Raw genomic sequence first — 70815 nt, 5'->3', positions numbered from 1 at the left:
ATCATTTTGGTGGTGTTTCTACTGCTCACATTCACCAACTCAAATGTCATCTTCATTTTGTACAGAAAGGTGATCTTCCTATCTCTGGGTACCTACAACGAATTAAAGGAATTTCTAATGCCTTAGAGCATCTCCAAAGGAGATGCCAAATTGTCCACGTAAGCTATAACAGTAAAAAAAACAACCACTAATTGTTTCCAACTGAATGTCAAATCCTATGTGGCATGACATGGAATGGCAGCAAAAGGGCTTGCTGTCAAATTTGACAACAGCTTCAAATTTTTTTTTTTTTACTAATTATTAAATGTGTTTTATTAATATTTTAATGTAATTTATTAGGGGTTTCCTCTCAACTTTCAATAAAGCCTCTCATCGTCCCAAAGATATCTTCCTCCTCTATTCTCTCGTTCTCACTAACCTCTGCTTCTTCATATCTGATGGGTCCCTGTAAGTTTCTCTGTAGGACCATCAAACCAAGTTGGCTTCGCCATTATTATACCTTCACCAAGCAGCAAAACCCCATATCTCAAACCCATCAAACCCTACTTTCTCTCTCTACTCTTTTCTGTAGTTTACCCCTTCTTCTTAGATGGTTGATACGTTAGCCGACCTTGCGTTTTGGTTCCCCACCCAGATTCTCAACGACAAAGACCTACCCAGCATGGAGCGCAACTCCAACACCATGAAAAGTAAGGGGTTCGGATTACGGTTCGACGCTGATGTTCTGAAGCCTCAGAAATTAATAAGACTTTTATTATGAATTATTTATATGTAAAATTTAAAGTATCAGACAGAAATTAAGAAAACAAAAATAATGTAATAAAATAATAGTTTAATTTGACATATCGGGTGGAGAGCAAAACATGAAAATATGTCAAAATACCACATAAGCTGTCAAATTTAAATTTTAGGTTCAAAATTTGACATCTCCTTTGGAGATGGTCTTAATGGTTGTTGGTGCGTGTGTTTCTGAGCATGATCTCATCGCCGTTACTCTCAATGGTTTTCCGGATCAATGAGTCCTTTAGGTCGCATTTGGTACATGGGACGGGACAAAATGGAGTGGAACGAGATGTTCCGTCCCACATTTGGTGCACCTAAAACGAGTGGAACACGCTGTTCCACGGGACAAGTCTTGGATGATTTTTCGTTCCGCCTCCCCCCTGGAACGACTTGTTCCACGTCCATGGGACACAAATTTATAACATTTTAAGACAAAAATACCCCTTGTCTTTTGCAAAATTTATATCATCTAAATCATACAATAAACCCTAAAACTATCTTCTCTTATTCTCAGCAGCTGTGAACCTCTTCACCTCTGCATCCCGCATTCGCAACCTTCCTCCTCATCTTCTTTCGTGTAGCCTCTTCAGCTCTGCATCTCTCCTTCGCAACCTTCCTCCTCATCCTCTTCCATGTAGTAGCTCTGCATCTCTATTCTAGGTTCGATCTGTTTTTGTGTAGCCTCTCGATCTCTCTTTCTTTGTAAAATAAAAAAAATTGCTTCCAGGAGGTCCTAATTTTGATGTAAATTTGAAGTGACATTATTATTCTTTTCTTATTTGCTTGTTTCGATTTCATTAACACCCAGTTAAAATGCAAAACATTTGTAATTTCCACTACCTGTTTTCGTCTACTTTGGTTGGTTCGATCTCCTTTGGTCCTTGCATATTATTCAAAACATTTGTAATTTCCACTAACTGTTGCTCGACTTTATCCTTCCATGTCATTAATTCCTCAAAATTGTCCTATAGAAAAGAAAAGAAGATGAAATTTCATCAGAACCAAACTGTTGTAAACATACGCGACAAAACACATACTTCTTGTCCAATAATTGATGGATTTTGCAAAACATGACAAAACAATTTACTGGGATTTCCATTTTATATACCTGCATACCCTTCCAAGAACCTAAAATCACTTTCAAGCTTTGCTCAGACTGAGCTTTCCATTTTGCCAAATCCTCAAGCCTCTCTTGATTCTGCTGAATTTCTTTGTATTCTTTTCTGGTTTGCTTGTTTCAATTTCTTTGTATTCTGTAGTGCATCGATCTGCCCAATACTGCATCTGCAACCAAAGTTTCGCCTCTGTTTATCCGCTTCCACTCCCTCTATTGAGCAGTACTGCATTCATAGGTATCTCTATCTGGATTAATTTTTTCATTGTTTAAGTTTCGATTTTTATGTGCTGAAATCTATAAATCTGATGTCTTGGTGTTTTGTTGGATTGGATTGGGTTACATGTTTTGGATTTTCCTCTGTTGGATTGTGTTCTGTGTTATTTTTTTTAAAACCAAATTTAATGCTTCTATGTTCAAGAGCCACTCCCAACATATCTTGAATATGGACACAAACAAATGCATCTTTCGAAGACCTCACTCAACCTTAAAGGAGTAAAACTCTTATCATTAATTTTACCAAGTCCAAGTATCTAAAATTAAATAGGTTATGGTAGTATTTATGGAAAAAAAAAAATTCCTCACTCAATTTGAAGGAGCCAAACTCTTATCGTAGAATTCTACCAAACCTTAATATCTACAATGAATAGATTATATTACAAAATAAAAAATAAATAAATAAATAAAAATAAAAGTTGGTTCTAGAAGTATTTATGGAAAAAAATCTTCACTTTGCAGCATCTCTTTGTTTGCATTAATTTTTAATGACCTTAGTTTTTGCAAGACTGAAGTGCATTCATATAGCATTAATCGAATCCTCAGATGGTAGCACTCTCAGATTTTCAGCGCATGCCAAAGTTGATGCTCCACTTTAAGAATTGCAATTAGGATATGATGCTCCACTTTGTTTTACCATTTAATCATACGCTTGTAATTGAATTCTGCGTATGTTGATGCTCCACTCATTCATGTGTTGTTTTTTTGAACGTGAAGGTATGGATGAATATGAGACTCAATTGTTTATTCTTTTGAACATTTGGATTATAATGGTACAAGTCTTTACTATGAATGCACAATTGTTGAGGTATAGACAACAACAAAGGAGACAACAGGAAATAGCTAGTTTAGAGTAGAGGAAATTTGTTAGACTTCATGTTAGGAGAGAGGAAATAAATCATATCACGCAATTGAGTGATTCTAACTGTTTGTTGGAGCTGCGAATGGATAGGAATGCTTTTACAGTTTTATGTGATTTACTACAAACTTGTGGTGGATTGGTAGATGATGGTCATGTTACAATAGATGAGCAAGTAGCTACTTTTGTTAACATATTAGCCCACCACAATAAAAATAGGTCAATGCAAGTTAGATTCATTAGGTCTGGTGAAACTATTAGTCGGTATGTCCGCAAAGTATTGCGTGCGTTGCTCAGTTTGCAAGATGTGTTGTTTGCAAAACCAATCCCTATCTCAGAGGATTGCACGAAATCGAGATGGAAATGCTTTAAGGTAAGCATCATAGTAAAATCATTAATAACATAATTATTTGTAGTTGCTAATTAATATAAGTTTTTCTTTTGTCTAGGGTTGCTTAGGAGCGCTAGATGGAACATACATAGGGGTCACTGTGCCTGATGTTGATAGACCAAGATATAGAACAAGGAAGGGTCATATAGCAACTAATGTGTTAGGCGTATGCACACACGACCTCAAATTCGTATATGTGTTATTCAGTTGGGAGGGATCAGCTACTGATTTGAGAGTTCTTGGTGACGTTGTTACTAGAGCTAATCACCTCAAGGTGTCACATCCCGGCCCAAGGCGGATCACTTCCCAGGCCCGCTCCACCACCGTAGCACGATATTGTCCGCTTTGGACTTACCATTCCCTCACGGTTTTGTTTTTGGGAACTCACGAGCAACTTCCTAGTGGGTCACCCATCATGGGATTGCTCTAGCCCCTTTCTCGCTTAACTTCGGAGTTCCGATGGAACCCGAAGCCAGTGAGCTTCCAAAAGGCCTCGTGCTAGGTAGAGATGGGAATATACATATAAGGATCACTCCCCTGGGCGATGTGGGATGTCACAATCCACCCCCTTAGGGGCTCGACGTCCTCGTCGGCACACCACGACCAGGGTTAGGCTCTGATACCAAATTGTCACATCCCGGCCCGGATCGGATCACTTCCTGGGCCCGATTCACCACCGTAGCACGATATTGTCTACTTTGGGCTTACCATTCCCTCACGGTTTTGTTTTTGGGAACTCACGAGCAACTTCCCAGGATGGGTGACCCATCGGGAAGTTCTCGTGTGAGTTCCCAAAAACAAAACCGTGAGGGCGTGGTCGGGGCCCAAAGCGGACAATATCGTGCTACGGTGGTGGAGTGGGGCCAGGAAGTGGTCCCCCCCCCCCCGGGCCAGGATGTGACACAAGGTCCCAACTGGTAAGATAGACAAGTACCTAGTATTTTTCCTTACCTTCATTGGCCAACAACTAAAATTTATTATCAACTAATATAGGTACATACTATTTGGTTGATTCCGAATCAAGATTCAGGGACGAATGATCATCGCATGTAGTTTACTTCATAATTTTATCAGAATGTATATGGCGGTTGATCCTGAGGAAAATGCAAGGCTTGAATTTGAAGAATTACCTATAGGGGAAGATTTACCATAAGTATTAGCCTACATTGAAACCGTTGAGTCAAGCCAGACATGGACTCAATTGAGGGATGATCTTGTAAGAGAAATATATGATGAGTGGAGAGGAATGAGGGCTTGAAAATTGGTTGACATGGTAGTTGTTGTAATTGTCTTTTATTGAGATGTGGACTCAATGTAGTTGTTGTAATTGACTTGAAAATTCGTAACATCAAGATTATTGAGATGTTTGTTATTGTAATGTGGTAATTGGGAGTTATCTAGATGTTATGGCTGATAAAGCCTGGTGTCTTTTATTTGGTGTTCTCATATACGTTTAGCTCTCCTCCTTGTATATGGGAGTTCTATTATTTAAGTGTTGAATGGATTACTAATATGTTTATTTGTGTTACTTATGTAATATATGGCTTTTTGATAGATTATATGGCCACCTCAAGTAATGGATTGATCAAGAGGAGGATGTACTACTTACCATCCTCGAGGAGATGGTTGTTAATGGTGTTAGATGTGAGACCGGCAATTTTAAGGCTGGTACTTTTGTAATGGTTGCCTCCAAGATGAGGGAACAGATTCCTGGCATTAATATAGAGTCGAAGCATATACAAAACAAATTGAAGCGTCTGACAGAAAAGTATTTATCTGCATATGACATGATGAATACATCTGGATTTGGTTGGGATGATGAGAAAAAATGTGTTGTTGTGGATAGTGATGAGATACTACAGGAGTGGGTGAAGGTAAATTTTGTTTCTTATTCTTTATCAATTAGTTGCTTTGAAAGTCTTAACCTTGATTTCTTTGGATTCTTATTGTAGAAACATCCCAATGCATCTTGCAAACCAAATAAGCCATTCCCGTTGTATCCGTGGTTATGTACGGTGTTTGGGAGAGACCGAGTCACGGGTAGTATGGCTGAATTAGCAGAGATGCAATCGAAAATATGGGTTTGGAAAGTGAGGATTGTGAGACTTCCGAGATGCCTCCACCTTCACCTACCCCATCTCCTTCTGTTGCTACATCTAGTGCATCTCAACCTGTTAAGAAGAGGAAGAGGAGTAGAAATAACGGTGATGCAAATATTGTATCTGTTATTAGTAAAGGTTGGAATAAAGCTGTTACTGAAATGAAGAAATTAGGTGAAAGTTTTACTTTCAAAGAAGCGAAAGCTAGACTACCTTCTGAGCTCCAGGACACGGGTCTCTCATACGATCAGGTGCTAAGAATTTTAATGAAGTTAGTGAAAGATACCGATCTAATGGACATTTGGTCCACCTTGGATGACTCACAGAAGCCAGATTTCATTAAAGTGTTTATGGAGAGCCTTTGAGCATTTGGGGTTTTAGTATTTGTGGTTTTAGTATGATAAACTTTGTCAACTTCTAGTGTTTTCATTATTGCTTTAGCAAGACATTATTTGTTTTTTAAGTTAGGACGAATGTTTGATTTCAGATATTTCATGTTTAAGTTCTAGATATTTCATTTTCTTTGTTTAAGTTTTGAATGTTTAAACCATTAAACGTTTACGACATGCATGATCATTAAACTTATATATTTTTCAACATTGCATGGCAACCATGAACAGAACCATCTCAGCCATCTCATTCATGCTAACGATCTCATTACTTCCAATATTCATTGGCTCAAGGAAGTCTGACTTCATCAACAAATCATAGAAGACATATATTACAAATTTTAAAGGGGTTTGCATGTGGAACACAACATATACCTAATAAAATTTGGACCAAGAAAAGACAAATAATGGATAATAGTGTTCAAATTTGAACAACTTAGGAAAAAAAAAAAAAAAAACAAAAAGTCTTGTCCCGTTCCACGCATAAAATTGTATCAAACAACAGACGGAACATGGGTATTTTAGTCATTTTAATCTTTTAGTCCCGTTCCGTCCCGTCTGCGTACCAAACGGTACCTTACTGACTCAATTATGCTTCGCACTTCTTCAACCACACTGGATGAACTTTATAATCATTTCAAGCATTCGTTGATCAATATCAACAAGCTTCCTTGCTTCCAACACCACAATTCAATTATTTTTCACAAGCTTTTGCTGTTTAAGTCCCAAACAACACTCTATTTCTCGTTCTCCCTAGTCTTTCTCACCCTTGAGCCTCGACTCGACTCGACTCTTTTGACTCCTTTATTGTGGTCCCTTTCACCTCTGTTTATCATTTTTCGCTCTTGACAGTGACTGAGTCAATTTGAATTCGATTGTCTTGACATCACAGATTGCAGCCACCACACGACATCACCTCACCAATCACCATCGTCATGTACACCCCCAAGGTCATTTATGAATTAGGCTTGTTGAATTATGTGGGTTTCTTTGTGATTTAGGAATTTAGGGTTTTTAATTTGTTCAATTTCAGGGCTGTTTCAAAAGTATTTCGAATTTAGGGTTTCTCATTTCTTTTTTATTTAAGAATTCGTTCTAGAATTGTTGATTTCTTTTTTAACCTTCTTTAACCCCTAAACCCCCATTTTTTTTTTTTTGAAAAACTGGAAATATCATTCCAGAGCAACAACCAACATAGTACACAAAAAGGCCTAGTTACAAGATTAAAACAAAGCAAAAGTGGACCCAAACCAAAGCCTAAAGAAAACTAAGTACAAGCACAAACGGGCCAACAAAACTAAACACTACAGAGCCCAAAAGATCAAAAGAAGCCCTAGTCTACTTCGTCCACCTCCTCTACTACAATGAACCACCACGAGAAGCCAACCTTCACACCGCCAACCGAGAAGCGCCTAGCCAAGCACATCAAGCTGCCACAAGCACCTGTTCGAACCCAGCCACAAAGGATGAAACAAGCCATAAAGGGGAAGAAGCCCGTGGCAAAACCCAGGCAACACTGCCAACAAGAGCAGCAAACAGTGAGAGAGTGGTGGTGTGGTAAACACCCAAGCCAATGAGAACACCGTGACTACAGTTCAAAGAGGAGATGGGTGAAGAAGACGAATGCCAGGGGGAGTGAGGGACAATCCAAATCGAGGTGGGGAGCAGAGGAAGACATCAAAATCAAGGAAGAGAAGAGGAGACAAAGGACAGGAGGAAGGGACTGCCACCGCCCCCAGCCATATCTAGGGATAGCGGCTCTGGATTGTGGCAAGATTGGAGACACTCACACAACCGGTGAGAAGGAACTCTCAGGTATGAACTAGTAACCCGGTTTTGATAAATTATCGTATGAACTTGACTAGAATTTTCGTTTGTTAGGGTAATGGATGATAAAAATTTAATAATCAAGTTTTGAAAGAAAAAAAAACAAAAAACAATTGGACTCAGACCTGATTTGAACTAGCCCGTTTTAAACGGATCGGATTAGGTCCAATTCCAATAATCAAAAATGCTATACCCAACTCACCTCGACCCGTTTCACTGTAAAACAGATCCGGTCTAGTCCCTTCAAATTTAGGCCCAGCTCAGCCCCATGCCCACCCCTAGTACTAAGTGGCTAACTTCCTCTTGAGCTTAAACCTACGCAAACACAAATTGAGCCTTCAATCTTAGCAAGAAATCTTGCAAAATAGTTTTAATGAACATTATCACTTACACTTGAAATCTCGTGTTCAATTCTCTCTTCCTGTAATTTAGATGAATTTAATGTAAATAATTCTATAATTTAAACTGGTTGTTTGCGTAACAAGTCAGCTGCACCAGCTCAAATATTAGTCTTTCAGAAAGACTTGGCTCCTCAATGATTTAGAAAGAACTCCTGTTTTTTCGGAGGTAAAAAAAAAAAAAAACCATCCCCTCCTTAAAATGCCTCGTGGCTTATTCACCAAACTTTGTGTTAATGATCTGAAACGTCCATATCATAAATTACTATGTAAAAATCATCTCTACAAAAAATAAATTAAAACTAAAATTGTTTAGTCATGAAACTGTAAAACAAATGGACAGATTCGGTAAAACCCTTGCGAACCATCTGTCTATTTGCTACAATTGAATGATTAAATGATCCTAGTTTTATTTCATTTTTAGAGAAAAAGAACTAGAAACTTGGCAGTTCAAAAAGATTAATCAACAACTTTGTACCTCAAGCGCAAGAAACATGAATATTATGAAATATAAGTATGTAGGCAGAATGCAATTTGCACAACTGTATTGGACCCTGGACAGTGGCGGAGTACACCAACATATCTGAATGTTGGGTAAAATCACAAATACTTGACCATACCACGACCCTCCACGCTTAATTTTGTGGCCTGAAGCTGCTTCTTCTTTGGTGCTTTCAACTGCTGTAACTTCCTATTCATCTGCCAAACAAAGATAACCTTTCTTCAATTATCGTATCAATAGAGGTTAGCAAAGTAAAGTTCAGAACAAGGAAAGCCATTTAAGAATTATGAAGAAAAACCAACGAACAAAGACGGAAAAAAAAATCCTTAGACCGTTGAAAGAATGAAGATTTAAGCTCAAAGAAAATCTCATACAAGGGCAAAAGCTCAACTCCAAAATTTCAACAAACAAATAGAGACAGTTGAAGCAAGCTCCATTGATTTTTGGGTTCACCGCAATATGAATAACTTCAACTATCAACTTCAACCACTAAAATGATAAGTTTTTATGCAAGTAAGGTTTCAATTTCAAATCGTTGGCAGCACTCAATTTACAGAATAATGCTCACTTGGATGCCAACTAATCAGCACATTCTTTTTTCATGTTTTTTTTTTTCTTTTCAGACATTTACCAGTAGGAAAAACAAAGCCTACCTTCATTCGGCGCTGATCTTGTATCCCTTGTTTAGCACGGGCTCTAATTTCATCAGGATCAATCCTGGACTGTGGGCGCACCAAAAAGTCCATCGGTGTCGCTTCTGGTCTTGAGGCATGTTGCCGAGAAGATGATTGGCCAGATTTTCTTTCCCTGTGCCAAAGTCAACATTAAAATTTGAAAGAAATGCACCTTCGAAGCTGAACTCTCCGCATTTAGAATGACCAATGAAGTATGCCTAATCTATCCTCAAATTTTACCTTGAAAATTCATCCACATCATCTCTCGATTCCATTCCTGTGCCATTACTCACTGGCCTGTGTAATAAAATATAAATAATAATTTAAGAAAATCAACTACTAATGCGCTAAATTTAGAGAAATTTATATTGAGTTCACCATGTATTTGTAAATATGCATATTAGCAATAAGATATTGGATGAAAGAAAGTCCAAGTACTTTTTAATTGTAGGCCTTCTAAAGGGAACCCTCTCATCGTCAACGTTTCTCATATCCTCAAACCTCGTACTTTTATTAAATATAGGTCGACTCTGCAGTTGTGCAACAGACAAAATGTCAAAGTCATTCGAGGCAATACAAACGAATTTCATTTAGTGAGCATTAAATAAGAAAACAAAAGAATTAGAATCTCAAGACAAAGATATATATATATATATATATATATATATATAAACAAATAATGGAATGGGATCTCCTATATATGATCCTTGGACAAGGAGAATAACTATTCAACATAACTGCCTCATCCAGTAGGATATATCAGATTAGTGCTACATATATATCTATTTAATGCAGAGTCACTAAGAAGAATAAATTCGTAGAAAGGGAGGGGGTGATTGCCATATATTTGTAAAAGAAACATAAAAACGCAGAAGCATGGAAGGTAAGTACTAGGGGATGAATCAAATTACCCATTTGTCAACCAATTCCTTCGCAAGTTTTCTGTTGGAAGTTGTTTCTTCATCAGATTTTGATAAAAACATGATGACCTGCCCAAGAACAAAGTAAACCAATTCAAGTTGTCACACTGATTGACATCAATCAAAGTTGTCACACTGATTGACAAGCTTTCTATGCTTTTCCCAAAAAATAATGATCTAACCTTTCCAAGGCCACTCTTTTTCAGTTGTTCTCTTCTATCAAACTGCTCTAGATCTATAGGGAACTGCATAACAGATACAACAATTCAGGTCCTATTATTGATTACCTGTACAAACTTTCCAATACAACAATGGCAACAGAGGTGTATACATCAGTCAAAATCTGTAAAATTGCTGCACGTATATTTATGTTCGGTAAACTTCCATCTGGAAGAGGTTCAAGCCAATTCTTCAGTAGAGTTAACACTCCATGATCTAAAAACTCTTGTTGAAGCTGCTTCCTGTACAAACAGTACAAATTAAAGAGAGAGTCTATTATTACAGATGCAAAATATATTTGGTGGAAGTCTGGCGAGGGAGATCACATGAAGCCAGCTTACTTTGACAGGACGTCTGTAAGAAGAGGCAACTTCTTGAGCTTATTAATGGCAGGTTTCCCCTGTCTATTTAAATCTGCATCCTCTTCAGCTGTTACCTCGAGCTCAGCCATAACTTTCTCAACCAGGAATGCTACTTCTGCAGGACTTTTTTCATTCTTCTTCCTTTTCTTACCCATCTTAAACATATCCTTAATTTCATCATCTTCCTCACCCTCTTCAGCCTAGAACAAGTAAAACAATAAACAAATGGAAAAATCAATCAAGCCGAAGCAGTAATAATCAACAGTATTGTGACATGTGGTATCTGACATGACTTAAGTTGAAGACAGAAACATTGTCAATCAACCGAAGCTCTACTACATCTTGCCTTTAAATTCCTTGCCGTGGCATTGTTTCATAAGCATATAGATAGAAGCACAAGAGGCATACAACAACAACAAAAAAGCCTTATCCCACTAAGTGGGGTAGGCTACAAAAAAAACACAAACCTGAGGATGGTGACTAGGAGAACGTGGTTCGTTGTCACTTCCATACCGATCAGAAGGATGCACACCAGTGTCATCTATAAAGTTGTCGTCGTCATAATTCCTGACACCCTCTTGATCATCCTATTCCATTGAAGAGGATAACACAATTAGGAAGTTCCGACAGTAAAGTGAACTCAAGATGAACAATACAGCTTATAGTTATGGAAAGCATAATGCAGCTATAAATTCTAAAACATCGTCAAAGAAACAGATTCAGATTCTTTCTGACAAATTGCAATTCGATTCAAATGGGAAAAGCAAGAACCATACTTTTTTTTTTTTTTCAACATAAACAATTAATTATGCAACAGAGCATAAAATTCAAATATAAAATAAATTAAACACAAATTGCTTACGAAATTAAACAAAACAAAACAAAACATTCATGACAACCTCAGAGTCGCCGCCGGCGATGGTTTCCCACATCTCCTTGACCTCACCATCGGTGGCCGCCTTGTCAGATGAGGATCTCCTGGGGTATTTAGACCCTTTCTTCTCCCCCTTATGCCTCTTCTCCTTCTTCAACCTCTTCCAATTGCCCTCATCGCCATCGCCACCGTCATCATCGTCCAAATCAGAGATCACAGGCAATTTTCCAACTTGGCTCTTCTTGATCAACCGCTTCCTCGGCTTCGATTTCAACGACGACGGATCCTCGTGGACAGGGGTCCGAGACCGGTCTTGGTCGGGCCAATCGTCGTTATCTTCTAGGACGTCATCTTGGTGGGGCTCGGGAGACGGGTCGCGACCAGCTCCAAAGTCGTCGTAGTCCATCAATGGCTCCCCATCTTCATCACGGTACCTGAAACCAATAACGATGACTAGATGCAGGGAATCGAAGAGAACTCTAACCCTAATCGTGTGTTTGCGAGGGAGGGACTTACGGATTGTCTTCGTATGCCATGGTGCGGCGTCAGGAATCAGGATCCCACAGCTGCGAAATTGAGATTGAGATTGCTCGTTTCATCTCTCTCTCTGAGTTGTCCTCTCGTGCGCGCGCACATGCGCCGTTTGATTAAAATCCAACGCCTACAAATAAAACAGAGAATTTTTATTTTTATTTTTTCCCTCAAATGGTAAATAAAATTGAGCGCTCCACACACTTCGATCTAGACATACGGGTCGGATTTTGTACCAGGTTTGATCCGTATTTGAATCCATTTATACATGATGAACATATTTGATCAAATTATGACTTGTTAATTCATGTCCGATTATAAATTCAATTTGAATTCTTATCGAATGTAATTTAAGACCAGGAATAATTAAAATCATATTAGTCATTTCATACATTTATTCCATTTTTATTTATTTTTAATTAAAATATTCATGTTGAATAATAAGGAAACTGTTGTAAATATTCATAGTTTAAGTATGATTGTGCTAAATCCTAGATTAGATTGATTATAGTTATCGTTTCCTATTACAACTTGTATTACTTGGGGAAGAATGAATATTTTCTCTACTTTTACTACTATAAATAAAGGCATCATGTAGGAGGGATAACAACTACACACATTTCCCTACAATTCTACAAACACATCTCTCTCAATCTCTCAACCCTTGCAACCGGTCCCCTTTCACCTTGTCAAATAAAATAGGCTACAACACGTTATCAGCACACTCCTACCACTGCGCTTAGGAATCTGACGTTGAAAAATTTTTCTGCATCAAATCAATTCATCCATAGCATCACACAATCAGGTTCTTTCAAAACAATGGTTTTTATCTCAATATTTTTGCCGCCCTAATAGCATGAACATTCACCATAATGCATGACCTCACTTTACGTTTTTTATTCTACATAAATTCTGTATGCATTATACTCATAATTATTGAATTATGTGAGTTTGATATTTGCCATGAATTGCATCAAATATATGTGCATGCATTAAAATTATTGAATTGCATATGCATCAAATTGAATATATTTTGAATTGAATTGAAAAAATAAAATAATTTTTTTTTTTTTGCGATTGGGAACCTAGGGTTCTTCGAACCCTCGACATCACCCAGACCTGCAGCCAGAGAACTGATGTTGCACTAAGCCGAGAACCACGAAGCCAGAAGCTCTGAGCTTCACAACCCAAAAAACCCGACACCATTGATGGTGTCTTTGTCCATGATCACCACGGGTATGACATGCAACCATCACCCTGACCCTTTTGGTTATCAACACCGACAACCCGAAGTTATACCCAACGGAATTAAGGGAGGTGTATTCAATTGGGATTTTGAGGGATTTTAATTCTTTTAATGAATCTAGGGGTATTCAATCAGGATTTTAAGTGATTATCTGAAATTCAAGGTGTATTCAATTAGAATTTTAAGATAATTTATTAAAATCCATAGAAATCCGAGTGTATTAAATTAGGATTTTAAAGAAGTTTATAACATTTCAGGTGTATTCAATTAGAAATTGATTTTAAAGAATTTGAGAAAGTTGAGGAATTAGAGGGAATTGAAAAGATTTCGTAGTGTATTTTAAGCATCCACAAATCCCACCTCTCCCCATGAGATTTCGAGGGAATTGAATCAAAATTTTATATGGAATCTCTACAAATCAATTAAACTCCATAAAAATCCATGGATTTATAAATTCATTAAAATCTCTCAAATTCTCAATTGAATACACCCCCCAAGACCAAGTTTCGATTAAATCTCATCTAAATTTTTTCAAAAATCCGATTTAAATTTTCTATGGTTTGGTTGTTATAACGTTGAGATTACATCATCTCCGTTCACCACCATGGTCGTCAACGACCACCGTGACTCAACCCGAGTCCTAACAAACCCCAAACCGCCACCAGGAGCGATAGGTCCGGCGTTCTTCTCCGACGAAACGCACCCAGCACACACTGGGGTGTTTGGTTCCATAAACCGAGCCTTTCTTAGGCTTGGCCCATTCTCGGTGACAACTCCAGCCCATTGGGCTATAGAGCATCCCTCAACCCAACTATTTTCCCTGGCCTGCCAAGAAAAAAAAAAGAGGAAAAAAAAAAGAAATTTTTTAATGCGGCCTATTTTGTTATCCTCTCCCCGTGGCCCTGCAGTTCCACCCCAAGACCAAACCCAGCCCATCCTAGGGCTTGGTTTCCACGACACCATTTTTTTTAAGCCACTCATGGGCTTTGGCCTATATTTTTGGGCCCCGAGTTTTATTCGCCTAATTATTTTACGCCCAATGGGTTTTATATTTTTTTTCACCCATACTTTAATTTGGCCCAAAGTCCAAATAATTAATTCAATTATAATTATAGACCTAAAAGTTCTATTTTTGCGTATTCTTATTGCATATTTCTGTATATATATATTTGTGTTTGCCTGCAGGAATTTATGAACCTGAAGTTCATAATCATTTTGAAACTTGAAGTTTCTTATAAACATGCATTGTTTGAAAACCTGAAGTTTTCATTTAAAAACATCACCCATGAAAACCTGAAGTTTTTCATGCAAAATTAAACCAATACATGTCTATTAGAACCTGTATGTTCTACTCCTATGTGAATGGATTGATTTTTTTTTCTCCATTACACTAACCGCATCTTGTCCATCTATTTTGTAATAGGAACATGTCGAACTTGAACAAACTCGACTTCACCGCTTTAGAGGTCTCTGGAAGAAACTACCTCAAGTGGGTCCAAGATGTGAAGCTCCACCTCACTACAAAGAACTTACGTCTCGCTATTGAAGAAGAGACGGACAACCCTGTTGACGAATCTGAAAAAGCCACCACTATGATCTTCATCCGAAGACATATCCATGACGCTTTGCAAACTGAGTATCTTGCTGAGGAGGATTCACGTGCACTATGGGTCGCTTTGGCTGATCGTTTTGATCACCAAAATGACATATTCTTGCCTAAAGCAAGACATGACTGGCAGCATTTGCGCTTCCAAGACTTTAAATCTGTGAATAAATATAATTCTAAAGTTTGTCAAATCCGATCACTTCTCAAGTTTTGTAACGAAACTTTGAACGAAGAGGATCTCTTAGAGAAAACCTATTCAACCTTCTCTGCTTCTAATATTGTCCTGCAACAACAATATAGAGCTCAGACCTTCACTAAGTTCTCAGATTTAATCTCTGTTTTACTTCTTGTTGAAAAGCAGAACCAGTTGTTAATGAAGAATCATCAAGCTCAACCTACTGGGACGACTGATGTGCCTGAAGCACATTATAGCACAAACCAATGCCTAAAACGCCAAAAGAGGTGTGGTAAGGGCGGCCAGAAGCCATCCCACCAAGGTCAGCATAGTCAAGGCCCATCCAAGGGAAGAAACAAAGCCCAGAAGTGCCCAAACCTCGCTGCCAAGGCCCCGAACTTCAAGAATAAGGGCAAAGCACTTGAAACCATGGATGCGGACATGTGCTATCGTTGTGGTTCAAAGGACCATTGGTCCTGTGTTTTCTAAGCTCCTAAAAAGGTTGTAGATGAATATCATTCTTGTTGTAAAAAGTTTGTATCAAACTTCGTGCAAGTGGACGAACCGGAGACTACAAAGATGGAGGTTTCTGACTTTCAAGAGGATACCACCCCTAGGGAAGATTAGAATCTTAGACATAAACAATTTTAGTTAGTTAAAATTGCACATTGGGGCCGAATTCCACCTAGTGGCCAATCCCTCTTGTTTTTGGTTGATTTTTGAACAATTTTCCTTTTATGTTTGGATTATTTGTTGGTGATTTGTTTTTGGATATTAAGTTTCAATTAATTACCATCCGTGAATAAATGAAATCATTTTGAATTCATATTTGTTTTTAGAACTTTTATGCACATGACCGATTCAAATTAATTTTTCATTCTAGCTATGACTAGTGGGAAACTTAGTTGTCTGGCAGATAGTGCAACCACACACACAGTTTTGTGTGAACGCATTTATTTCACTAATTTCATATCTAAAAATGCACATTTAACCTGATAGAAGGATATGGTAAGACATGTATAATGTTGTCTAATGGGACAATCTTGACCATTTCTGAGGCACTTTATTCTCCACGTTCCGGAGGAACGTTGTTAAGTTTCAAGGACATTAGAGATAACAATTGCCACGATGAAACTCATGTAGAAAACGGAGTTGACTTTATGTGCATAACTTCCTACAAATATGGCCAGAAGCGTATTCTAGAGAACATGAAGCGTATCCCGAGTGGTCTGTATACTACGACCATACGCCCCATAGAATGCTACTATATGGCCGACCCTACCATTGGGACCGCGCACGAAATTACACTTTGGCATGATCGTTTGGGACATCTTGGACAAATAATGATGCGTCGCATCCTCAAATCTTCACACGGGCATCCACTAACCCGAAGTTTAGGTTCGATCCAAGGACTCGCATGTCAAACATGTTCAATGAGAAAGCTTATTAGTAAGCCTTCTTATGACAAGATTCGTTCAAATCCTCCCATTTTTCTACAACGAATTCAGGGGGACATTTATGGACCGATTCACCCTCCATGCGGACCATTTAGATACTTTATGGTTTTGGTTGACGCTTCTACACATTGGTCACACATGTGCTTGTTGTCCATAAGAAATGCTGCATTCTCCAAACTATTGGCTCAGGTTATCAAGCTTAGGGCTCACCACCCTGATTAATCGACCAAATATATTCGATTAGATAATGCTGGAGAATTCACATCTAAAATTTTTGATGATTATTACATGTCGGTTGGGGTTGAAGTTGAACATCCTGTACCCCATGTTCACACCCAGAACGGCCTGGCAGAGACTTTTATTAAGCGCTTACAAATGATTACTCGATCGTTGGTCATACGTACCAAGCTCCCGATCGCTGCTTGGGGCCATGCAATATTGCACGCAGCAAAGTTAGTCCGCTTGAGGTCTGTTGCGACACAACCATTTAGTGCCCTTCAGTTGGTTATCGGATACGAACCCGACATATCGCATCTACGCGTATTTGGTTGTGCAGTATATGTGCTGATCTCACTGCCCTTATGTACAAAAATGGGGCCTTAGCGAAGGATGAGAATCTATGTTGGATATGATTCTCCTTCGATTATTCATTACTTAGAACCTTTGACAGGTGACTTGTTTACCACTCGTTTTGCGGATTGTCACTTCTATGAGACAATCTTCTTGTAGTTAAAGGGAGATAAGAACGTCAATGTTCCTGAAGAACAACGTGAATTATCGTGGACGACTCTCACTTTGTCTCATTTAGATCCCTGCACCGCTTAGTTTGAAACTGAAGTGCAGCACATATTAAATCTCCATAGCATAGCTCAGAGTATGCCAAATGCTTTCACTGATCTAGTGTGCGTGACAAGATCACATATTCCTATTGCGAATACACCTGCAAAGATGGATGTACCAAATGTACGATGAACTCCTTCCTAGAGGCCCAGGACGCTAATATTGGTGATCCACGTACATTAACGGCTAGCCAATCATCTACCCCTACACAAAAGCATGGCAGACCCCTTGTTTCAAAGGATTCACACCCTCGGAAGAGGAAACCCACGACACAAGGTCCCGAAAAACCTACCGTGAATTCGACTATCGCTTACTTATTCTATCCAACTCATGAGGAAATTCTAGATTATGGAAGCTTCCTTGAAGAGATGAATCATCCTCTTGAGAATCTTGAGATTTCGATCTATTATGCTAGCTTAGATGATGTGTGGCGTAGAAATAAGATGATTGTTGACGATGCATTAGCATATGCAGTAGCTACTGAGATCATGTTGAGCGATGACATTGAACCGCATTCCGTTGATGAATGTCAACGTAGAACTGATTAGTCAAACTGGAAACAAGCAATCCAAGTCGAACTCAATTCACTTGCGAAACTTAAAGTGTTTAACCTGTAACTCCTACTCCTCCATATGTGAAGCCTGTTGGTTACAAGTGGGTTTTCGTTTGGAAGCGTAATGAGAAGAACGAAGTTGTGTGTTACAAAGCTCGTCTTGTTGCACAAGGCTTCTCACAACATCCGAGATTGATTATGACGAAACTTATTTACCTGTTATGGATGTGATTACTTTTCCCTACCTTATCAGTTTGGTAGTTTCCGAAAAACTAGATATGCAGTTGATGGATGTAGCAACCCTGTATCTCTATAGAGATCTTAATATGAAAATCTATATGAAAGTTCCCGAAAAACTTATATTGATTGGTTCAAATATTTCCAAACCCCAAAACACGCTCTCAATTCGGCTAAGGCGTTCACTCTACGGTTTGAAGCAATCTAGAAGAATGTGGTATAACTGTCTGAGTGAGTATTTGATTATTCAGGGATATGTGAACAACGAACTATGCCCTTGTGTGTTCATTAAGAAGTCACATTTCGGATTTGCGATTGTTGTAGTGTATGTTGATGACACGAACCTTATCAAAATTCTTGAAGAGCTTGCGAGAACTGCCACGCACCTGAAGTCAGAATTTGAGATGAAAGATCTAGGTAAGACTCAATACTATCCGGTTCTTGAGATAGAGCATTGTTTGGATGGAATCCTAGTACATCAATCGAACTATACCCAGAAGGTGTTGTACCGCTTTAATGATGATAAAGCGAAGTCTTCGAGTACTCCTATGGTCGTTCGATCGCTAAATGCAAAACAAGATCCCTTTCATCTGAAGGAGGATGATGAAGAGATTTTGGAGCCTGAAGTTCCTTATCTAAGTGTGATAGGCGCTTTATTGTACTTAGCTCAATGCACTAGACCCGACATCTCCTTCGCTGTTAATCTTTTGGCACCAACACGCAGACACCAGATTGGCGTGAAAAACAACTTCCATTATCTTAAAGGTACTACGAATTTGGGCTTGTTCTATCCCTACAGATCCTTGAGTGATCCTGCACCTTTGCTTCTCGAGTCGATTCTCGCCTTGTTGGTTTTGCCGATGCATGATACTTATCTGATCCGCACAAGGCGTGTTCTCAAGCGGGTTATGTTTTTACCGTTGGAGGCTCCACAATCTCTTAGAGGTCAACTAAACATACCTTAGTTGCCACTTCGTCTAACCATGCTGAAATTCTCGCCTTACATGAAGCAACTTGAGAATGCTTTTCGTTGAGAGCAGTAGTGGGCCATATTCGAAACTCCTGCGATCTTTATCCCGTTGTTGATGTCCCAACGATGATCTTTGAAGACAACGCAACATGCATTGAACATCTCAAGAAGGGTTACATTAAAGGAGACAACACCAAACATATTACGCCGAAGTTCTTCTTTTCACATCAACAACAAGAACATTAGAAGATTGAAGTCACGCAAATCCGTTCACAAGACAATCTAGCCGATCTCTTCACCAAATCACTGCCGAAGATGACGTTTCAGAAGCTTATTCATGGAATTGGTATGCATAAACTTTTTCAGTTGTAACTTTACTATTTCTCTTTGGAATTGTGTCAAACTCACAGGGAGTATTCTGAAGATACTTGCTTGATCTTAATGTACTATTTTTCCCTACGATTAGGAACATTTTTCCCACTGGGTTTTTGCCACCTAACTTTTAACAAGGTGCCTACCTTGGGCTAGTCATATCCCTGATGACAGCTCGTAGACATTTCTTTTAACTTTGCATTTCTCACGCATTTTTCCTTAGACTATGGATTTTGTCCCTACTCGGGTTTTGCCATAGCCTTAGGGTTATTTTAGTGAGACTTGTTTATTTATGCAAGTTCTTACCTTATTGAAAATAAGCGTTGTTCCTTAGAATCAGTGTCGACGAGTCGACTTCCACAACTTCTGCATGATGCTGAATCCACCTTGAGTATTTACACACTTAAAGGGGAGTGTTGTAAACATTCCTAGTTTAGTGTATTGGGAATCCTCACCTTCGGCCTATGCGTAGCTAACCGTGGGATTCTTGTAAATCGTTCCTCGGGATGGGGATTTTGAGATCTTTTCTTCTCGAAGCAAATAGTCATATTGCTTGACGTGCTGGGCCAATTCGTTCACATCTCGGAAATTTGCCCCCAAGAATTTCTTTTTATATTCCACATCCAGGTCGTTCAAAGTGATTCTGACAAATTCAACTTTAGGGAGAGGTACTCGACACCAATTTCTGGCCGACTTAAACCTCGTTAAGTATTCCATTGGTGACTCGTCAGATGTTTGAGCCATCCTAGCCAATGATGAAATTGACATTTCCATCCCCAGCCAGTAGAATTGTTCATGGAATTTTTCGACTAGTTCATCCCAACTTTGGGTGAAATTAGGCGGGAGGTTGATGTACCAAGCAAATGCCGAACCTATTAGCGAGAATAATCGCAGTTTATGGAAGTCATTATTAAAATCTCCGCATTGTGCAGTGAACCGAGCCACATGTTCTAATGAAGACAGGGACGATTTCCCAGCAAAAAGGCTGAAGTCTGGGACTTTGAAACCTTTAGGATATTTGAACTTCTCTACACAAAATAGGTATGGATGGAGGAACTTTGGGAACTTTGGCCCCTTTTTCAAGGCCCAATTGATCATTCTTTAGACCTCGATCACATTGACGGATGCTGTTTCTTCTCTCTGATCGGATCCATCTGATCTATTGGTTTATCCTTCTTTTTTTTCAAAATCGATCATTTTGAGCCGAGCATATCCTATTTTGGGCTGTAGTGTTGATACCGGATTACCCTTAGGTGGAAGTTGCCGGGAACGATCGGTGGGTCCGCCGTCGTAAACTTTACTAACCAACAATTTGAGCATTTTGTTCTGTGCCTCACCATTACTGCATATTATTTCAAGTATGCTTCTTACTTATCGACTGAAAATCTAAGATTGCTCTTCGAGTCTTCTCTAAAGAAAAGATCTAGTCGACGGATCAAAACCTTCACCACCATCCTCATTGCAATCTTCGATTATTCATTAAAAAAAACTGCTTTTGTCGCTCTGGTGGTGATCTCCGCATCACGAGCCTATCCGTTGAGACTAACTTACTTTTCTCGGCGTGTCACACTCGTGGCTTCGAGTGTGATGGTAGCAAGAGGATTATGTGCTTGTGACAAGCCATCATAATCTGGGTTTTGGACCATAGGTGGAAGGTTAGTCGTTAATTTACCTATCCCTATTTTCTTTTTTACCGACCGTGTCTTAATGGTCATGAACTTCATAGCTTCAGCAATGGGCCCCACTGGGCATGCCAAAATGTTAACCCTAAAAACTACCAAGCCTACGTGGCGCGCAAGCCAAGTAATCAATAAGCTAACTACGTCCTTCGGTTATGTGCGGGGCGTGGCAACTCGTCGGCCGAGTTCGGCTGAGGAGTAAAATGTGTTGATGTCACGTTGGGCGCTCTACTGACTTCTTGATCTTGCAACAACGGTTGAGGAAGGAACACGTCTCGGCCTTCAAGTTCTAGAGCCTGAAGACAAGGATGCTAGTTTTGTGAAGTTCAATATCAAATTCGGCTTTCAATGTGCCGAATGTAGTAACCTGTAACACCTCACTTCGCCGAGAAGGCTAATGAGATGACATATGCCAATAAGGATTCGAAAATCCTTCTCGACTGAGACTTGGATAGATAACCAGTCGGCCTCGACGCAGTGTTGTTTATCCAAACTAAAGATGTGTTGGCGGAAAAAGGAAAATAAAAATCTCAAGGTTGTTGAGAGGTTTCGCGTAGAGCGAGAGTTTGCGAAGGGCAGTTTGTGTGTTGAATTGGAGGGCTTAGAATGATGCACCCCCTTCTTATTTATAGCAGCCAATCTCATCATGGCCGAACCAAAACTATACTCGGATTAGGATTCTTTATCCTAATCTAACCAAGTCTTGCCCAATCCTACCTCCATTAGGACTTTGAACCACACTCTTTATCTGTTCACATTCACTTCTCAAATTTGAGCATCCTCATTCCATTAAGACTCCTTATTATACTAGGACTCGACTCATTCGCTCTTACCTATATCAATCGTTCTTGCAATAGGACTCGACCAACTTGACTGGGCGGCTTATGGCCACTAGACGGCCCATAGTATTTTTTGGAAGAGCTTTGGACCGAACATAAACCTAAGCTCGGTCCAATAATATTATTTTGGGCCCAAACAAGTACCATTTAAATTTTTCTGACACTTGCGTAACCTGCATATTATAACGTTCTTGGTTCAAACGTGCGGCCATGAAAATTGGGGCGTGAAGACTGTAATGATGAGTAGAGTCATGTTGTGTTGCACAATAAACAAGAGGCAGCCTTTTCTATTATTTAGTGGCTCTTTCTATTATTGAGTGGCTCAACTCGGTTGGTTTCATATGGGATCAGGTTTCATATCTTGCAAAATAAGAAGGGTCAATCTCGTCAAAGTCAACGGACTTCACCCACTTATCCGGAACAGGAGATGGTGGCATCGCTAATCGGTTTGTGCACTCTGCGATAGGAGCTGTTGAGTCCATGACCAGACTTTTGTGGTATCCATATTTTGATCACCCTTACTTTAGCTCTAGAAAATCATGGTCCCACAATTCACCCTAACTATGCATGTGAAGGGGATGCTCCACTTGAGGAAAGATAGTTATTCGAAGACCATGTCTTTTACAGTAAATTGGAATACGATTCCATTTAAATTTTTCTGACATGTGTGTAACCTGCATATTATAACATTCTTGATTCAAACGTGCGGCCTCGAAAATTGGGGCACGAAGACCCTAATGATGAGGAGCGTCTTGTTGCGTTGCACAATAAACAAGAGGTGGCTCTTTATATTATTGAGTGGCTCAGCTTTCGGGCACACGAATCTTGAGGTAAAGCGTTCCGTATTCAGCGGTGAAATTATTCAGACACTCTTTTATTTATGTTGGAAGTATGTCTGGGAGTCCCGAGCCTTGAACTCAACCCATATTAAGAGCATCCAGCACAAAATGAAAGGAGAAAGTGGTTTGACCTCCGTCAATATGTGAGTGGTTCCCCCCCTTGCACTTATTTTGTTTGTGAAATGTAACACAGCGGCTCATAACCGAAACTCATCATACTGAGAGGCAGAACAAAAGAGTTATTCCATTCGATAGGATTGCTATTGTATTGCTCGCTTAAATTCATAGAAGAAACGTTATCCCGGATGCAATCAAAAATTTGCAAATCAGTGTATCCACACGAACAAAAAGAAACTCTAAAAGTAAGGACACGAACAAAAAGAAAACAACATATCCGCAGCTGGCAGTGGCAGTATATCCGCAGACACAGAACATCTACCATGTGGCTACTACATTTTTTTAAGCGTGTTCACATACGTGTAACTGGAAAATGCTACAAACAGCTTGCGGAACCTGTAGATATAAAATGCAAAAGTTAGAAAAACTAACAGCCGATAGCCGACTATCTGAATTTGGGACTAGCCAGAAATTGATGACTTGGAATCGTTTCGGTTCATGGAAGCTGAAGAAGATTTTGTAAAAGAAATCTAAAGATTCACAAGTAAAATAAGGAAGAAAACATGAGAAAATATGTTGAGATTGGATGAATAATATGGTTTGGTATCCTTTTCAATTCACAACGTATAAGCATACCAAACCCATTGGCTGGAATGTTGTGCCATCGCCAGGAAGCTCTTTCTGGGCTGCTCATTGAGCAAGCAATGCACCACTTCATGTGAGGATTGCATGGGATTTAAACTGGACAGCCAGATATCGACTGGTCCGCTATACTTGCGAAATATGTTTGTACTAACCTGGGAACAATTAACGGACAGCAAAACAAAAACTAACATCACTGTTCAACATCCAACAAGTACTATCGTATAAGAATTCAGGTGAATTATAGTTTCTTCAGAATTTCAGGATACTTGCGAATGAAGAGAAAACATACGAGTTCCCAGGCTTCAATTTTCCTTTGTGACGACGCTTGTAAGAGTTTCCTGCTTACAACATAAATAAACTATAAATAAATGTGGCAAATTATAGTATGCCATGGTAAACAAATAACACCACAAAATGGTCATCCCGAAAAACGTACATCAACCCAGATGGAAGAAGACAATAGTTAAGTTCGGTATTCATTTGGGGCAAGTACGTCATTATCTTATTATATGCAGTCAGTGGTGCAAGAATTTGTAGGATTACTCTCATCAATTACTATTCTCTTTCTTTTCTTTCTTTTATCACCCAGGAGAGCCACCCTGTCAGCTTTTCTGACATGGAAGCCCAACCTGGGGCCCACTGCTGAACATTACAAATCTTTGGCAGCAGGAAACACTTGCGACTGCTAGATAGGTACCTTGACAGGTTTCAAACCTGAGACCTCATGGGACAACTGAAATGCCTCAGCCATTACCAATGTAGCCCGGTTACTTATAACTCCCCAAATTTCAATTTAGAGGTCAAAATTTGTCCGAAAATAGTGAGATTCAAAAGGTAAAGAAGATAAATTGTACAGCAAGAGAATACATTCATGTCCCAAGCAGACTAGTACCTGGTCTTAACTTTTTTGTAACATCTGTCATAGATATCAAACATATTTAGGAATTTGTTGTTAGGATCTGGTTCGCCTTTTTGTTTAGGGTTGTGTTAGGAAAGGTAAGGTGCACAGATTCTTGTCCTACAAGGATTAGAAAAGAATTTAAGTTTTCTTGTACAATTAGATTAGGAGTCCTAGAAGCAGAATTGCAATAGGAAAGAAACTGTAATTTTCTATCCATATAGAAGCAGAAAATAGGATGTAAACCACACCCTATACTTATAAACAGAGGTGCAGGAAAGGCTGAAAAGCTAGTGAGAGATAACAGAGAGACAGCTGAGGGAAGAGAGGGACTAGTTCTAGGGTTTGCAAAAGTACAATATACTCTATTATTGTTCAAAGAAGCCGTGGTTTCTCTACCCAGAGAAATCACAACTGTACATAGGCAAAAGTTCTGCCGAACTAGGATAAATCTTGTGTGTTTCTAGTTATTCTCTAATTTGCCACGTTTAGTCTAGTGCCAGAAACATCAAAGAACAAGATACAGAGGGGAGTCAAAATTACAACATTTTGTAGCAAGAAATTCCTTCAATTTCAAAATATTGATAAAAAATGACTAAGAAATAGAGTTCAACTCACCTTACCCCATAATGCACATCACGGTGGTTACAATGGCCTGAAACTCCATAGTTGTCAAAAGTAATTATCTGATAAAGTTTGTGTGAAATGGATTTTCAAATGGGTATTGAGATTGAAACATAAGATTAGGCAATACTTCATACAAAAACAGTAGTCCATCAAACGATGCTTATCACATCACCACAAAAAGACAAGAACTTCAGCAGTACTAAATTTCAATAGTCCGAAATTAGAACAGAAGGTGAGTTCATAAAGAAAACAATTTATTCTGAAGGATTATCTTTACCAAGTCAATGCTGTTTCGTGTAATTTCCTCTTCGATAATATTTGCCAATATGCTATCGTTCCAAACTTTGCCAAAACCATCCTAAGGATTGAGAAGTATGCAGTTATAGATGCCTCAAGAATGTACTAGAAATTATGTTAATTCAATAGTTCAGTAGAACCTGAAGATCTGGATGATCCAGAACCGACACTTGCTGATGCGGAACCTACATATCCAATTTCGCATATTACAAAGTCTAAAATGGTCTGGTGAAAATACTTCAAGATGTATCAAAGACTAAAAATGAACACAGGTTCTGCAAGCAACGACCCTTAACAGGATTTTCAGAATTGTGGACAAAATAAAGTTCACAACACTAAATAGCTTGGGAATTGATTTTTACACACCTTTTTTAGCTTCTCACACGCCCCTCTTTCTTTCTAGCCATTAGATTGAATAAGTCAATCATAATCAACAGCCAGGATTAAATAGGGGTGTGTGTTTATCATTTTCCAATAACTTTAGCACTGGATTGACATGAATAAATTTTGGCTCACAACATTATACCAAGCTAATATGAAAGCCTCAACCACAACATTGCATATCACCTTGAGAATTGCAGAAGCCTGGTAGAGCTCTTCTTTTCTTGTAGTTCCCTTGCCATCTGCATCACCTACTCAACAGATGAAACTAAGAATTCATTTCAAAAAAAAAAAAGATACAGGAGATGATAAGGGCAAGGGTTAACAACTTATGAGACATAATTCTAATTGTACCATCAAAACTATTCTCAAGAGATATGACAATTTACAATAAGTAGTGGTAAAGGATGAAACTACTGTAACACACAGGATGTATGAAACCAGCAGAAAGACCTGGAGAGAAATTCTTATCCCATCTTAAAGGAATGGGCTTACCTCTATTCCAGATACACTTCCGGATGGAGAACAAAACCCTTGTATTGATACAAATTGTAGTTTAAGAGTAGGTATGACTACAATAAATGAACATAATATATGCCCATATAGTTTGACTAAAGTTTTATACATCAATTTTATGCAAACACTGCCCTTGAATCAGTTATAATCCCTTTTGGGTTTTCATTCCGAGAGGCCCATTTCCATAGCTAAACCTATAAACAATTGTTCAAATGTTCAAGAAAAGATGTGGATAAAATAAGAGATTTATAAAACAAATTAAATGGGGTTACTTAGATTTCATAACCCATGATGACCTCAACTGTTCCGGATATATCTACAATTGTGTTGTCATATGATCTATCTCTAGTTAAAGTATACGTTGTTTTTATGTAAAATTAATCCATCGTACAGGCGATTATTGAAATAAAAAGTCATTTCACCGCATAATAAATTTGCTAACAAGTTTATGGTTTAAGCTAGAAGGAGATTAACAAAAATGCATAGACAAAGTTATCTGCTAGGTTAAAGTGCATTACCAATTGACAAGCATAAAATGTGAACATTATGCCCTCTCGAGGTCAGATAGTTTATTGTTGGAGTAAAGAACCTGCAGAAGTACGACACAAGGTTTTAACACATTATAAATTCAGAACCTCATGCATCACATTATACAATTTGGAAACAAAAAAAGACCTTGTCTCTCATAGCATAAAATCTCAACAATTGCACAGGAGGAAAACCAGTCAAACCAATGAAATTAGGCCATGAGAGCACTTAAAAAACTCAATTGAAAGTAGCTACAACTGAAGCCAGTATAGATTCAAAGCAGTGACAATCCAATTTTGTATAGGCTTACATGGACTCGTCATCTGGGTGGGCAACAACGAACAAAACATTTCTCTTGTTGACACTGCCACCTGTTTAACAAATATATTTTAGTAAATCAATAGACGTGGAAGAAAAAAAAAAAAAAAACACTCAGGAAAAGAAGCTCATGCAAACTACCCACCATTTTTCAAATTATTCAAAAAGGTGCCCTTGGGAAGCGAATATGAGCCGTGAATAATTTTGAATAACGAAGCTACCCAAAGTACAATCACTGAAGAAACAATCAAGAACCATGCCATTCTAGCATGCACCTGCACACAATGATCACCAACACATCAAATCAAACAACCTCCAAACTCGAGCGAGGAACAAATCCAGTAACCCAATCATTGTTTTGTCCTGTAACATACCCCGTAAACATTTAAACGCTACAGGCTTCCCCTAAGTGGCATTTCATCAAACACATGGACTACAATACCAGAAAACCTAACTTCCATCAATGGAAGTAAAAAATAAAAACACTAAAATGCCTAAAATGCCTAAAATACCTGAAATAAGAAGTTCATTCCATCAAAAATAGTTTCCATGTGTTTTGTAAAGGGTGTATGCATCAAGATAGAACCTCTACCATTATACAGACAACTTTAGCTCTTTCACAATATGACTAGTAAAGTAAATGCACATTGGTAAGTTGTAATAATGCTGTTTCCCCTTCTTTTTTAACTTTATAGTAAGGCCAAATAAGGCCAAATACTGATGGCACTTGTGGTGTGTATTGCACAAATTTGATCTACATAGAGCAAAGGGATTGACCATAGCATGGTAGGGAGCATCAAACACATTATCATATGAGTCTAATCCAATCCCGACCGTACCTAAAATAGAAAGAGAGAATATTGTACGCAATGAGAAAATCCCCAACTTGTGTTTTCCGCTCCACTATTTCAGGATCACATACATTAAAGCAGAGGATGCAACTAACAGAGAATGCAAACCAAGATACATATTAATAAAACAAACAAAACAAAACAGGGAAATAAACAACATTTGAGTACCCAGAAACCAAACATCACCAACCTTAATACCAAAAATTAAATCAGAAATCTTTGTAATTATAAATTTATAATTCTTTCGTTTCCTCCTACGAATGATTGACTATATCATATAATTTTCCTCTGGACCGTGGAATGTGGACTAATTTGTGATGACGGTGGCTCCGTGGAGGATGTCGGTGGCTCCGTGGAGGATGTCGGTGGTGGTGCTCATCTCATCTGGGGAAATGATTGTTTGGAGAGGAGAGAGACTAAGAGAGAATGTGTACGTAGGCGACGGTGATGGCGGCAGCGTCGGACTAGAGAGGGAATCGTGGGTGCTTGAGGGCTGAGAGAGGAGGTCATGGGGAGCGACTCACTATGGATATACCGATATCTTCGACGGAAATTTGAGGAAAGGCATACCAAGTCAGTTGTCTATATATACTAGCAAATTGTAGCCGTGCGTTGCGCAGGGTTTGAAACACTGTTGAAGATGTAAAAGATCTCGAAAAATGTATACGCTAAAGAGTGGTATGGGTTAGAAATAACTGGTTCAAATTCGCTTTTGATAAGAATCGAACATAATATCTCTCACTTTCAAACAAAGAGGAATACTACTAGACCATAGTACTAAGATGTTGGTATGCATATTATATTACAAAAATTGGGAATGTTGGTACACCATCCTGAAGGATTGTTTTTCAAAAGCTATGGCTCTATCTCATGGAGTGTTTTATGTTTACAACTATACAAAGTAGGAAAAAAAAATTGATCACTCGTGAATTGAATCACCCTAAATTGCATTATGAATTGAATTGAATGAAAATCTAAAGATGAAGGGAAAGTTTTATAATTTCACTATGCAAGATTTCACTATGACAGATTTCATTTGCAGGCACCAAAACATGTGCAAAATTAATGTTGGGGTTTTCATACTCTATTGGGAATCGAAAGTCATGAAATAACCAAACCAACATCTAATTTAGTAGACACCTAAGAAAAACATAACCAAGAAAATATATCCAACTCCTCAATCATTAATCAAACATAGTAATACAATTATTGAAAATCTCTCAATCATTTATCAAAATTGAATTAATAAAATTGGATGTAGGGGTCAAACTTTTGTGTCCGCCTAAGGATATTTGAGGGTAAAAATTTAATGTTACTCAATCTAGCTTTTAAGTTATTTTATTTTCAGTCTTCAAATTCAAAGTAAATATTTAACATTCTACAATGTAGTTTCAATTTCAATTTTCATGTAATTTGTTACCTTCAAAACTTCTTGCCAATCGAAACTCTACATGCATGTATTCCTCGTATCATGAACATCAGTCTATATCAATATATAATTTTAGCAACACTTAGTGGGAGCCAATTATTCTTGATGCTCCTGACAATGACAAATATATATATATATATATATATATATATCGATGTCGTATATGTACTTACATCTTCACTGTGCATGCCAACTTTTAGGGTTTCATTTTGGGATTGTTACGTTTCAAGATGAAAATTTTGGTACCCTTTAGCGAGAGTTTGTAAATTGTATTCATCTTCTTTAGCCCTTTGTTTGCAATTTGAATTACGAGTCTGTTGTATTTCTTCAATTTTCATCTTCGAGTTTAGAGAAAAATTGGGGATGTGATTAATAATCTATTGTGTCCATTTATGTAATTTAATTATTTAATAATGTTCAAGCAAAATACAACCCCAATAGATAAAAAACAGATAAGCTTGTATGCATCATTTATAAAGGTTACCACCTTTTGGTTGAAAAACTGAAGCGTGACGCTAATTCTTCTTCTGCTTCCACCTCCTTATGGAACTTGACCCGCCAGTAACATTTGTACTTCAACCTACAATCACTAACCAGTCAATACCTTTGGCAAGCTCATTGGGGTATGGCAACACTATGTATGGGAAGATTATTGCAACCCTAACAAATGAAGAAAAGGAAGGAGGCATTCAGCCCCAAATAGATGGACGGTCCATATTCAATTATATTTACATTGGAGTACTATTGAAATTACACAATTAATACAGGGGCATTTTCAATATTACACTGTTCTTATGAACAGTAAAACAACGTGTTTTCAGCTTTAGTACAGAGTGAATTTATTTTTTAATAGTGACACATCATTTAGAAACGTAAAAATTTGTAAACTAAACGACATGGAAATTGATGATTGGTCGTTGATTAACATATTTATTTTTTAGCGGTAACACATCATTTAGTTTGCAAATTTAGTCTACAAATTTAGCCTCCTTAGTATTATATATATATATATATATATATTTAAAGTACTGTTGATCCTAAAAACTACCTAGCCTACGTGGCGTGCAGACCCGTGTAATTAATAAGCTAACTACGTCATTCGGTCTAATATGGGGCGTGCCAACTCATCGACTGAGCTCGGTTGTTGAGTAAAATGTATGCTGATGTAGCGTTGAGCGTGCTGATGACTTCTTGATCTCACGATTGTAGCCGAGGAAGGAATATGTCTCACCTTTCAGGTTCTAGAGCCTGAAGACAAGGCAGCTAGTTTTGAAAAGTTCAATATCAAATTCGTCTTTCACTGTGCCGAATATAGTAACCTGGCAACACTTCACTTCACCGAGATACCTATACCAACAAAGACTCTGAAATCCTTGTTGACCGAGACTTGGATAATTAACCAGTCGGTCTCGAAGTAGTGCTGTTTATCCAAACTGAAGGTGCTCCTCGGTCAGCTAATTCTGCAGCTCCAGTGTTTTTTATCTAAACGGAAGATGTTGCCGGTTGCTCCACAGTGCTGTTTATCCAAACTGAAGATGCATTGGCGGAAAAAAAAAATCTCAAGATGTTTGAGAGGTTTACGCAGGCCAGTTGTATGTTGAATTAGAGGGGCCTTTGAATGATGCACCCCCTCTCTCTATTTATAGTAGCGATTTCCTCAATGATTGAAGTATAACTTTACTCGAACTAGGACTCCCAATCCGAATAAATCTCGACCAAGTCCTAACACTCATAGGACTCTGAATCTAGTTCCCTATTTTTCTGATTCATTCCCTTGATTCTTGGCATCTTTTCTGACTCGAAGCATCCCTGATTTTTGAAATCCTTACCATACTGGGATTTGACCTCCTAATCCTTATCCAAACAAAAATCATATTCTAATAGGACTCAACCAAATGTGCTCAACCCACGGAAGCGAATATTCCCAATACTCCTTATTGAACCGAGAACAATTTTGGGCTCGCCCCAAAGTGTTATTTTGGGCTCGCCCCAAAGTGTTATTTTGGGCCTAAACATTGCCCCTTGCTTCTGAGGTCTTTGACCTACAACATCTGCCCGAACTTTGACCTTTAAGAAGCAATCCATTATCAAACATGAAATAAACCCTTGGCCTACACTTTTCGGCCGATCAAAAGATCCTTGCAAAAAAAAAAAAAAAAAAACGAATATTCTCCATCCACTCAGATGTATTTATCAAGCACGATCTCCTACTATATATGTCAATCCTTAATAATCGCAACTATTTGACACACGGCACCTTTTCGTCGCGATTGTCTAGCTTTAGTGACTTACACGCCCCACGATCAAGGCGTGTAGACGTCGGAACGTCGCTTCATAATGATCGTGTTTTAAAGCTCGTCGTCACACACAATCCTGCAATCTCGATTTGTGTGCTTTTCGGGCTCTTTGCATGGATTTTTTATTTTATAATGAATGCAAAATATTTCGGTTGGATTTACTCTTTAAATTTTGAATCTAAGATCGTCGATCTTCTTCCTAATCTACCTATAAATACCAATTCTGGCTTCATTCCTTATTTACGGTTTCAAGAATCCTTAAATTCTTGCCACTTTGCTTCTGATTGTTCAAAATCCAGAAAGAAAAACCAACCTCTAAAACCCAGAAAGAAACCTCCAAAGTCTTGCTCAATGGCTGCCAACACCTTCATCACCAAGCTTGCTGAAGAATGTGACAAATGTCACAATTTCATTAATCGAAGTGCCATCAAAACTTTCCAATTTGAAGAGGATTCATTTGATTCTCATTAGATCTTGGGCCATTTGTTTAAAGATGACGTCTCAAAGGTCATCACTGAAATGTTGAAGAGCCATTGCCTGAGTCCTTTATTCCAGGGTTATGGTTGGTTAAAATGGGAATTAACCAAACCTCAAGGAGCCTGGCCTTCGATCTTGCAGCCTGGGCTGCTTGGGTTAGCCGAATGGAACCTCACTTCGACTCCGAATGAAAATTACTTGGCATCTTCGACGCCATTAAACTCTCAACCATCGAGATTAACATAGATTGAGAGTTCTAGATGGCTACTTTAAGTTTTTGGTACTCGGCCACCAACACTATGGTGCTTCGGCTCGGCCCTATCAAACCGACCATTCTAGAAGTAACGGCTATCCTTGGCACCTCTCCATCTGTTCTTCCAGTTGATACTCCTCTCTCTCGGTATCAATTCGACTTGGATTTGAAAACCGTATTCGACGAGCGTGCTCTCGAAGTTCTGAAAAAAAAAGACGACCAGAAGGAAGTACGAAAAGACAAAGTGAACAAATTGCACTAGAACTTCTTCAACTATAACACTCTTATCAATCACTTTGCCGGTGGAGAAAAAGAAAAGCTCAAGAATGGAGACACATAAGGCTTTCTTGTTCTACTAGTACAATAAGTTCATCTTTTGTACCAAGTTAAACAAATGCCTTGTTGAGAATATGCCAGTGGCCAAAGCCTTAGCTAGCGGTCACAATCTGGCCCTTACTCCTGCCATCCTCGTCAACCTCACGCACTGCTTGGCCGAGGCAACTGTCGGGAAAATCAACCCACACCAAAATAGCCCACTCTGAGTCTTTCAACTTTGGTTGTAGGTCTATTTTTCAAGTCTGAGGCCAGAGAATTTTAACTTTGACTCTTCTTAAGCAATAGGCCTTTAATTAGCTTTATGCCCTACTCTGACTCACTCAGCCGAAGAAATGCTTAAATATTTCTTCAACCTGGACAACCTTACCAACGACGAATTCTTGATATGTCGCCAAAAAGACTATCCCTCCTCAATCAGATTCTTACATCCGTATGGGAGAAAACAGAAGACGCCGATCTTCAACAGAATTGGGGATTGTTCGTGCTGGCTTGCGACCTTCCTTTCGATTGTGACGTTCGGCGGGCCAGTTAGGAAGTTTACCACCCCTATTCTGTGGCTTGACAACTAGGCTATATTCAAGGCTACCCCGTGCCTCTGCTTACCTCCCACTCGCTTCTGAGTCGAGAACGACTTTCTAGTTCCTTGGAAAGTGAATGTGAAGAAGTAGAGCAAGAGTTCCAAGAATAGTGCACCAAATTCCGCCTTCAGCCAAATACCCCTAAAACCCACAGTACTAGTACCTTCACCAACTGGTGGGATATCTACACCAAAGATTTCTTCAGCACCTCGATCGAAGAAATCAAAAACAAAATCTTTGGCAATCGACCAAAGAAAACTCTTGCTCCAAAATCCAAAGACACGGCTCAAGGTACTTTTATTCTCAATGTTTTGCTCATATATATTCGACCAAAAATCTTCGTCCTCACTCTAAATTAGTTTTTCCGGGTGGTCGCTCGATAAAGCGGGCTGAAGTGGTCGTGATGGTCGTGGCTAGAAAAAAGCTTGCCCTTTTTCTAAAAAAGGGTGTTGCTATCACGGCCGCCTCTCCCAAGATAACTTCGACCATCCCAACCCTAAAGGATGCTACTCCTGTGCAGGCCACTACTACTTCAGTTGCTCCCCTTAGGGTAGCTTCGACCACCCTAGTTTTAGCAGATGTTGTTGTTGTGTCGACGGGCAAACAGCCTCATCCTTTAGCCAAGGCAACTGGTGACGTTGCTTGACCTGTGAAACGGATAAAGAAGAAAGCCAAGAAGGGGGAATATGAGATTCTTGTTATTTCCAGCAAGGAAACAAGGACTTCAACTCCTCACGCTCCTCATCATGCTCCTAGCGTCGGGGTATCAACATGGACATTGCAAAATTCCTCGGCCCCACATATTGAGCAGATGACACTATTTAACCCACGGCGCATGCTGCTACAGTGGCTAAACAAATCGGCGTCCTAGTGGCTGAGGAGTATGTAGCTCAAATCTTGATTGTTCTTCATCTCGATGTTGTGGTCATCGGCCCAGAAGTTTCTATTCCTGAGGCAGTGACAGCTGTCCTAGCCAAAGTGACTCCCTCTCTTAATCCAAAAATTATTCCAACGTCGAATATTTTAGAGGGAAGGGTACATATCTTTCAATACATTTTTTTTAACAAACAAAATATCTTTGATTGATATCTAACCCTCTTCTATCACCAGGAAAATAATAGTGAGCTGATCTCGCTAGTGAGGCATCCTCGACTGGTTGAGCAAGCAAATATGGCTCCCTTGCTTCTGGACAAAGGCAAAGCTTTCATATCCTCTGTGCCTAATCCAAGCCAGGATGATATCCAACTATTGGTAGGGGTCGCTAATCATGCCAATCCTGAGGCAGCCATTGAGGGGCCAACAGTAGAAATAGTGGCTCCTATAGAAGAAGAAGCGACCGCAGAGATGCCGGTTCATCCTCTGGACCAAGATCTCGGCATCCCCCCCCAAGATGTCACCTCAGCCTTTGTAAGTTCTTTATTTTGATTCTGAATTTGTCTTGGAATGCTAAACCATGATAAAAATGTCCAGCTGTCAGGTGCCCAATTGTTCATTCTATCGAAAATTTTATGTGCAAAAAGGTGTTATCTATATTTCATGGCTGCCTAGGTGGCCATCTAACATAGATAACCTTCATCGGCCATATGAATTGAAGAGCTGTCTTAAACATTGGGCTCGACCATTAAGCTCTCTAGGTTCGACCAACAGCCTAGAAGATATGGTTGAAGTAATTTCTCGATAGGTTGAAGACACTTCTAAATTGTTTTTTCTTTTAGATTTTGCTCGTCTAAACCTTTTTTTTTTTGTAGCCTTCATGGGAAGTCAAGCTTGACGCCTATCTCGCCAACCCATCTAGGACTGTCGGTCCTTCTGTAGCCCTGGCCAAGTCCAACTTTCTAACCAAACTGTTAGAAATTATATCTCTCTCAGCTTTGTAAGCTCTTCAAACGAAATGTCAAGACTCTGTTGGAGAGTGCCTGAACAACTTTGCAGCTGACGGTCTGGTGAGCAAAGAAAGTGTTGTCCACTTGACGATCGTCTTAGAGTGAACTTGGCTATACTTTGATATTTTCGAGAAGGCTCTACAAGCTAACGAGGACCTGAAAGCTACAATGGTTGTCCAGGAGGTTATCTTACCAGACCTAAAGGCCATCAAAGTGAAAAAAGAACAAATGGCAAATCCTGACCATCAAATTGCCAAGCTTCAATCCCAAAGATTTGTTATTGCTTCTGAACTTAAAAAGGAATTTAAGGCAAACAAACCTCAGTTTGCAGAGTATGCGACTGACACAAAGCGGATACAAGCACTGAAGGCTGACAAGAGGACTTGGCAGGCCGACATCACCATGGGCAAAGTAAAATGGTTAGAGTTAGAAAATACACTTGAAGCCTTTCTTCCCTCAACCTCGTAGCTCTATCCTAGTGTCGACTTATTGGCTGGTTGACTATTTATGTATATTCATGTGCACTTTTTTGCAGTCTTAATGAATTCTCTCATTCTTGCATCTCCTAGGTAACCAGATAATACTTTTTTAAGAACTTCTCATTGATTGGCAACTTGTGTATTAACCCAGTTCGATCCTTGAGGCGATATGCCCCCTTGCCGAGAACTTTATGAATGATAAACGGTCATTCCTAATTCGGGGACCATTTTCCAAACCTCGGATCCTTGATCCCAATTGGCAACACCGTTTGCCAGACCAAGTCACCTTCATTGAACGTCTTTTGTTTTACTCGTTGATTATAGCTCGCTCGACGATCTTTTTCTGTGCCACCAACAGATTATAGGCATCGAGTCGAGCTTCCTCAAGATCCTCTAAATGTTGCCTCATTGCCTGACTATATTCGACGCTGAACAAACTACTTTGTTTGATAATTCGCAATGAATTTATACTTAACTCGACCTGTAAAATTGCATCATGGCCATAAGTCAAGGCATATGAAGTCGTCCCTGTTGTTGATCGAAGTGAAGTTCGATATGTCCATAATGCCTCATTTAATCTTAAATGCCACATACTAGCCTTTCTTTCACCATTTTTTCGAGAATATCGATCAAAACTTTGTTGCTTGCTTTAGCCTGCCTATTCGTCTGTGGGTAATACTGCGTTGACAATTCGAGCCAAATTTTCAAACTCACTATATAGTCTTTAAACCTATTGATTGTAAAATCATGCCGTTGTCCATGATAATCGTTTCTGGAACGCCGAATCTTGTTACAATGTTTTCTTCTATGAAATTGCAAACTTCTTTGGACGTTAACTCAACGTATGATTTCACTTCAACCCACTTGATGAAGTAATCAGTCAATACGAGTATCCAAGCATGTTTCACTGATCCAGATGAAGGCGTGATTTTGCCAATTACATTCATGGCCCACCATCTAAACGGCTATGGTTTGGTGACCGAGTTGAGCAATTCGGCCAAGACTCTCTAGATAGGTCCATGGATTTGACATTTTAAGCAACTCCATGCATATTCTATGCAATCTTTTGAAATACTCGGCCAAAAATATTCATGTCGGCAAAGCAACCAACACATTTTACAGCTGGATTGATAAGCATCACATATTCTTTCATGCACATCTATAATAGCTTAAGTGACATCTTCTAAGTTGAAACATAATAACAACAGGCCATCCTTGCCTTTTCGGTACAACTCATTATGATATACTACATAATTTGTAGCATGTACCTTTGTCTTGCAGTCGTGCTTGCCACCAGGTTATCAAGGTATCGTATAATTGATCTTATCCAATCATCTGGCATTGTCTCGACCACACAGATGTCTACGAGAGCCTCTCGTTCGACTAACGAAGGTAAAGACATAACCCGTGTCCGGATTACGTTGTTCGGTTTGAGAGCTTGTTGATTAACCAAGGTCGGGTATAGACACCAATCAACTTGTATGACCCGGCCTACCTCGCCCTCTAGGAGTTGTGCTCCGGAGGCTATTTAAGCCAACTTATCAGTATCAGTATTCTGAATTCAAGAGAGATAGTTCAATGTGAAGCCTGCAAATGATTCGACTAAATAGCTGGCGACCATATTATAGGGTGCCAGAGTACAACTCATGCAACGGAAAGTTACATTGAGCTGGTTAATCATAAGTTTTGAATCGCCAAGGATGAGTATGCAGGCTACCTTCAATGTTAAGATCGATGAAAAAGGCTTCGTATTCGGCCTGATTGTTGATACAAACGCAATCTAACTTGAGAGAAAAATACCATCTGTAATAGTTAGGTGATTAGATGACAATGCCGACATAGGTCGAGGTCACAGTACTAGAACTATGGAAACTCATCGTCCAATAGTTGTCACGTGTTAACACTATGCCAATTTCGACGTCGTTGCCCCCAAAACCATATGGAGAAGGATGTTGAGCTAAGAAATTGGCCAGAGCCTAACCTTTGACGGCTATTTAGGGCACGTACTGCAAACTACATTCAGATAACAACATTATCCATTTTCCAATTCGACTTTTGACTATCGGTCGAGTGAGCATATATCGAATAACATCAGTTTGGGCAATGACCTGAGTAACTGAAGGGAGCATGTAATGCCTGAGTTTAGATGTGACAAAGAATATAGTTAAGCAAAGTTTCTCAACGACCGATATTTTGGCGGAGTTGAGATTTTGGATGAGGTAAAAAATGGCTTGCTCCTGACCGGTATCGTTATCTTGTGCTAGGAGATAACCAATGGATTCTTCGACAGTTGAGATGTATAATTGGAAGGGTTTGTCGCGCTAAGGCGACATAAGAATAGGAGGACTAGTAAGAGATACCTTAATTTGCGTAAAAGCTTTCATTTTTCCTATCGAATTAGAAATAAATTGACGAAGAAAGTTGATCTTACCAAGCAAGGACTGTAATTGTTTCTTTGTCGTCTGAGGTGAGGCATCTATAATTGCCCGAGCCTTGTTTTTATCCACTTTAGTTCCTCGATGATGCAAAGAAAACCTAGAAAATTTCCTGCAGATACGCCAAAGGCACATTTTTAGCTTATGCTAACGCATCCGAAGGAAAGTTCAATTAAGATCCTCTAAATGTGTTCAGCAGAGTTTAAACTTGACTACAACGTCATTGATGTATACTTCAACAACAATGCCGATCGAGTTGTGAAAAATGGCATTCATGGCACGCTAATACGTGGCACCGTCATTCTTAAGACTGAAAGGCATAACGACCCATTCCTAGGTCAGTCTTATGGACATCGACTTCAGCGATAAAGATTTGATTGTACCCAGCATGGCTGTCCATGAAAGATAAAATATCGTGGTTTGTTGGGCGTCGATTAACAAATCTGAAATCAGCATTGGGTGTTTATCTTAAGGAGTTGCCAAATTTGGATTACGAAAATCAATGCAGATACGCAAAGCACCATTTTTCCTTAAAATAGGCACAATGTTCGCCAACCATTCGACATATCAGGCTGTTTAAATAAAGCAGGCTTTTAAAAGTTGAACTAGTTCATCTTTTATGTCGAGCTGTAACTTCAATCAAGAATCGTCGGGGAGGTTGGCGGAATGGCTTACATCTGGGTTTGATACCAGTTTATGTTCGATCAAGTCTAAGCATCAAAACAACAACCTAGCAGCTTGTGAACTATTTCACCTTGATCCTACGATGATCTCTTGACCTATATATGATATAGTTCTACATCTTAGCGCTGAACTAATGAATAGAGATTGAGCTTCACGTCGGGATAAAAATCTCACATGGTGCTGCTCTTGCGTCTCTCTGTCCAACTCGTTACGCAATTGACATAGTAAACAATCTTTGAATTCCTTAAGTAAGTTACAAAGTTCAGCCTTTATTGGTTAGCGTAATAGGGCACTAATAAATAAGGTCGAAGATCATCGGTCGTTCTAACATTTACCTCCCCTAAAGGATCTTTGACTTCAGGCTGATTGTCTTCGAGTTTGGCTGGTGCAACTTGGACTTTATCTAGTGATAGAACTGGGCAGTTATCTCATTCAGCAAGGAACTCTACTAAGTTTACGCCAAAATTCCGCTGTTGAGAAATCTTATACCAATGGGCCATTAGTCGTTCGATAATAGATGAAACCGTGGCCGTGTGTCTATCATGTCGTGTTATATCAGTAATCAGAATCATAAGCTAAATCAACCAATCCAAGTCTTGTCGAATCTTCCTAAATAGTCTTGGAGCCAACCTCGATGGCTTTTTGGACGGAAATCTTGGCTGGCCTTCCTTCTTCATTGAAACCTTGTAGAGCAATATAGGCGACCTGATCATCATAATAACGAGCTTGAATCATGTTAGCCTCGAATGGCTAACTATTGGCTGGATGAACTACGGCCGATTTGTCGTCCTAGAAAATAAGGCCCTGATATAGTGAAGATGGAATACATCCAGTCTAGTGTATCTAGTCACGACCGAGTAATGCAATGTACTCGGTTTTTTAATCAACTATAACAACACAGTCATGTGATTTCGACCTGTGATATTTACTTCTAATAGAGGACTCATTTAGTTTGAAATTTATTGCCAACAAAGCTATTCACAGTCACGCCGGATGGAATGAGTTCATCTTTAGAGCGTCTTAAGGCTTTCATTATAGAAATAGGCATGATGTTGACCATCGCCCCGCAATCAACAAAAAATATGGATATCGGATATCCTTCAATATGGGCCATTACGTACAACGACTTCAAATGATGAAGGTTAACGACCGAAGATTTGGGAAATAACTTGGCTAAGGCTGCTCTGAGCTTGTTATCCTTGCTAATCGATTCGGCCTCTTCGATAACCACGAAGGATACTTGCGTAGTCTTTTTAGCAACCACATCGCTATCCAAAAAAACTTGGTTGAGATGTGGTTGGTTGGAATTCTACAGATAGGGCATGGACCATGTTGATTTCCATGTTGTCAAGGACCGAAGGGCTAATCAGGTCGCGACCTTCATCCTCTAGATTTCTAGCAAAATATCTTGATGTTTGGTCAAACTAACATCGTAATCTTCAGCTACAAGTAAAACATGTTCACCTAGTGTATCTGGCGTGGCCATTTCATCTTCAACTTCAACAACTAGTTCCACTAGCACTGGGACTTGGTTCTACGCTTGCAAAGCCTTGCGAGTTCACTCCTGATATGCGATGCGAGCATCCGTTGTGTCTAGGTAGGCATCCAACCTTGTTACGCGTTCCATTTCTTCAGTTATGAGGCCAAATAAGGACATGGCTGAGAAAACCTCAAAATGATGTCATGGATACTGGAGCTCATCTAAAGAAATGGGAAATCGGTAGGATCAAGATCAATGTATAGATCCACATCGAAGTCGAGAACACTGGCTTTGTGGATGTGTTGGAATCTAGCCTTCATTCCCAAATTTGACCATTTTTGGATGATTTGCTTGGTGTCAGGGTTGGTTAAAGCTAAATCAATAGACTATTGGCATTCTTTTGGAAGGTCGTACAAGTCGTTGGCCAAATATTTCTTGTGAAACTCCTCCATGTATTCCAAAGCCTAACCGAAAAATGGCAGGTGGCAATTCTGCTTGACTTTGATCAATGGTTCATGCGGCGGTAATGGAGGGAGTTTGCTTTTGGCTTTTTTCTGAAGTGCTCGATACGAGCTTTCATTTTGCCAGGCTGAATGAGGAGTTTGATTATTTTTCTCAAATTCTTCAATCTTGGTTTCAACATCGCAATTAGTTACCTTTTTTCCTTGAAGCAATTCAGTCATGATCGCCGGAGTTTGTTGATCATCCTCCCTTTTTACCCCTTATTTAAGCTGCCATTTTATGACTGAAACTTTCTGAGCCGCTCATCGATGGGCCATGTAGTCCATCCTTTGTCATCGACATTTCTAGGACTTAGACAAAACAATATACGCATCGGCATGGGAATTGTAACTATACCAACGGTGGTCTCGTGGCTTAGGTGGTTTAAAGGTTTGCTAGGTCATGGATGAACTTGAACTCCTAGAGTTGTGTACGTAGTAATCCTCATCATAAAATAGCCCATGGAAATCAAGTCGTCGTCTAGCTGAAGGCAGTTTGTTATTCTGTTGTTGAGGGCCGAGTCTATCTAAAACGCTTTGCTGGTGTTGACCTGAGCCGAGCATTAACTGAGATTTTGCCAAAATCGTAGGTACAGGTTTGACCAAAAGTTTCTGTGGTTTTGGTTCGGCTATGGTGACTTTTGATTGGCATCTACTACATAAGATTATTAGGCTCCCAAAATTATCAGAACAGGAGTTAAATATTGGCTCGGTATAAACTGGATTCAAGAAGAAACTAGGTTAGTCGTTTTGAGATGAAAAATCGATTTTCAAGCACGGTAGGGGATTCTGTTTTGGGACACAATATGTCTGGATGTACTCAACTTTTCCTTTTTTCTAATCCTTTGGCAAGTGGGAGTCCACCATGCTTACCATTTGCAAAGGGAAAGGATCAGCATCAACTAACATTTGTGTTTTCTCTAGGAACTTCAGTTTGCCGTTGTCGATCCAGCTTTGAATGCCATCATGGAACACGTTGCAATTATTTGTCGTGTGTTTGTTTAAGTTGTGATACTTGCAGTATGTTTTTCCTTTTAAATCTTTGGCCTTGTGAATGTCATGCCCTGGCTGAAGTTTAATGATCTTTGCAAGTAGTAACTAGTCGAGGATAGCATCGGTCTTGGTGATATCAAAAGTGTACACTTTGATGTTTTCAAGGCTACTTCAACAAAGGCCGAGCGCATTTGGACATCTTTGGAACTAGCATGAGCCAGTGCCTTGCATATATAAGGTTGTCAATCATTATCTCGACCATGTCTATACTAACATATTGGGATTCGTCGCCCCTGACTGATGCATAACTTACCGTTGGATTCTTATAAATCATCCCACAGGTTAGAATTTTTGAGATTTTTTCTTCTTCGAGCAAATAATCATATTGCTCGACATGTTAAGCCAACTCATACATATCTCAAAAGTTTGCCCTCAAGAATTTCTTCTTGTATTCCACATCTAGGTCAATCTGGGCGAGCCTAACAAATTCGACCTCGAGGAGAGGTACTCGGCACCAATTCCTGGCCGATTTAAACCTGGTAAGAAATTCCATTAGTGACTCATCAGATGGAGCCATCTTAGCCAAAGAAGAAACCGACACTTCCATTTTAGGTCGATATAATTGTTCATGAAATTTCTTGAACAATTCCTCCAAATTTTGTATAGAATTTGGTGGAAGGTTGATGTACCATGCGAACCCCGTGCTTGTCAACAAGAAATTAAATAGTCGTAGTTCATGGAAATCATTGTTGACATCTCCACATTGTGCAGTGAATCTAGCCACGTGCTCTAATGAGGACAAGATGATTCCTTAATGAAAAGATTGAAGTCTGGGATCTTGAATCCTCAGGGATACTCAAACCTTACAACAAAGGCCGAATATGGATGGATGAACTTTAGGAATTTCGGCCCTTTTTCCAAGGCCAAATTGATCTTTCTCTAGACTTCAACCATATCAACAAACGTCGTTTTCTGTTTTTCGGCCAAATTCGACCGAACTGGTGCTTGGCTCACCATATACTTTTTCAAGATTGATCGTTCTGGGCCTAGTAAGCTCCAACTCGGCTTGCACCGGTGGTAGCCTCTCCCCTCCCAAGGGAGTATTCTTTAAAAATAGGGGGCCACCTGGGTTGATCAATGGGCTCATTTTTGTGAGCTTTGTCAACTAAAATTTCAAGCAACTTATTATTTACCGAGTTATTATCACACATCGCTTCAAGTACATTTTTCATCTCTCAGCCAAAAATTTGCTCAAATTGCTGAGATTGCTCTTCTAATCGTCGTCAAAAGAAAGATTTAGATGTTGCGCCAGAAATCTCATCGTCTTCATCGTCACAATCTTCTACTAAGCCTTCAATAAAACCTTTTTTTGCTCTCTTGGTAGTTTGGGTGAAGGCCCGTCATGATTATGACCCCTGAGATTAATTTTCATTTCTCGACGAACCATGTTTGTGGCTTCAGGTGTCACGGCAACAGAGGAATCCTATGCCTGCGATGCATTATCTTGTATCGGACTTTGAACTATAAGTGGTAAACTTGTAGTCGACTTACCCATAGTTGTTTTCTTTTTTATTAATCGTGTCTCAACGGTCATGAACTTCGTAGCTTTAGCATTGGGTCTCACTGGGCATGGCAAAACGTTGACCCTAAAAACTACCTAGCCTAAGTAGCGCGTTGGCCGAGCTTAGGCAGGGAGTAAAATGTATGTTGAAGTGGCGTTGGGCAAGTTGATGACTTCTTGATCTCGTGATTGCAACCGAGCAAGGAACACATCTCGGCATTCGGACTCTAGAGCTTGAAGACAAGACTACTAGTTATGCGAAGTTTAGTATCAAATTTGGCTTTCAGTGTGCTGAATGTAGTAACCTGGTAACACCTCACTTTGCTAAGAAGGCTAATGAGATGACCTTTACCAACAAGGACTCGAAACTCCTTGTTGACCGAGACTTGGATAAATAACCAGTCGGTCTCGAAGCAGTGCTGTTTATCCAAACTGAAGGTGCTCCTCGGTCGATTGATTCTACGACTCCAGTGTTGTTTATCCAAACTGAAGATGTTGCCAGTTGCCTCCACAGTGTTGTTTATCCAAAATGAAGATGTGGTGGCGGGAAAAAAGAAAATAAAAATCTCAAGGTGTTTGAGAGGTTTGCGCAGGGTAGCTATGTGTTGAATTGGAGGGGGCTTTGAATGATACACCCCTCCTTTCTATTTATAGTAGAGGAACATTATCTTATCTTATCCTATTCTATCTTATCTTATCCTATTTTATCCAACATTATCTTATCTTATCTTCAACTGCAAGGAGGAATCCTAATCACATTCCAATACTTTCGACCTGATTTTTAGTCCAAAAATAACTCAAAAACGCCAAAGCCCTTTCCTCCTTGGATTCAGCCATTCCCCCTATATATATGAAATTCCTGCAGAGATTTAGAGTGTGCCATGCCTACCATTCATCCATTGAAGTTGCTGGAATTTTCAAGAGTTCTTTCTATCTTTGTTTTAAGTTTCAATGTTTATTTTAGATTGTTTTTCAGTTATGATAAACATGCGTAACTAAATTTCTTTTTAGCTAGAGGTGAATTCGAAGCCATGAACATATGTTTTATATGAATTGATTACATTCAATTATTGATTCATAAAACGTGAATGCGATTTACTTATCTGTTTTATTAAGAACTTGTTCTTGTATGTTTATTAAGGATGCATACTTAGTTTGCATGCAGGGATTTGATGCTAGAATATAAGGGAATTTCACCTAATCGTTATGAACTTATATTTATAAGTAGTAAAGGTCACTAGTCATGATTGTGTTAAGTAAACTCTTGGTAGGAGTATCATGCAGTTCATAGTTACGAATGCCTTGTCAATGCTTATGATTTTTACAGAACTTAATGATCTTTGATATGTATCTCTATCATGCTATTCATATAGGGAACTTGATAAGAATAATTTGGTTGCGTCGCTAAGTCCAATTCAATGAAATTAGGAAAATCTGAGAGTTAATTAGTGATGTTCACGATTAATTTGGGGCATTGTCATTCATGGTTTATAGGAATAATAACTGGAAATCGATTTGTATGCATATGGTTCATGTGTGGAGAAGAATCCTCTAGCTAGCCTTTCACCCAATTTTCATTCATACTTTACTTTGTTTGATGCAATTTACTTTAGTTTCTTAAATTCGTCCAAAACCCCCCCCCCCTTAGTTCTTATTTGTGTTAGTTTCGTCTAGTTTATTGTTTTTAAGTCTAGTTTGTGTTGATTAACATCCCTTCTAATCCACGGCTAGAATGATCCCTACTTACTCATACTACAATTGTCTAAATTATAGGATTTAATTTGTGTATTAGTTTCTACCACATCAAGGAACCAATTGCTACACTGGATCAGAGAGAGAAAACACTTCGGTGATACCTTTGGTGAAAGTCCTTTGGCCAAACCACAAAATCAAAGAAGCCACCTAGGAAAATGAAGAAAGTATGAGAGCTAAATATCCCTATCTTTTCTACTAGTCGTTGTAGAAGTTTCGGGGATAAAATTTTCTAGAAGTGGGTGGACTTTTACAACACATCGCTTAAAATAATGTTATTTTATTCCCAAGACGTGTGATACTCCTAAGTAGGTGTCCTGAGTAATTTTCAAGCCTTGAATCGAAATTCAATTCTTATACTTTCCTATGTTTACCTAATTATATTCATGCATGTGAATGTGAAATCGAAAACGAAATTTGAATCGAAGCCTCGAGGGCTTAATTCTTATACTTTCTTATACTTTCTTATGTTTACCTAATTATATTTAGGTAATTTCACTTGGATAATCTAAGTTAGCTTGCTTAGCACTCTCGGTCACTCTCTTCCATCAGTTCTGAAACTCCCTCTCTTTAACTCCCAATCTCTCCATGCACTCTGTGTCACCACTGTGGCCATCTCTACTTGTCCACGAAATCAAGCCATCACCACCATTTTCGTCATCCTCATGCTCTGGGCATTCTGCTGGTATCCTTGCATGAGTGATCAGTGAAGGGGAGGAGGTCAAAACCTATAGATCAAGCACATCATTGTAACTGCCAGAATGTCTCATAAAATTATTCACTCCATAATCCCTAACTAGCAGTACAATTTATACACCAACTGGTAATACATATAAAGAGAACACGCGCTTCTGCGGGGAATTAAATAATGCTCCTGAAACAAAATGGAAAAGAGAAACAGAAAGAAAAAAGAAAAGAAAATTGTTGTACACGAACTCAACAAAAAGGAACAGACCATCCTCTGCAAATCTTGAAGTTTTAACATGGTCGAAGAAGTGGTCTTCAGAAACCAAACCCAAGTTTAATTTTGGTTAAATCCACCTTTATCACATGACAATGCATCGGCTCCTTTCTTCTTGTGGTTGAGCTGCAACTTGCTGGAATCTGTGTGACTCTGATGGGTTATATGTAAACTCAGCTGTATCAAGTCCGTACTGATTTATGTGCACGTCAACAGACAAAACAGAGCACGGGCATCAGAATCATAGGCTACGGAAAAAATTAAAATGAACACTTTGAGTTTTCGATAGGAAAAATAAAAATGACAAACGGAATTTATCTAATCACAAAAATGTGGTAACCTGATAGTGTTGGAACAATCAACAAAAGTCTAAGGCAAGCATGCTAATATGGCGGCCTTACTTTGAGACTTCCATGGCTATATTTCTATACTAACATCTCACACAAACTTTTAAGGAATTATTTTTTCCAGAATCCCTCACCTTTTCCCTCATGCGTGTACTCCAAGCATCATTTCTGTTTGGTGCTCTCTGATCAAAAGCCCCAGCAACAGGTACACCAGTTGCTGGAACAGCTGGCCGGTTGCTGATCAATGGCTGCCTAATTTGTTGCCTTGGAGCAATGAGCTCATCATCACTGTCATACTCTGCTGGTCTATTCGCTGCCCTAACCACAAGAGCTAGCAAGAAAAGTAGAGCCTGAAATTCCATGGACAATCATTATATATGCAACATATCGCATGAGAAAACAAAACAATCTTCAACTGGTTATTTCCAAACCACTAAACCTAGATTCAAGAATAACAACGTAAGAACGCTCATCTTAGCAATGATATTGTACAGCTAAAGAAAGAATGCACCAAAACCTTATTCGGTTAATGAGGAAACATTAACCATATCTGGCAAAGCGGTACAAGTTCATGAGAAAATTTTAAGGAGCTGGCTGTCATTTTCTGATCTAACATTATCTCTGGAACCAACATTAATGTCACATTGCAATGGTTTTGTTCTTGAACTTTTATGCAAACATATCTCTCAATGTTTTTCTGGTAAGAAACATATTTTACTTAAAGAAAAGAATGTTATGAAGCAGCGACAAGATATCCACAAGTTTCCTAGAGTATTGATATATAAAGGAAGTTTCGTTAATGTCATTGTCATGTAGGAATAATGCCATTAGAAAGAGGACTTTCACACATGAGCCCGTCAAAACTGCATGTCATAGTAAAAAACACTTAAACCCGACTTTGAAGAGGGAAAACCCCCTGAACTCAAGTGTTATTGCACCAGACTATTTTGCACCCAATATTACAGTTATAGATGTCTTCCTAATTTTTTATTATGAAGTGTTGCTCACTAACAGTCATTTGATAACCATTTTATTTTCATTTTTTCTTTTCACCTTTTATGAAAACTGAATACTCGTTTGATAACCACACTCAGTTTTCAAAAAAATGAAAAATAAAAAACAAAAACTGAAAACCAAATAGTGAAAAGTACTTTCTTGAGTTTTCAAATTTTGACTTTCAGTTAAAAAAAAATTATAACTGATAACTAGAAATGAAATGGTTATCAAGCGGCCCCTAAAAGGGACTACATTAATTGAGTATAAAAAAAAAAAAAAAAATTGACTTGTATCATTTCCGTGCTATTAACAAATTTTTTTTAATTAATGCAATGAAGAAAATTGTACTTAGAATTACAATAAGATCCCAGTTCATGCAAACAAACATACACTGCAAAATAAAAAAATGGATATTAGTTATACCAATCATGCTTATGCAAACAACTCCATCACTGCTATCGTCATCTAGGTGCAGAACAAGTAAATACTTCAAATCATATAAGGAGTCATGATTACTATCAATTCAGGCGTTGGAAATCGACGACTATTAACAAGAAAATATGGATTCATACAATCAGGTGAAACTCAAACATATAAGTAAACAATACAAGCTGAGATCCAAAGCATTAAACCTTTTCTTCTTATCCTACATGTTGATTAGGCCAAGGCGGAACCAACTCAATGGTGGCAAGCAATTCAAGTCTAGCCAATGAAAACAGAAGTAAATACTCCACAGAAATTTCAGGTTAGATGTTTTGTTCGCAGATTCTAAGTATACTTTTGCTTTCCTTTCCTTTCTTTGCATGCACTACTTGCTAAGAACACGTCCACCCCATTCTATTCATCTTTTAACTTTCTATATAGAAATGAAGAGTTAAAAATATAATTCCAAAGAAGGGGAAGGGAGGGAACTTCTTCCAGAAAAGAGACTGTCATGCCAACAATCTTCCTTAAAATGATTGAACGATATAGTCCTAAATTCACCCAAAAAATACAAAATAAAATCATATAAAACATGTCAAAACTGAAGACCGCGGGACAAGATTTTGAAATTGTAAAAATTACCTCGAAGACAACAGCTCCAAGAGCAACCCATCTCACAATGTTCCAATGAGCTTTCAGAAATGCATATATCATCTCAAAATCTCCACTTGAATCCGTTGGGATTTCCTAAACAGCAACTTATGACACTGGTTAGATACTGAATCGTACCATTACAATTTAAATTTCAAAACATCAACAGATACAACACTTACATCTTCCCAGCTTTTGTCAAAGAATATAAAGGCGGCAGCTCCCAGCTCTACCAAGATCAAAAGGATCACCAGGACCGAATACTATGTTGACTTAAGGACCCCAATTTGTTAAAATAAAACCAAAACAAATAAAGCATCGCTTCATGCACATGCACATATTCAATATGACAGGCATACTATTATCTGATATACTTTTAGACAAAAAGAATAAGTAATTAGGATACACAACTCAAGCAGCAGCCATTCCGTGTCATAGCACCCATGCAACCAAAACAAGAGATGACAAATATAATTGCTCCAATTCCAATAAACAAGTATATGAACCTGCAAAAGCATGTGGGGTCAAAAATGGGAGGAAAAAAGAAAGAAGAATTATCGGCTTGAACTCAACAGGTATAGCAAACACTATGTATAACTAGCTATAACTCAAAAATCGAAAAAGAATTTTGGTGAATTAGTAGTAGACATACCAAGCTTTCGGCAAATTATCCAAGATATTATCTGAAAGAGACACAGTCATGAGCATAGGCCGGCTCAGCTGTACCAAATCATGAACGTCGCCCACAGGCGAAGACATTACAGTTGTGTCCGCAGCTCTCAAGTATTCCACAAGCAAGTAGATCCCATAGCCCACCATGGCCAGCCCCACAACGGTCAAGACAAAGTTCAATAGCTTCAATAAGCACTCCAAGCACCCTCTGCAGGCCATCCTCGACAACTTCTTCGACCCCTTCAGTTTCCAAATTCAAGTCAAATGGGTCCCTTCTATTTCGTCAATTACAATTAGCCCACAATTACGTCTACTACTAATTATCACTAGGTCGCAATTAATTCCGTCATTGTCAAGCATTTAACCCAAAGATCAGTACTCAATCACACAATCCAACTCCTAACCATCGCGAGTTCACGATTATTTCCATAATCCACACATCGAGTTGTGTTTGGTTGCTTGGAAATGTAGAATCCATCTCTCCACAATATGCATTTTCCAAGATCAGGGTAATAAATCAATGAAAATTATTTTTAACAAATTAAAAAAAAAAAAAAAAAAAAAAAAAAACCAGATATACAATTCAGCTGTAGCTCATCGAGAAAATTGGCTTCATTGCAAACGTAATTACCTCAATTTACCAACCTACTAAGCTATCTGATTTTTCCAAAAGCTGAAAATTTAACCCCTCCAGATTAATAGAAATCAGATTTAATACGAAATAAAATACCAATAAATATATTTTTTCAGAAATTAAAAAAAAAAAACCAAAATAATTAAAGTTTCAGAATGGTTTGAAAAATCTAGGAGAGATCGAACAAGACTTACAGATTAGAAGCAACGAGTACGAGGAGCCTGTCGGATTTTCGAGCTTCTTCGGATTCTAAAACCAGACACAGAGGACGAGGAGCAGGGGCAATATTAGCCGAAGTAGGAAGAAGGGCGGTCAGGTGAGGTACTTTATTTTGTCTAATTGCCAGTTGGCGTTTTTAATTTGTCCCCCATGTGTTCGCATTTGTGCCCCGTCACTGTTTTGTTTTCTATTGAATGACGTTAATGACCTTGTTTCTCTTTTTTCTGTTGGACCGTTTCTGGGCGCAACAGTGGTAAGCCAAGGGATGATCTAGTCAAATCATTTCGATAGATGCTTCAATATCATTGGACGATATGCGGCTGAAGGGAAAGTCAACATCCTCAAAGTTGCATCAGCATATAACATAATGAATCCATTCATCCTCAAGTCCAGCTTGATTGTCACATGGATGAGTATTACATCCATGGGAACGTGGCTTTGATTGAGGTGATGCTTCCATTCCTGGAAATCACGCTCACAGTCTTCGTTCCACTTAAAAGTTACTCCCTTTCGGGTTAACTTAGCAAGCAGGACAACAATTGAAGAGAAATCTTTCAAAAACCACCCGTAGCAACTGGCCAAACCCAAGAAACTTCTAATCTTGGTAACATTGTTCGGTTGCTCCCCATTAAGAATAGTGAAGATTTTTTTGGGGTCGACAAAGATTCCCTCGGCCAAGATAATGTGGCGTAAGAAACCAATGCTATCCAAGCAAAACTAACACTTGCTAAACTTCGCAAACAACTTCCTTCTTCGCAATCTTTCCAACACCAACCGCAAATGTCGAACATGCTCTTGCTCATTTTTAGAATATACCAACATATCGTTGATAAATACAATCACAAACTTATCTAAATAAGGTTGAAAAACCCTATTTGTTAAATCCATGAAGGCTGCAGAAGCATTTGTCAAACCGAAAGGCATAACAAGAAATTCATAATGACTATACTGGGTTCGAAATACTGTTGTAGAGACATCCTCAGCTTGAAGATACACCGATCTTAGAAACGACTTTCACCATTTTCAGTTGATCAAACAAGTCGTCTATCCTTGGTAGAGGATACCGATTCTTAATAGTCACCTTGTTCAATTGACGATAGTCGATGCATAAATGCATGCTACCATTCTTTTTCCTAACAAATAGAACCGGAGCACCCCATGGAGAAGTACTCAGCTGAACAAAACCCTTGTCAACCAGTTCTTGCAATTGGATTTTCAATTCCTTTAACTCAACAGGTGCCATACGATTAGGAGTAAGGGAAATAAGATTGGTACCCGGCAATAGATCAATGGTGAATTCAATATCCCGATTAGGTGGTAATCCAGGGAGATCCTCCAGAAATACATTAAGATACTTATTCACGATGGGAACATCTTCAGTATTAAGAACTTTTTTATCATTTTTTTATTTGTACCATGACATGAGCAATGTACCCTGCACATCTTTTAGACAAGAGTCTCTTGGCTCGAAGACGAAAAATGAGACTATAAGGTATGATTCTCCGTTCACCTTGAAATTCCACTTGTGGCCTTCCAGGTGGACGAAGGAAAACCAACTTCCGATAGCAACCGATATGAGCATGATATCTCGATAGCCAATACATTCCGAAGATGAGATATGAGTCTACGATATTGTTTGGGCCCAAAATATTATTGTTGGGCCGAGCGGCAGGATGTGCTCGGCCCAAGGTGATGATAAATACTATGGGCCAAATAATAACTCCCGGGCAAGCTGGCAGGGTCGGCCAAATTCTATCAGTCCGGATGAATAGAAAAGGGTCGAGGAAGTCCTGGTGCAACCAGGATTCTCGACCGGCAAGGAATGGAGCCCCGAAAAGAGGAAAATTCAGAATCCCAGTGGGAGTAGGTTTGTTCGAGTTAGAGTCGAAATGGGGCAAGGACTCCCAATCCAAATCAGAATTGGTTTCAAGGAATGGGGCATTATAAATACAAGAAATCATGCAACGGAAAAGGACCTTTAAATCAGCATACAATTGCCCTGCGCAAAACCTCTCAAACACCTTGAGATTTTTCCTTTTCTTTTCCTGCCGACACACCTTCAGTTTGGATAAACAGCACTGTGGAAGCACCCGGCGAGCATCTTCAGTTTGGATAAACAGCACTGCTGCCGCAGAATCGGCCGACCAAGAAGCACCTTCAGTTTGGATAAACAGCACTGCGTCGAGGTCGACGGGTTATCTATCCAAGTCTCGGTCGAGAAAGGTTCTCGAACCTTTGTTGGCAGAGGTCATCTTACTAGCCTCCTCGGCATAGTTAGGTGTTACGAATTGCATTGCTCGGCGTACTGGTCGCCGAATGGTTTTATGATTGGATATTCACAAGTGAGTTTCAGGGTTCGGCATTCCGACGGCCGAACTATGTTTACCATCAAGACATACATCACGTTCGAGTACCTGTGTCCATACAGTTTGGTCTCGATTCGACGTGCTTATACTCTCACGAATATAATCACGGTGACCGAATCGGGCTCGGACGATTTGTGAACTCCGCAGAATTAGCAGCCTTGTCTTCAAGCTGTAGAACCCAGAGACCGAGAGCGTTCCTTCCTCGGTCGCAATCGCAAGATAGAGAAGTCAGCGACGCGCTCAAAGCGACATCAACAAATTTTACTCCTCGGCTAAGCTCGACCGACGAGTTGGCACGCCCCGCATTCGACCGAAGGACGTAGTTAGCTTATTAGTTACTCGGCCTGCGCGCCACGTAGGTTTTGTAATTTTTAGGGTCAACAGATATGTAATGGTACGAGATCCACTTCCATGAGCTCTACACCCACAAAAATCAAACAATTTTTTAATTCCCAATTAATTCTAACAGTTTCTTCTGTAAGGATAGATAACTAGAGAAATAGGTTGAACATTCACTATACTAGCAAATTGAGGAGATAAACAAGAATGGGTAGCACCCGAATCAATCAAAACTAGAGCAAGACAGTCAAAAGCATTAGACGTACCAGTGATAACATTAGGATCTTCATCAGCCTGCTGCCGATTCATTGCAAACATCTAATTTTGTTGCACCACCAGAACGACTAGCTCCACCTAAGGTACAACCAATACGAGATCTCTGAATCTAACTCCCTCAACCCTGTCGGTTATTCTGCTATCGAGAAGTATTATGCTGACTAAACTGCGAAGTTTGTTGTGGAACTTGAGGCGTAATAGGCTGAGGAAACTAGTGAACAGGAGGATAGGCATATAGAATGGGCTGAGAGAACTGATGCCCATACGCAAGATAAGGTGCAAACTGCTGATAAGAATTATCCATAACCTCATAATCAGATTATTGAGTGATTCCATAAGATATCCTCGATTGTTGCCTCGAATTAGGAAAATTCCTCTAAAAATGTCCTGGTTGACCATAGTTAAAGCAAAGTCCCGTATCCGATCTATACTCACCATCGTGATAGGAGAAGCAAGTAGTGCACAAAAGTATGAGATCCTTCTGAAAAGAACCACCCTGAGACCCACTGCCAGAGAATCGACCACTACCGGTAGAACCCTTACTGGCACGAGGTGTAAATTATTAGAACCACCACTAGTAGTAGACCTGGATGACTTACCTTTCTTCTAAAAAGATGCTTTACTCTTCATTCCGCCCATAGTCAATGCTTCCTTGATATTCTTGGCGTTAAACTTATTCTTGAATCCGCTGAATTGTCATCCACCACCATCATAAGTGCTTGCTTGTTTACGCTTCACTATCTATTTTTCTTTCTTTCTGTTATTCACTTGTTCAACCCGTTCAGCTTTGCAGAAAGCTATCTCATAGGGTAACACCATCATTCACCAAGGCATAGGTGCACAAGTTCGAATTTAGACCTGAAATAAGTTGCCTCCTCTTCTCATATGCATTATCACAAATACACATGCAATACTCAAGCAAAAGTCAAAATTTCCATTCACAGTCGCCAACAGACATTTCGCGTTGTTCGAGAGCCAAAAACTCGCCTCTTGATAGCTTGAAACTCAAGACCCAGAAAATTTTTCTTGAACCACTCCTTGAATAGATCCCAAGTCCAAACCTTATCAACCCGAATGTTATGGCACTTCGTCTTCCACCAATTTTTAGAGCTGTCGACCATGAAGAAAGTTGTCGTGCTCGCTCATTGATCCACATGACATCTCATTACGTCGAGAACATCGTCCATATGCTTCAACTAAGATTCGGCTTCTTTTCCGACTCCTTAACCATCAAAAGAGTAGGCATCATGACTCACAACAATTTTCGCCTAAGTGCAGCCTCGATCAGCATTAGGAATCAATTGAGCTAATGCTTAGGAGTACGTTCATGCCTAGGTGGCATAGTTCTGTCAAGTAGACATTAAATTATTAGCACAATTGTTGGCATCATAAGATGTAAATGTATATCCCCTAACTATACTCTAATACCAAACTGACACACCCAGACCCCAATAACACAAGCTACGAGGCCAAGATATATTGGCCGCCACTAAATTGACCATATGACCACTAAAAACAGCGTCTACGGATCGATGTCTAACGTCTACTAGAGATTCTAGCCTCTATTAGAAAATAAGTACTTGCAAATAACCTATGACCATAACCAGCTATACGATATGTATGATAACAATGTTGTAAAAATAAATCACCAATAGCCTCAAGATATCATTCAAGTCTAACTAGATATAAGTCTCCTCAAAGACTATCGATAATCATAATATGCATCAACATATAAAAATAATCTAAAACATTTAGTTTTCAAGGAGATCCACTCACATGTAAGTAGAGCACCCTTTCTCGTTAGGTTCCTTGCCTGACTCCTTTCTATCCTCAACTAAGCATGTGTATCAATTATAAAAGCTAACATAAGCTTTTAAATGACATTCTATGAATGTTCGTCTAAAACTACTATTTGGACATCGAATTAGCCCAAACAAAGGGCATCACGTGATTCAGAACAATCAAACTTAAGACCTCTCACTTGCACCTAGAAATTTTGTTATTTAATATTCACCTTCAGGTTGACTTCCATTTGTTCAAAAGGTGTATCTATTTACGTGCGATTTTTATGGTATAGAGAAAGATTCTCATTTCAGTCGATTTTATCCAATTTTTTTGGTCAATTGGTAAATTGAATAAATACTAAATTATATGAAGTTAGATCAATCAAATACTGATATTTCTATGTAATGATTCGACCTAAAAAAATTCTTCCATTTAAATTGAGTGTACCTATCCTTGTGAGATAATAAAAATGAAAGACCAAGGATTACGAAAAACGGGAACCTATCATCAACTAACTAGCCCAAGAAAACCTGAGGAGTGAAGCAGCAACTGGAAAGCAGATTCCTATTATTATGGAGTAACTTTTAATTCCTATCCTAGATTTGGAATCGTCATAAGAAGATGGATGGGGACTCGTCTAACTTTGCTAACTCCCCATTCTCAAACTGTTTCGTGTTTAATCTGGAAACACGTCTTCCTATTCCATCTTTTCCTGAATCTCCTTTAACACAAGAAATAAAAGCTCCTCCGTTCTTAAGATTTGTGAAAAATGTCGATTGATCCATAGGCTAATTTATAGTAATTCGTTCTAACCCGAGACATAAACAAAGAAAAGGATAATCTTTCTAAACAAAAAAAAAAAAAAAAAAGGGACTCGAAATCTAAAGGACCCGATGTACAAATGTACAAATAAATAAATAAAATAAATAAGTAAAAAGGCCAATTTTGATTAATAAACATGTTCAAATCTAAATATAACTATAGCTATCTATATATGCATATGTTGCTTCCCTTTCATTACAGCTCTATTTAGGACAGAACATCCACATCCATTCATAACATAGAAATCACACTTGGTTTGGAAAAGTGCGGGATTTCAAGAAAATGATTCCTATGATATGCTGGGAATCCTTTTTTTATAATCATCCACGCCTGAAACGTATCTTAATGCCTGAAAGTTGGATAGGATGGCCTTTATTTTGAATTTTCTTGTTCTTGATTCCCATGCAGATAATAAATTTAAAAAATGGGTCTTTCTTTTTATTTTTATTTTTTTTTATACCGTGTTTCTTTAAAGTGGAATTAATCCTTTGTTTTTTCCTTTCCATTCACTCGGATCATTTTCGTTTCATTAATTTTGTTTGTATCCTCCTTTTTAGAGTTGGGCCAAGATTTTGCCCTCTAGTCATCTTTTGTGCACTCCGCATGAACAGACCGATCAAAGATGTGAGTGACGTCGATCACATTGATATGGGAAGGGGGAAGAAGATTAGAGGTACAATCAAATATCTGTAACTACTCCCTAACCTTCCATTTTAGTTTAATGTTTCTATCCAACGGCCATGGTTATTGGCAAGAACTTATTGAATCCATTGTTTGGGCTCATAATAAAACAAGGCATAAACCCCCGGCCTGACATTCCTTAGTTCCAAATGAAGAATGAAGAGTACCCTGTCCTAGAAAGTAGCTGCTCCTATATATATATAAAAAAAAAAAAAAAGGCATGATTTTACTAACAAGCTAGAAAAGCCATTTCTACTGTGGATTTTTTACCACATTCTCTAAGGGGCCCTTTTATCTCTTCCTTCTTTAAGCTCGGGTTATGGAAGAAAGAGAAGAAGGAACCGAGAAGAAAGTAACAACAACACTTGGTTTTATTACCAGACTGTTCATGATGTTTCGATATTTTTTGGGAAAAAAAACTCATTGTCTCCCCCTAAATATATATGTATTTTAGGTCTAAACTTTTATCTTTTGTGAGGGAAGAAACCAACAACCATACTTTTGTTTCCCCTTTTCAAATCCAATTTTAAAATGAAAATTGGATTGAGTAAGTTTTATGGGTGAACGACGAGAATAGAATACGTGCATGGTGGATTCACAATCCACTGTCTTGATCAACTTGTCTACATCAGCCCCCACCACTCATCAATGCATGGTGTTCTTCTACTCATCTCTAGATGGCAAGATGTTTCGAGCAATGCCATCGTCTAGTTGAAATACAACACCAGTATTAAAAATCTTTACTTCACTATTATGTTACTCAATACACTTGCAAATAATATTTACGGGGGCCCGTGCGTGTGTTTCTTGTGGGGGGATGCTGAGGCGAAAGGTCTCAGGGAGCGGGGGGGGGGGGGGGGGGGGGCGGCATTTGAAAACGGATTTCGAAATGCAACAAACCTTTAACCAGCAGGTCAATCGCAAATCTCCCCCCCCCCCCCCGGCACGTAGAATCTAGTGCATAGAAGTGGACTTCCACGCAAATGATTCTGTTAATCCCAAAAAAACAGGGACCATTTATGCATTAAGATCCCAATTCATGGATCTCTTGGTTCAAGAAATAAAAATAAGTGGATCGAGTCCATTTTTCGCGATTGAACAACGAACGTCACTACACACTTGGAAAGTGTTGTGGCAGGAACCACGCATGAGAAACTTGGATAAACTCAACGCCACTATTCTTGAACAACTTGGAGTCGGGCATTTTTTTGCAATATTACGGATATGAAAATGATGGAAAAAATTGGATCATTTAGGTCAGTCTGGCTAGTTCTTTGTGCCCAGTTTTGCTGTAGCAACTATGTTTTGATTCATCCTCTTTTTCTAGGTGTGCAGTGGAGCATGTGTTTAATTCGATGCAAAGCGAATAACCTTACCAGGGCTTGACATGCCGTGAATCCTCTTGAAAAAGGCGGGTGCCGTTTCGGGAACGCAGACACAGGTGGTGCATGGCTGTCATCAACTCGTGTTGTAAGATACACCAAATCCGCATTTCAAAATCTTAGAATCCTATCACTTGGACTACTTTCGTTATGGTAGAATGGCAACTGGGCCCTGCAGTGGTAGAACCTGGTGAACTAAACGTACTAAAAATAAACCTTTTCCTCTTTTACGAAATTTCTAACTAGCCGTAGTTAGCCTAAGGACCAGAAAAATTAAGGAACCTGCGAATATTGGCAAAACTACAACTAGCATTAACCAAGGAAATTTATTCATGTTAAAAACCAGAAAACTTTGACCAGAAAAACCTGTGCTTAAAATAAATAGCTTTTGAGCGCAAGTTTTTGTCGGTAAAGGTAAAAAAATCAAATGTGTTCAAGTAGAGTTAAAGTGGAATTGATCCTTCATTTTTCCCTTTCCATTCACTCGAATCTCTTTCATTTCATCATTTATTTTGTCTGTATTTTATGCGACACAAATAATTTTTCCTGGAAAAGTTTCTTTATTTTTATTTTTTAGTGGTTGAACAGTTAACCACTTCTAATGATCCTTTTCTTTTTCTAAATCATGTATATCATGGAAGAACTAGCCATATTCACAAGTCCCTCAAAGCAGTTCTACCGGAGGTGGAATAGCCCATCACCTAGTCAAAAAACCAGGCTGGCACCCTGTTAATTCACTCTAGGCCAACAACTTGCCTGGCACCCAGCCTAAGCTGGTCTCTGGGCTAGCCCAAAATTGACTGACCAAGGAGCCGGGCTATTTGCCTGGCACGTGCAACTCACTCGCGAATAGGCGCGAGTAGGGGACAAAGGTGCAGGCAGTGGGGCCCGCTGTCAGCCCATTTGTGCTTCACCCAGAAGGAGACAACGTGGCCCTCTCAATGCCGTTGGATTTCCAACGGTAAAAAAAATTTAAATTTGACTTTTAAAATGGATCGTCCGATCACAGATCAACGATCTACGTTTTTTTCACCAAAAATAAAAATAAAATAAATAAAAAAAGGCCTAACGGTCAAAATTATGAAAAAAATCCAACGATCCAGATTAATTAACTATATTAAAATTTATTCAAAATTATGAAAAAATACAGAAAAATTATTAAAAAATACAGAAAAGTTTTTTTTTTTTTTTTTTTTTTCTATAAATACCTAACCCTCATCATCCACCTTACACCACATTTCAATATTTTCTACACTTTCTACCAAAGCTTTCATATACTTTTTGTGTGATAGAAATACCAAAAAGCTCATCCTTAATTTTTTTTGTCCATATAAACCATAAATCCCTACATCTATCTTCATCGTTTTCAAATCATGAGTTTTTTTTACAATGTCTTCTTTAAGGAGAGTGCATAAACAATTTGTGGAGCAACAGAAAATATTGTTGGCACAACAAGAAGAATTGATCAATCTCGAGGAAAGTGGACGTGGAGATGAGGCTTTCGCAATGGAGGAGGACTCGGATGATGACCATAGAAGGCAGATGGCCTCACATTCCTGCCGTGTCATGGAAGCTGTGGGTCAGATAGCCAAACTCAGACGTGCCGCAAACTTTGATAGAAAAAAAGGGAAAAACGAGGTAAAGATCTCTTGGAAGATTATTTTATTCCCAACAACGTATTTCCTGATCATGTTTTTAGACGTCGTTTTAGAATGCAACGAAGTTTATTCAACAAAATCATGAGTGCTAACCATGATCCATATTTTGTGCAAAAAGAGGATGTTTTTCGTGTTCTAGGTCTTATTCGAGAGCAAAAAATTACGGTTGCCTTGCGAATGCTTGCATATAGAGCATATGCAGATTAAGTGGATGAGATTGCAAGGATGGAAAAAACAACTGGTCTGGAGTCCCTGATGCGGTTTTGCTATGCAATTGAAGCCCTGTACACCAATGAGTACCTCCGGACACCCATGACAAGGGACATGCGAAGGCTTCTGAGGAAGGGTGAGATGCAAGGCTTCCCTGGCATGATTGGAAGCATCGACTGCATGCACTGGACTTGGAAAAACTGTCCAAGTGAGTGGTAAGGAGCTTTGGTGACAGAAAAGGAGTCAAAAGTATCATTTTGGAAGCGGTGGCTTCATTTGATACATGGATTTGACATGTTTTTTTTGGTGTTCTAGGAGCTCAGAATGACATAAATATCCTTGCTCAATCTCCAGTGTTCGACGATTTGCTGCAAGGAAAATCGCCAAGATGCACATATTAGGTTAATGGCACTAAATATGACGAGCATACTACCTTGCAGATGACATTTACCCAAGGTGGTCTACGTTTGTCAAAACAGTGCCACATCCATAGACTGAGAAAGAAAAACACTTCGCAAAATGTCAAGAGGGGTGTAGGAAGGATGTGGAGCGTTGTTTTGGTATCTTGCAAGCTCGTTGGGCGATTGTCAGGTCTGCTGCTAGAATGTTTGATGTCGAGGCTCTTCGATCCATCATGATGACCTATATTATTCTCCACAACATGATTGTGGAAGATAAGTATGATTATGATGCCGTCGATGAATATGAGGCGGATCCGATGAACAACTCAAGAACACGTATCTACTGTGCTCATGACCGGACCGAAGATCCTGTGTAACACGAGCCGTTGGAACGGGATGGATGTTACAATGAATTGATCGTTCATCGGTACATTGATGTGCAAGAGCCATACTGGCACGTAACCCGCCAGAATGACTTGATTGAGCACCAGTGGGGATTGCAAGAAGGTGAAGATAATTAAAATAAGCTTGTGGTTGAAGAATAAAGTGTATTTGATGAGTTTATGTAATTTTATTTTAGTGTGTTTTTTTTAAGTTTATTTGAAATTTTATCTGAAATTGGTTAAAAATCTTATCTGAAAATAAAACTATATTTATTTATTCTTTTAAAAAAAATATAAAATATTTTAAATGGGCTGAGTGTCTGCGTATTTTGTAGGGGTAGAGATCGTTTGTGTCAGCGCATTTTTTTAGGGGTGAAGATGCTTTAGCCTATTGCTGTTTACTGAGGTCTATTACTGTTAACTTGAATGGATAAATACGCTGGGTGCTAACGCAAAATCTTTAGAGGTAAAACTGCTCTCGTGGTAAAGGCAGATGGCTGAGTAAACAGCTGTCCCTTCCATTATTATTATTATTTTTTTATTTTTTTTTTTCACACCAAGGGCGTGGTTGTTATAACGGGCTTAACAACGGTTACTAGTCCATGTTTGGTGCGAGTAAAGACGGAATTTTACTGAAATTAAAGGCTGGTTTGGTATTACTGTGCTTTGAAAAAAAGCTGCTTCTGCTGTGCTGTGAGAATAAGCAGCTGTGAAATAAAGCAGCAGAGTGTTTGATAAACTTTTTTGTAAAAGTGCTTTTCAAAAAAAAAAAAAAAACAGTATTAGAGTGTTTGGTAAACTTTTATGTAAAACAGATGTGAAAAAAAACCGGTTTTTCAAAGCTAGGTTTTGCAGCTTCTTGTTTTTGGCTTTTTTTCATCCAAAACTGTGAAAAAAAGCTGAAGCTGAGTGTTTACCAAACACAAAAAAAGCTCACACAGCTTTTGATAGCAGTTTTTTTTCAGAATCACCTCAGTACCAAATCAGGTCTAAATCGGATTCGTTGCAACAAAATGCTTTATCAGGCGGTCTTAGCGAAACCCTCCCCCAAAAAGGTAGAGGACTGCTAAGACTGCTTCGCCAAAACCTTTCCGTTTGCTTCGCATCGCCTTGTCTGCTTCGCACCTCTTATGCAACCACAGCAGCTTGAAATCCTCTGCAACCGTATCTTCTTATTCAAAATGCTTCTTGGGTGGATCAAGTTTTGAGTCCTCGTCGATCTTGAGCTGCAAGATCGGCGCAGCTAGAGAGAGTGTGGAATCGAAAATGGCGCCGCCGAAGAAGACGAAGCAGACCGATGAGAGCATCAAGAGAGAGTAGAGACGGGAGTTGGATGGGAAAAGAGGGAGAGCTTTCGACAGAGAGTTTTAGAAAAGGAAAAGGAAAAACAACAGAAAAAAATAAAAAGGAGAATTAATTTTTATTATTTTGCTTCTTAGTACGACATTGTTCTAAATATTTTATTAAGTCAATTTAGCTTAATCTATTCTAAACTAGTCCAAATTAATATCTGAAACTAGTCTAGTTCGAGATAGTATATGCAACAAACACACTAGCTAGGCCCTTGTCTTATGGAACTATTAACAATGAGCAATTTTGAATAATTTCGCCACGACGAGGAAACGTGTCTAATTCATGGCCATCCCAATTGTCAAATGTCAAAAGCTTATTGTCTCTCTCCGTAGGGAGCGCTTTGGATGACGATCGATGATGTAGTCTCGTTCTCCACGGCCTCACAAATCAAGTGTCCAGAACATGTTAAAATTTGATAGAAAGAGAGCCTAAATTGTACACGTAGTTATGGACTTTGACTTGATTAGCTGAGTGAAGGGAGGAGGACAACGCTAGCCCTGTGTATGGGAGCCGTTGATCTGAGGAATGTTGCAGATGCCTTGCCTTGTTAGCTCAGCTAGTACACCTTCGGTGGAAGGAGGCTTGAGGCCTAAAGGGAGGGGTAGCCATGGCTTGCTTATTGCCTCCTTCATAACCTTGTCAACCACCTCTTCTGACTGCAGAATATATATTACCCTGACGATTAGATATGTCCCAGAGCTGTCATTGGCACTTCAAAAGGACTGAAAATATATACGTGACAACCATTTTGAAGTACTAATAACGATTTCCATCAAGTAATTCTGCATGCAAATATGTGTTTTGAAGCCAAAGTAGTCATAGCGTATCATAAAATGTATTGTCTAATTCAAGTAGCAAATGATTCAACCGAAATTTTAGCCCAGCATGGATAAGCATTATTTTGGTGCAGACACAAAGTCGTTCTCGATCATATAATTGAATGAGTGGCTTTTCCTTGTTCATTTTGATTTTTATAATGCTTTTCACACAAAATGATGACAAATTGGACAAATAACAGTTGAAGGCTAAATTTCACTTTTGGTACCAGTAGTTTATCAAACATTGCAATTCAAAAACAAATCCCACTTTGAATTGCAATGTCTGGTAAACTACTGTTGGTTAACCTCGTGAGCCCCTCGTCACACGGAAGGGCATTTCAGTCAAGAAAATGAACAGACATTCAAGGCCTCGCGCTTGAAATTGTGTGTCACAGTAGAAATTCAAGGTTTTCACTAAGTTTAATTAGATGCAATGTCCAAATTTAGAACAACGTGCATGAACGAAGAAGCTGGGTTTGTGGTGTTACCAGATGAATGTTGAAAGATTTTCGTGGCATGCTGTACCTATGGCCGTTTTCAACTACATGACCTCCTGCACTTCGAAAACCTGATGCATTCTGCAATTTTCAAACAAATGAGTGTGAAACAACACCTGTGCGTATATATTACATATATAACCAAAGTGTAGTAGAAATTTTAGTTCATTGGCATACTCACTTGAGGATAAGAGGAATAGCCACCTTGCTCAGGTGGCATTACTAGGCAACCCCATGCTTCAGCTTGCATCTGTATGGTTTAGGGTTTAGGGTTTAGGGTTTAGGGTTTAAACACAAACAGATTTTATTTACAATATATATTTACTTGTGAGGATGACGGACAATACATTACCCCTGGATAAGGGTTCCAGTACTGCCAACTTTGATCTGACAGTTGCCAATGAGAATGGGGATAGCCAGGTTGGCCCCACATCTGGACGGTGGCTGGATGACTGCCGGCAGGTGGCTGTGATCCCCACATAGGATAGGCCGGTGGCATTGATAGAGTGGTATTGTTGTAATGATATGGAGGGAAGGCCATGATAGGCCTGTGACTACGAGGATAATAACTCGTTTGGTGAGTTGGATCTCTAGCACCTGGAGGATGATGCGGCCACAGCAATCTCTGGTCTTCGTCCTTGGGTAGAATGTGTCTCTTATGCATGCGATATTTCTGCTTGCATGGTAACAATACTAATCAATCATCTCATGTTCACAAACTAAATGCCAAATATGGTATGAACACTCAACAAAAAAGGATTAACTAAAATAACTGAGCTTTAACTGGTAGGTAGAAGAGTTTTTTGGACACAAATTTTATCCCATTCATGGGAATCGATAGGATAGAGCTGAGCTTTGGATCATCAGCAATCATAGGAATGTGTTTCGGTAATTATAAAATAACGAGTATAAAAATGTTTGCTTGCAATCGCAACCTGAAATTGTTCAATCACTCAAGGAAATGATTATAACGAAAAAGAACATAATTGGTTATCAAAGAATTAGAAAAATACGCACCTGGAGATGGCTTGCTACATTATGCCTCGTCAAACCTTCAGTTTTCATCAGATCTAGTATTCGAGAAGGAATGGCTTGATCCACACCCAATTGCTCTACTGCCTTCACAAATTTCTTATGCAGTTCAGATGTCCAATCTACCTGAAACCAAACATAAAATCGCAAATGTAATAAGATTTTCAAAATCTTCAAGTGCGCTTACGTACTCAATAATTGAAGTAGCACAGCTTAGTACATAATTTTCCAAGAGGACAACTAGTGCACTAATGCATGACCAACACACATAAATGTTGTCTGCACTAGTAAGGGTATGAATCGAAAAAGCTCAAACAATCTATCATGATATTGACTGTTAAATTAAGTACCTTCATCTTCTTCCGATTAGATTTGCATGAAGTATTGGGAACTGATGCTTTACTTAGATTTTCAGCAGCACCACCATTATCATTGCCACTGTCTATATTATCCGGGTGATGGGACATATTAACCTCACTCTTAGACCCATCACCTGAGTCATTTTCCTCTTTAATCACCGTCTTCCTAGGCATATGATGAGGTTCTCTCGTGTGAAGATTCCTTTCGTCAATTGGATTGCAAAACATAGTTTCGATTGATTTAGATTCACTGTCATGCTCCCCGCTCACCTTCTCTGACATGCAGTTAATTTGATATTGGCAATCTCCATGATTCAGTAATCGTGATCCTTGTTTAATCTGCGGCGTTGAAGGAGCTGGGTACTTATCACTCCCTGCTGATTGTTCTTGGTCATTTTCATGGACCCGTATCACGTTTTCTGTTTCTATTGAGATTTTACAGTTCTGTTCTTCATTTTCCTGTTTGGGCTGCAACATGGATACTACCGACACTTTGACAGGCTTGAGCGTTTCAGAGATGGGACTTCCTCCTGCATTGAATGCCTGCTCAGGATTTACAAAATCAGAAAATTTCTACTTGCAAGAATTGCATAATACTTTGTTGTAGATCTTGAAACAACGTTTCCATACTCGACAGACCTTATGGACCACATGCTGCCAAATATTCCTAAGTTTGTCCTCAGAGACTGGTTTAAGCAGGAATTCAACTGCACCAAGCTGAAAATTGACCGACATGACAACATATGAGGGAAATGAAGTTAGAAACTTCAGTTGTGGTTTGAGTATTAAAACGGTAGAGCTAAACTTGAATCACAAAATTGTCGGTTCCATTGAAGCGTTAATTAACAGGTCAGAGCAGATAGCTTACTGCTATACACTTCATCATGGTGCTCAGGCAATGAATGTTTGAAGTCACTGTAAGAAAGAACTAAGCGGGTTAACAAACAAAATGATTAAAGAACTAAAATAGAAACGAACTACAAATCACAAAATTCAGAACACAGTTTCATGGCGAACTTAAAATGGTTAGAATTACTTTCTGAACTTACTAATGATAGGCAACTCTTTAGCAGTTTCAAGAAATTGGAAACCCCAATGGCCATTGTTTGCATTTACCTGGGACCAATGAACAGAGTGGATTGCTTTTGTCATCAAAACATTTAAATTAGCTATTAAGAATCATTGCTCTGCAGAAGCATGTTAAACTTCTTTGAAAATAACAAAATTACGTTATAGTTTCGTTTTAAGTTCATTACCTCAATAATTGCAACATGGAAACTTTCAGGGTTGCTTGAAAATGCTGACAATGCTTCGGTTTCATTGCAGAATTCAGCAACTGCAATCAACACAATAACGTTACCCAAAATGTGTATATGCCAGCCAAACAGCGAAACAAACAGATTAAACTAAAGCAGTATAGTCATTTAGAATTAAACCAGCACTACTATATATGTCATTAAGCTATTTAGATCTAAACAGCATAAAGTTTTTTTCCCTGCATTCAACACATCTGTTTAGCTCAGAGAGTTACATTATTTTAACTCAAACACCTAGCCAACTATTCAATTTAACAAAAAAGTAAACAAAACAAAAAGGGAAATAAAACCAATGTTGGTGTTGAGAATTGCAAGCATTTATCCTTCTTCCATGGTCAGGTAGCTTCCTAAGCTCCATACGACTAAAATCCAAATCGACATCTAAACGGAATAGAGAATGCATCTATATAAACAAGCATTATAATTAAGATGCTTTTGAAAATGGAGACCAACATACTCCTGGAATGATAATGAACAAATGAGAAAAAAGTGAAATTAATATGTTTCTAGTTTCGGAAACAAAATTGTTTTGCCAAGAAAGAAATAATCTCTAACCAATATAATCCACTGCCTCAAGGTTTGATCTTATCTGGGAAGCAGAAGTGGTGTCTCCATCAAGCAGAAGAACTCTGAGGCCCTTCGGGAAATCGTTCCACTGCTGCAAATCATTGGCAGTGCAAACCATAGCTGGTTTGGCATCCTTTCTCAGGCTGCTGTCCTTGCGTACTGCTGTTGCAGATCACAGCTTTTAACCAACACCATCTAATTAATCAACTCTGCACGATTAATCAAAACGAGATTTATAAAAGTAAAAATAAAAGATTGTTTAGCCAACCATCTTTTCTTGATCTGACAATATCAAGGTAAATAAAATAAACCATATGAGTAAGTAAATCACAATAGACTAAACAATTTATAAACTGGGGTGCTGCTAACTTGTAGATTCCTAGTACATTTTGGAAATCTAGGGACACCCCATTATTCAAATTATGCATTAGGTCTTATTTTCTACCACTTTTTTGTTATTTTCTGGAAAAGAAAAAAAAAGATAGAAGAAAGAAGAAATTAGACAGAAACCAGATGATAAGAGTTCTCAATTGGAACAAGTAGAGAGAGATTTTACCCAAGTCTGAAGATCTTATTTGCTAATGCTAATTTTCCAGAACTACAGATAGACAAAAACCAATTGTAAGATCTTTGTCAAATAAATAAAAACTTGTGAAAGGTACAAGAAAATGGGAAATTCTTGAGAGTGAAAACTAAAACAACAGACAGTAGTATATGTAAGATCTTTATCATCTCAGAAGAAAATGATGAGGTTAACTACAAAAAGGCAATACCGTCTGAAACAAAAACTGGGAAATTCTTGAGAGTGAAAACTAAAACAACAGACTTCACAACTTAGGCAAAGGCATGCACGGACGTATAATTAAGCTCAAAAGCACCAGAAAAGACAGCACTATAATATAGCTTAAGAGTAAGTTCCCCAAAGCGAAAAAGTTAAACACATACACTAACACGATCGATATGTCGGTCAAAGAAAATGCAGTGAAAGATAAAATCTCTCTTACTCTTTACCAAACACAAATGGATAAAAACTGTCACCTCAATTGTGGAAAGAAAAGGCTTTTTCTCCCTCCTCCTTCAGGTCCTCTTCCACTTCTTGGATGTATATAGAAAGCTGCTTATAAGTTATAACAGAGAGAGAGAGAAAGAGAGAGAGTGAGAGAGAGAGAGAGAGAGAGAGGCTTGAGTGCGTTTTCTGAAGGCTGTCTGAGACCTCCTCTGCCCGCATTTACCATCGGGTGTTTACGGACCACAGAATATGCAAAGGTACTCTCTTTTACAGGCCAATATAAAATTTCTCTCTCTAAGAACTATTTTTAGTGGGATCAGGATCCTGTCCTAATCTAAGGATGAGAATCCTCATGATCAAGGGATGTAAGCTGTTGGATAAAAATCTAACGGTTATAATTATTATAACTTTAAAAGGAACCGTTGGATGAAATCTTTATGACCAAGGGATGTGGGTAGTTGGATGAAAATCCAATTATTATAATTATTATAACTTTAAAGGACCCCTGTTTGTAGCAGTTGGATTTTCATCCAACGGCCCACATCCTTTGGTCATGAGGATCCTCATCCTTAGATTAGGAGAGGATACTGGTCATTTTTAGTGCATATCCCAAAACCTACCGGAAATTCACTTTTTCTCCTAATGATATATAAAAGAGAAATTTAACGAAAAGTTTTCGGTACTATTCACTTTAACGAAAAATCATATTTTTACACTAAAAAATCAATCATGTACTATTCACTTTACCTTTTATTTTGTCCTTATCGTTAAAACTCAAAGTTTTCAAGTCATTTTCATTAGTTTTCCTTATATAAAATATTTGCATTTCCTCAAAGATAATGCTAGAGAAATCAATGGATATTGATGATTGAATTATTACTCAAGAGTTCAATAACGTGTAAATATCAAAATGTTCTATGTGTTAAGTCATATAGCCAATTTAGTTCCCGTGTTTTCGATTTGGCTAATTTAGTCATCGTGTTTGTCTCTATTAGCTAATTCATGACATTTTATTCAATCTCTGTTAAAAAATTCATAAGAAAAATTATAATAGATATAATTACTCTTTCTCTTTACAGAAAAATGCAAATCAATGAGAAATAACACATATAAGAGATAAAATGTGACATCCCACATCGCCTAGGGGAGTGATCCTTAAATGTATATTCTCATCCCTACCTAGAACGAGGCCTTTTGGGAGCTCACTGGCTTCGGGTTCCGTAGGAACTCCGAAGTTAAGCGAGAAGGGGGCTTGAGCAATCCCATGATGGGTGACCCACTGGGAAGTTGCTCGTGAGTTCCCAAAAACAAAACCGTGAGGGCGTGGTCGGGGCCCAAATCGGACAATATCATGCTACAGTGGTGGAGCGGGCCCGGGAAGTGGTCCCACCCGGGCCGGGATGTGACAATTTGGTATCAGAGCCTAACCCTGGCCGCGTGTGTGCCGACGAGGACATCGGGCCCCTAAAGGGGGTTGATGCGAGATTTATACGCACACAAATTAAACCCTCTTTTTGTCAATTGTAGTATAAGTATAAGTAGGGATCGTTCTTAACCGAGGATTAGGAGGGATTGCAAATCACTTGGAAACTGACTCAAAAACGTAAAATAAAGTTTAAAACACTAAACTAAACTCAAGGAATGCGAAGCTAAACGCTTAAAACACTAAAACAAACCAAAAAACTCAAACATCACCCAAAACACTCAAAACTGCCTTAAAAACACTTTCTGGGCAGTTTTGAGCACTTTGGTGAATTTGGACGAATTTGTGAAACAAATTGAATCAAAACACTTATAAACACAAACTAATACACTTTCTAACTAAATTGGACATTAAAGTAAAGGGGGATTTAGGATTTGACGAAAATTGAAATAATGAAACAAGTTAATAAACTAGACAGAATGTAAATATGAAATTGATGAAATGGAATGAATGGATGATAGAATAGCTAAGGGGTTCATCTCCATACATGTTACACTTGCATAATAAAATGATTTCCAATTGCATTTCAATAAGCCATTAATTCTCAACACCCCAAGTTAACCGTGATGCACTAATTAACCTTCAAATCTTCCTAACGTTATTGAATTGGATGATTGCATACGACAACCCAAAACATTCCTTCCAAGTCCCCTACATGATTGCATAATAGAGATACAAGCAAGAATCATTACGCTCTATGAAAATTATAAGTGTTGACGAGGCATTCGTTACTATGGAATACGCATGAAACTTATGCCAAGAATTCGTTTAACGCGATTGTTTATAAGCAACCTCCACTACTTGTGAATATAAGTTCATAACTATTAGGTGAAACTCACTTATATTTTAGCGTCATATTCATGCATGAAAATTAAGTGTGCACTCTCAATAAACATACATAAATAAGTTATCAATCAAACAGTTAAACAAATTGAATCCACAACTTATGAAACGCAATTAGAAGTAATCAAATCAAAATGCAAGCATAAACATATATTTCGAATCCCCCCCTAGCCAAGGGGGGGTTTAGTTCCTCATAACTTTGAAATCAAAGAAACACCTAAACATTCCAACAACTCAAACTTGAATTGTATGAACGTTTAGGCACTCTTCACTTCCATTCCTCATACGTACAAAACAAAGAGAATTGAATTTAAGCATTGAAATCAAAGAAACACCTAAACATTCCAACAGCTCAAACTTGAATTGTATGAACGTTTAGGCACTCTTCTCTTCCTCGTTGTTGTAGTACAAGGTCTAAGGTGAGTTTTGGGGATTATGGATGCAATGGATTGATGGCTGAAATATGGATGGAATGGATGGAATTATGGTGTGATGGGCACGGCCTCAAGGGACCAATTTCTGTGGTGTTTTCGAATATGGAAGAGTGTATGAATTGTGGCTGCAATGGATGCTTATTTATAGGTGAAGAAGAGGGAACATGACAGCTAGGAACTTGGTGGAAAGCTGCAATGGTGATGGGAGATGCATGTGGTTGATTTATGCATGTGATTAAAGGGTGGGAGTGCATGTGCCTGATTTAATTGAAGATGCATGTGCAATGAAATGGAATGACAGCTAGGTTATGATGATGAGTGCATGTGCAAAGTTGGTTGAATGATTATGAGTGCATGTGGCTTGAAATATGAAGAGTGAATGCATGTGGCTGATTTATGTGAATGCATGTTAAGTGATAAGTGATAAGTGGTGATGATAAGTGTATGATATGTGATTATGATAAGTGATAAGTGGTGATGATAAGTGTATGATATGTGATTATGATAAGTGATAAGTGGTGATGATAAGTAATGATATGTGGGAGTGTGGCT

The 70815-nt window shown here is 38.8% G+C and overlaps 5 protein-coding genes across 12 annotated transcripts; 1 reads left to right on the top strand and 4 right to left on the bottom strand.

Annotated features, from left to right (window-relative positions):
* Positions 1-8615: 8615 nt before the first annotated feature.
* LOC137731623 (protein IWS1 homolog 1) lies at positions 8616-12456 on the bottom strand. Its single transcript, XM_068470783.2, has 11 exons — positions 12204-12456; positions 11713-12121; positions 11281-11400; positions 10793-11013; positions 10564-10693; positions 10415-10477; positions 10224-10301; positions 9751-9842; positions 9553-9609; positions 9292-9445; positions 8616-8835 (listed from the first exon to the last, which is right to left on the bottom strand). Exons 1-11 carry the CDS (start codon positions 12221-12223, stop codon positions 8737-8739), a joined length of 1443 nt encoding a protein of 480 aa, XP_068326884.2. The 5' UTR covers positions 12224-12456; the 3' UTR covers positions 8616-8736.
* A 2435-nt stretch (positions 12457-14891) lies between these two features.
* Positions 14892-15734, top strand: LOC148690208 (uncharacterized). The gene has a single exon (XM_088687216.1). The coding sequence runs from the start codon at positions 14892-14894 to the stop codon at positions 15732-15734; it is 843 nt and encodes a 280-aa protein (XP_088543342.1).
* Positions 15735-23250: 7516 nt separating this feature from the next.
* Positions 23251-28834, bottom strand: LOC137731001 (putative N-acetylglucosaminyl-phosphatidylinositol de-N-acetylase). Of its 5 annotated transcripts, none has more exons than XM_088688135.1 (12): positions 28400-28797; positions 27504-27633; positions 27351-27411; positions 27031-27101; positions 26183-26247; positions 25982-26014; positions 25756-25800; positions 25596-25676; positions 25310-25377; positions 24083-24131; positions 23785-23945; positions 23251-23544 (listed from the first exon to the last, which is right to left on the bottom strand). In XM_088688135.1, exons 2-12 carry the CDS (start codon positions 27619-27621, stop codon positions 23481-23483), a joined length of 816 nt encoding a protein of 271 aa, XP_088544261.1. In that variant the 5' UTR covers positions 27622-27633; positions 28400-28797; the 3' UTR covers positions 23251-23480. The 5 variants fall into 5 exon arrangements, with proteins under 5 accessions (XP_088544261.1, XP_088544262.1, XP_088544259.1 ...); XM_088688136.1 differs by lacking the exon at positions 28400-28797 and adding an exon at positions 28198-28376; XM_088688133.1 differs by lacking the exon at positions 28400-28797 and adding an exon at positions 27871-28186.
* Positions 28835-46090: 17256 nt separating this feature from the next.
* LOC137731000 (tobamovirus multiplication protein 2A) lies at positions 46091-50401 on the bottom strand. 2 transcript variants are annotated; one of them, XM_068470032.2, is made up of 7 exons: positions 50225-50401; positions 49377-49636; positions 49131-49230; positions 48907-48987; positions 48716-48820; positions 46789-47004; positions 46091-46500 (listed from the first exon to the last, which is right to left on the bottom strand). In XM_068470032.2, exons 2-7 carry the CDS (start codon positions 49613-49615, stop codon positions 46393-46395), a joined length of 849 nt encoding a protein of 282 aa, XP_068326133.2. In that variant the 5' UTR covers positions 49616-49636; positions 50225-50401; the 3' UTR covers positions 46091-46392. The 2 variants fall into 2 exon arrangements, with proteins under 2 accessions (XP_068326133.2, XP_088544163.1); XM_088688037.1 differs by having other exon boundaries at positions 49377-49876; positions 50225-50353.
* Positions 50402-61953: 11552 nt separating this feature from the next.
* On the bottom strand, positions 61954-67756 carry LOC137731820 (two-component response regulator-like APRR2). Of its 3 annotated transcripts, none has more exons than XM_068471051.2 (13): positions 67533-67711; positions 67051-67092; positions 66483-66703; positions 65868-65947; positions 65661-65727; positions 65480-65526; positions 65251-65328; positions 64603-65154; positions 64238-64378; positions 63573-63893; positions 63402-63470; positions 63212-63301; positions 61954-62561 (listed from the first exon to the last, which is right to left on the bottom strand). In XM_068471051.2, exons 3-13 carry the CDS (start codon positions 66610-66612, stop codon positions 62397-62399), a joined length of 1740 nt encoding a protein of 579 aa, XP_068327152.2. In that variant the 5' UTR covers positions 66613-66703; positions 67051-67092; positions 67533-67711; the 3' UTR covers positions 61954-62396. The 3 variants fall into 3 exon arrangements, with proteins under 3 accessions (XP_068327152.2, XP_068327153.2, XP_068327154.2); XM_068471052.2 differs by lacking the exon at positions 67533-67711 and adding an exon at positions 67268-67456; XM_068471053.2 differs by lacking the exon at positions 67051-67092 and having other exon boundaries at positions 67533-67756.
* Between the last annotated feature and the right edge of the window lie 3059 nt (positions 67757-70815).

Source organism: Pyrus communis, chromosome 16, assembly GCF_041283825.1.
Source record: "Pyrus communis isolate YQ-2024b chromosome 16, ASM4128382v1, whole genome shotgun sequence".
NCBI classification, from domain to species: Eukaryota; Viridiplantae; Streptophyta; class Magnoliopsida; order Rosales; family Rosaceae; genus Pyrus; species Pyrus communis.
This window is presented reverse-complemented; position numbering and strand designations above follow the sequence as displayed.

What these genes read in the sequence shown, in the direction of transcription:
- LOC137731820 (XM_068471053.2), bottom strand. Translation starts at nt 66,612, where the DNA reads ATGGTTTGCACTGCCAATGATTTGCAGCAGTGGAACGATTTCCCGAAG. An exon ending in TGAGGCAGTGGATTATATTG is followed by an intron (nt 65,948 to 66,482) that starts GTTAGAGATTAT and finishes TGTTGATTGCAG; the next exon opens with TTGCTGAATTCTGCAATGAA. An exon ending in TCCATGTTGCAATTATTGAG is followed by an intron (nt 65,728 to 65,867) that starts GTAATGAACTTA and finishes CATTGGTCCCAG; the next exon opens with GTAAATGCAAACAATGGCCA.
- LOC148690208 (XM_088687216.1), top strand. Translation starts at nt 14,892, where the DNA reads ATGTCGAACTTGAACAAACTCGACTTCACCGCTTTAGAGGTCTCTGGA.
- LOC137731001 (XM_088688133.1), bottom strand. Translation starts at nt 27,933, where the DNA reads ATGCATACACCCTTTACAAAACACATGGAAACTATTTTTGATGGAATG. An exon ending in GAATGAACTTCTTATTTCAG is followed by an intron (nt 27,634 to 27,870) that starts GTATTTTAGGCA and finishes CATTGTGTGCAG; the next exon opens with GTGCATGCTAGAATGGCATG. An exon ending in AAATTGAAGCCTGGGAACTC is followed by an intron (nt 23,946 to 24,082) that starts GTATGTTTTCTC and finishes AATTGTTCCCAG; the next exon opens with GTTAGTACAAACATATTTCG.
- LOC137731623 (XM_068470783.2), bottom strand. Translation starts at nt 12,223, where the DNA reads ATGGCATACGAAGACAATCC. An exon ending in AGAAGGCCTACAATTAAAAA is followed by an intron (nt 9,610 to 9,750) that starts GTACTTGGACTT and finishes TTTATTACACAG; the next exon opens with GCCAGTGAGTAATGGCACAG. An exon ending in AAGATCAGCGCCGAATGAAG is followed by an intron (nt 8,836 to 9,291) that starts GTAGGCTTTGTT and finishes TTTGTTTGGCAG; the next exon opens with ATGAATAGGAAGTTACAGCA.
- LOC137731000 (XM_068470032.2), bottom strand. Translation starts at nt 49,615, where the DNA reads ATGGCCTGCAGAGGGTGCTTGGAGTGCTTATTGAAGCTATTGAACTTT. An exon ending in GATAATTTGCCGAAAGCTTG is followed by an intron (nt 49,231 to 49,376) that starts GTATGTCTACTA and finishes ATGCTTTTGCAG; the next exon opens with GTTCATATACTTGTTTATTG. An exon ending in TTGACAAAAGCTGGGAAGAT is followed by an intron (nt 48,821 to 48,906) that starts GTAAGTGTTGTA and finishes GTTGCTGTTTAG; the next exon opens with GAAATCCCAACGGATTCAAG.